The sequence below is a fragment of the Achroia grisella genome, unplaced genomic scaffold (genome assembly GCF_030625045.1).
Source record: "Achroia grisella isolate CSIRO2021 unplaced genomic scaffold, CSIRO_AGI_Agris_v1 utg44407, whole genome shotgun sequence".
In the NCBI taxonomy this organism is placed as follows: domain Eukaryota; kingdom Metazoa; phylum Arthropoda; class Insecta; order Lepidoptera; family Pyralidae; genus Achroia; species Achroia grisella.
In genome coordinates this window covers 1-56747 of record NW_026712859.1, presented here as the reverse complement: position 1 = coordinate 56747, position 56747 = coordinate 1, and the positions used below count along the sequence as shown (strand labels likewise).

General features: G+C 36.7%; 2 protein-coding genes across 2 annotated transcripts; both read left to right on the top strand.

Annotated features, from left to right (window-relative positions):
- Nucleotides 1-22124: 22124 nt before the first annotated feature.
- LOC131844951 (uncharacterized) lies at nucleotides 22125-22538 on the top strand (the record flags this gene model as incomplete). The annotated part of the gene is made up of 1 exon (XM_059193945.1): nucleotides 22125-22538. A coding segment is annotated over exon 1 (414 nt), but the record flags the coding sequence as incomplete, so codon positions are not given.
- An 11526-nt stretch (nucleotides 22539-34064) lies between these two features.
- LOC131844952 (uncharacterized) lies at nucleotides 34065-37446 on the top strand. The gene is made up of 2 exons (XM_059193946.1): nucleotides 34065-34262; nucleotides 37306-37446. Exons 1-2 carry the CDS (start codon nucleotides 34065-34067, stop codon nucleotides 37444-37446), a joined length of 339 nt encoding a protein of 112 aa, XP_059049929.1.
- Nucleotides 37447-56747: the final 19301 nt, after the last annotated feature.

Below are 56747 nucleotides of genomic sequence, written 5' to 3'. Positions count from 1 at the left end.
TAAAATAGAAAAAAAAACATTCAATATACAACAACTGGTTAAACAATTAATAAGAGAAAATAAGTCATAGTGATTAGAGCAGACCAGTCCACACAAGCAGCACCCGTTCACGAGTATGACGGATGAGCCAGCCACCACTGCGCTCGACCATATTTTAGGGAGCCCAATGACCCGGCCCACCACGCCGCCACAAGTCTGGACATTTTAGTGAGCATGACTACTCAAAACACCAGACCACGTCATAGCTACTCACAATTGCCATCTGATGTTTATAGTATTCACATTTCACATAAGAATGCATGCGGCAATTAATACAAAACCCGCTACGCTTTCATATTTCTAAAATAATTGAATCAAGAAAGCAATGAGATAAACAAATTATAACGTTGTATGCTAATAACTGACTAATGGACATTTCCTTTCGGTCTTTATCTTTCGTTTCGACGGCAACTAAACACATATATTTAAATATATTTTCCCCAGCACGCCGAGACGACCCTTGCGCATTCAGTCGCATGTTTTAGGTCTTCCTTTGTGCAGGATGCTGGACACAAAGGACAAGTCAATAGGTGTGCCATAGTCTGAGATGGCGCTCCGCAGTTACAAGCCTCCCTTGAAGCGGCACCCCATTTTACCAAGTTGTACCTGCAGCGGCCCATCTGAGTTCGCAGTCTGTTAAACGATTTCCAAATGAGTCATTGCAGGTCGCTACCTGGGGGCAGGTGTTCGGCTGATTGAATAAAGTCCAAAGGAGCAGGATGATTTAACTTCCATAAGTCTAAATTGGCTTTATGTGGGTGGTGGAGTTTTCGGTACATATAAGTAAGACTACTTTCATTACTTTTTTTAATAGATAGTAATGGAATCGTTTTCTAAAGCTAGGCACTATTAGAGCCCAAGTCACCATGTGGAGGTCGACGCGATATTATGCGGTCAGTAGATCTAAAGGCATGGTCAAAAATCATCATTGTGATGACCACCAAATATGTAATAAAAATTGCAAGTATTTAAATCTAATCTACCCTTTATCGAATATACAACGGAGATTTCAGCACTTGTGATCATAATTTAGGGCAGTAAAGTCCTCGAATGGCGACCACGGGCCGGAAGACATAGCGGTCTAGCTATGTCGGTCACTCTGGAGAGGATAACTCTCTCCATTGCCCTTCGAGTGACTTAGCTTATTCATGATGCTTGGAGTTTCTCTGCGTAATCGAATCAGAAATGATGAGATATGCAGAAGAATCAGAGTGACCGACATAGCACGAAGAATTGCGAAACTGAAGTGGCGATGGGCAGGGCACATAGCTCGTAGGACAGATGGCCGTTGTGGCAATAAAGTCTTCGAGTAGCGACCGCGGACCGGAAGACGTAGCTTGGGATGGCCTTCAGCAAGATGGATCGACGGACCGGTCAAGATCGCTGGAAGGCATTGGATGCGAGCAGCGCAGGACCGATCGTCATGGAGATCTTTGGGGAAGGCCTATGTCCAGCAGTGGACGTCTTCGGGGTTACGATGATGATAATGATCAGAATTTACCAGATACTTTTAGCGTCCGCAAGATACGACCTTCTTTATACCACGATGGTGGCATACAAGTATGCGGCCGATTGGATGGTAAATCATTGCCGTAGCTTAAGGATGACCTTATAAACAAAGTAGTAAATCATTAAACCACGGTTCTCTCAACAAATATAGCCATATGGCACTTGGCAAGTTTCTTACTCGTGTAATTTCAGTTTCACATTTTGTAACGACCCCATAAATGTTACATTAGAATAGCTCTAATATTTTGTCTCTTGTCGTAAAACTTATAAAATATTCATATAGACCATACAAACTTTCATCCCTTATTTCTATATTACCCTTGAGAACATTTTTTTATAAATTTAAAATGCGATTTTTTTAATATGTCATCAAAAGCTAAATAAAAAAGTGCCAACCTTCTAAAAGCTTCAAAAATTAAAATTCTGCCATACAAACTTTCATCCCCGCTTTCAACCCCTTACAACCCATTCTTTTTATTAAAAAGTAGCCTATTTTTCTCAGACACTAAACTATCTCTGTACCAAATCTCATTTAAGTCGGTTCAGTATTTTAAGCGTGATTGAGTTTGTTCCGTATTCCGAACCTCCTTAGTCTAAACAGGTGTATCCCCGGCTAGGTTACTGGACCAAAGGGCGCTCGGTAATACTGGCCACATATAAAAACATGTGGCCACTTAAATTTCGAAAAAAGAATAATAAAACAATTGAAAATAAGAACTATTATTTTATTACTAGTATTTTTACTTCCTTTTCCATTAATTATTTTCTTTTCAATAAATACAGTCCACTCTCTCTTTTATATATTAATTTATAAGGATTCGTAATTCAACAGAGTTACTTTCGCATTTATAATATTACTACCGACCCATTCCGGCTTCGCACAGTGCATTACAAATAATTGAATTTCTCGGCTTGTTCTACACTACACGCATGTATTATACATATAAACCTTCCTCTTGAATCACTCTATCTATTGCTGAAAACTGCATTAAAATTCGTTGCGTAATTTAAAAGATATAAACGAACAGACAGCGGCAGCTTTGTTTTATACTATGTAGAGAAGATAAAATAGATCTAATACTGCAACTCTATTAATATTACATACTAAGTAAACATTATGACATTTTAATTCAACGCCGAGCATTTTACGAGGCACGTTCAAATTGCGAACAAATAAAATTACAGCAAGCAACTGGCCGTTAATTCAACTATGTATAGCAACACCAAACAGAACTTACAGCCATTTGGCGTAATCAACGAGCTTACAATGTTAGCATAGCCAATGTATGAAATTAGGACATAATGTTTGAACCACTCGGCCTTCTAATTAGCAAACTCGAAATTATAACGAGAACCTCTGAATAATCATGAAAGGAAACACGGCTAGGAAATTGAGGGTAGAAAATTGTAAAATGTTCGTGTCAAAAGGTGCGAGGTCTCGAGAATTATAACAAATTCAAGATTTTTTTTTCTTTCAGTCTGTGATATATTGAAATAAAGATACCAACATAACGTCACGGTTGTTGTCCCCTTGGGGTAGACAGGGGTATTGTCAAATAATGAAAATTTTGCAGGCTCAATCAAATTCAATATTTTGTCGTCGATCGTCATTGTACTTTTTGAGTTGACATTTTTACTAATAATTTTACAAATTCAAGATTTTTTTCTTTTAAGTCCGTTAACATATTGAAACTTTTACTCTATGTTGTATATTCCCCCAAAAAATTAAATTAAAAATGAATCTGTATTATTGTAAACGTGTACAACATTTATTTAAATCATATTTACTAAGCAAAGCCACTTATTACTCACTAAACGATTACTTGAATGACAACAGTGTGAGTGTGTATGGCAACAGTTGTTCATGCACTGGATTTCATTTAACGTTAGACATAGACACCTATATAAATATACATTGTAAATAAACTGGCTTTTAAAAAAATAAGTAATTCAATTGAGTTTCTTGCCAGTTCTTTTCAATTACATCTATATACTGAACTGGATGGTAGGGAAAAAATTATAAAATAAAAAATTTGACGTTCATAAGCGGCTAAAATATCCTACATGAATAAATGATTTTTGTATTTTTTTTTATTTAAAAAGAATACGAGCTGAGTTTCTTGTCAGTTTTCTTATCTCAAAATCATTCTGTACTGACGGTTTTGACATATCATAAGAGTCTGTAATAGACCTACATGAATAAAGATATTTTCAATTTATTTTGAGAACAAAGATACCAACATTCCATCACGACTGATATACCAGTTAGGGTAATCAGAGGAATAGTCAAAATTCGATGTTGTGAACGCAAAACTTGATTTGCTCACTTTTCTCGGTATATCTTATAACAAACGAGGCAGATTAGAATTCACGATCTCTTGTGTAGTATATGTGTACTGTGTATGTGTAGTCTTGTGTACTTTGATACACAGAGTACAGCACTGTAGGTGTTTAATACACAGTATTAAAAAATATAGTGAAATACAAGTAAAATCTTATCTTATTTATTATTAATATCATAAATGCGAGACTTTTTAAGTGTGGATGGATGTTTGTTACTCTTTCACGCAGAAACTACTATACGGATTTTGTTGAAACTTTGCGTGTGATATAGCTTATACACCAGAATAACACATAGGCTGTAAATTTCACGCAGATGAACCGCGGGCTCAGTTAGTATATACATAATTGGTAAAAGGTAAAATGCTCACAACATATCAACAGCGAAAATTTATACACAATACTAATTATACTGTTTGTCGCGTACAAGCAGCAACAAAACGCAACACAAAGGGAGCGTTCTGATTGGAGCGCACACCCATCCAATTTAAATATGCAACGTAATGTAACAGACTTAAAAAATCAACCGATCGATCTAATCGTACTTTTGTTCACTCCACCAAAATTGTAATTTATCACAGTATTTACCAATTAAATTCAAGGAATCAAGCGAAATATACCATTTCTACAACCCGTAATCTGCTGAAGCCTACATCACCTACCATCTGAGCATTTGAGCCGCATCAACACGTACCACTGTTTTAAAATATAAAACGTTTTTTTTTATTACTGGCAGCATCGGTGGTCTAGTGGTTTAGTACACCGCTTTACCTCCAATGGTTGCGGGATCGATTCCTCGCACGGTACAAACATTTGTGTTCAAGAGTATAATGCTTATATCGGTCTGGGTGCTTTCTATGTAAATTATGTATTTATTAAAAAAAAAAATATCTATATATTTATATCAGTTGTCTAGTATCTATAACACAAGGTCTGCTTACGTTGGGACTAGATGTGAATTATTCAAGAACATTTTTACGTTATCATTTGTCTAGTAAAAACAACTACTTAACAACGGTAGTTTAAAACAAATGTACACATTTGACATATAATTCGTACTTTAAATATTCATCTATATTTAACTTAATGTATTGTGAAATTTTAATCACTCTCAGTGTAGCCGTTTTTATATTTAATTAGCTGATACCCAACGAGTAACTGTCGACAGAATTACACAAATATTCTTTTAAAATGTCTGTTTATCTATGTATATTCTGATGACCCTCAAATTACACGTATTATAGCATGTAATAGTTATTTCCATAGAAGAAAGCCTAAGAAAGATCCAATGCAAGAAAGATGTAGATTGCTGGATGACATATCTATACATATAAATAAAATTGTAGTGTCTGTTTGTAATATTGAAATAACCGTTTTTTACTACGTGCATATGAATATAAATACGGTACTTACACAAAAAAGCCACTTTATACAATTTTCGTCTGTGTATCTGTCGGTCTGGTTGTTCCGGCTAATCTCTGTTTTGTAATTTTAACGGGACTTGGCTGGTAGCTGATGTAATAAGGAGTAACTTAGGTTACTTTTATTTTAGAAAAATAAAGTACAATTCCACGTGGACGAAGTCGTAAAAAACGGTTATTTCAATGTTACAACACTCAAATTTTATTTATATCTATAGATGTATAGATAATGTTAAATACAAATTATTTGCAAGTTGGAACTGTTGCAAAACGTACCTGTTTTAACTCTGCTCGTCATTGTTTGCGAAAAAAAATACATTTCGCAAGATAGTACAGCGCTTACCTATTAAATGCATTAAGCTTTTAACACATGTCTAATTCAGGGAGTCTACCAACACCGGACCGAAACATCCGGCCAGTGATCTTCTAAATTGAACGCAAAGCAAGACGAAACAAGGCCGAGTTTGAAACAACGCGGTTGTTTAGATGGGATCATAGAAAAGTTTTAAGCATGAAAGCTAGAGTGTCGGCAGAGGCGCGAACTTCGTCTGTCTCATTTATTATTGAGGGGATTACCTCGAGTTTTAGTTGAGGAGCAAGAGGGTTTCTACGATCGTCTGGTGTCCATTTCTGTTGTAGCATTTTTTTTTCAGTTATTCAGAAACATTCGCAGTTTACAGCGTAGTGGGTTACGTTTTGTTGGTACTGCATGATGGTGCTTGTGGGATCAGTTTGTTTTTAATTACTTTGCGAAGAATCGTTAATAATTATTGTTACGTTTGTTGCTTTTATTATAATCTATATATTAATACTTGAAGCAAAAACTTTGTAGCCCTTTTTATGAGAATTACGTAAAGTATGAAATTTCACAAACTTGAAGTTTATATAGAGACTAGCTTTTGCTACGGCTTCGCTCGCGTTAAGAAGTATTATTATTAATTAGGTATAGTTTTTGCGGCTTTATTTCTGTTTCCTTAGGGGATGCCTACATCATAGTAGCGTTATGCATGGAAAGTCTCAGTCCGATCGGTTTATAGTTAACAAAGTTTCATATAATCTTTCATCCCCTATTTTATCCCCTTGGGGGTAGAATTAATCAAAATCCTTTCTTAGCGGATGCCTACGTCATAACATCTACCTGCATGGCAAATTTCAGCCCGATCCGTCCAGTGGTTTAGGCTGTGCGTTGCTATATCACTATGTCAGTCACCTTTGAGTTATATATATTTAGACGGAGTACAGAATGCTAATGTTTTATATTTAATTATGTATAAATAAAACATTAAATTAATAAGAAGGAGAATAAAATAAAAACATTACAAATATTGCATCTCTGTGCATTTTCTACCGCATACATCACGGACAGTGTACTGAGGAATTGTTCGGATTAATACCAGCTGCTGAGTTTCACCACCGTACCACCCGCCAGAAACTAAAATACCATCGTGATCATGTGGATGAATGGCGGTCCTCCACAGGCGGTTGTCTAGAAACTTTTTACCACCTACAATCACATTGTGGAATCACCTTCCAGCAATGGTATTTCCAAACCGATACGATATTAAAACCTTCATGAGCTTATTCCTTTTTAAAAGGCCGACAACGTACTTGCAATTCCTCTGGTGTTGCGGGTGCTCATGGGCGGCGGTAATCACTTACCATCAGGTGAGCCGCATGCTCGTTTATCCCCTGTATTATAAAAAAAACTCTACCATATATTTAATACACATGTATATATTCTTTTGTTTATTGTTGAGGTCTGTGGTCAAATTGAGAATAGATTAATATTCTTTGTCTTTTATATTTTTTGTCTATAGTCTTACTGAATGTAAATTTATGGTCAAATTCGACCACCGGGCACAACGAGACTAGAACTCAATTACTAGTAATGTACTGTAAGACTGACCTCCACGCGGTTCCCTTTGGTAACCAAGTAATTACATCAGGATGCATTAACTGACCTCACTTTATATGACTTTACTTGCTCCATTGGTGCACTTACTCCACTGGTGCCCCTCTAGCGTTTACCGTGCCTTAGCCATTTCTAAGGCAAAGCCACATTCCATTATGATCCATTTAAAAAAATATATTCGATATACCTTTATGATGACTATATCAGATAAGGCTCTATTCTGGACTTTATCTAACAAAGACGTGACTGGACTTAGTGTTCAAAAGTCAAAGACTAATATATATTCAAGCTAAGCAAGTACCTCGCTCACAAGTTAGTTCTGCGACATTCAAAACTGTCGTAAACTCCTACATAAAATTTCAAACCGACCGCCATGAATAATTCGTTACATATTTAATGTTTACAAAAAGATTCAACCGAAATATTTGTCGCCGCTTTGACAAACGCCGCCTCAGGTGTCTCTAGAATGTTCCAATCACGAAATGGAAATTACAGTCGTTTCCCTCACTGTGACAACTCTCTCATTGCTATACATATTTGAAGCGACTCATTACCGAACTGGTCACAGTTTAAAAACATGCGATTTATAATTTTAAGGTTGAGCAACTTTCAAACGTGAGTTTGTTGAACAATTCACGCATCTGTGGCTGTGGGCCGAACTTCGTTCATTCCATTTCGGCTGTGGAGTTGTTTAACAAATCAGGAGGGATGACGAAACACAGCCAACAATTCCTATTTTCTCTTTCCAATTGTTTGTAGGTCGCTTGTTTTTGTCGAGCTGATTGACGACCCTGACGAGCTTGGTGTGTCGGTTGACTTGTTACATACCGGGTAAAAAGATTTTTTTATAGCAGGCAATATGAGAAATACGTTCCTCAACACTGCTATGAGGTTGGAGACCAAGAAATTTATGTAATGTTTTAATTTTTTCTAAGGTTACGAATATTGATTAGACATTTTGCTTTTATAATTGTATATGCTAGTCACTCTATTCTCCCAAATTTGAATTTATAAACTCTGTTATTGGAAACGTGTATAACATTTATTTGAAAAGAATACGTGCTGAGATTCTTGTCTCGTCTCGAAATCATTCCAAACTGACGGTAGATTTGACATGTAGATAAGAGTCTGTAATAGATCAATATGAATAATTAGAACTATTTTAAATTTGAATTTGAAAAAATTATAACAATAATCCAGCGTGAGTAATAACCATGGCCTCTCATTATATAAACTAACTAACTAACTTTTCAAACATCACTTTATTCTGTGTCACCTGTAATACCACTTATTGATTGTTAGTAATGTGGACTTACAATGTAACATATTAGGTTGATCTCCACGCGGTTCAACCTGGAAAATATTAGGATAAATTTCTGGTGCCACGGGTATTTAACTGACCTGACCTCATGGTTATTGTATCATCCTTCATTTATCATCCTTTAAAAACATTCCACTTATAAAGATCTAAATTCATCTCCGTAAATCGTATTCCTTTTAGAAATAGAAATAATCTTTATTCAGATAAACTATGTAAATACAAGCACTTTTGAATAGTCATATTTTTTATTCAACCACTCGTTCAGAACGCAGATTCATGACAAGAAGAATGAGCAATAAACTTGTGTTGCTCTTTTAATAGATGTTATTTAAAATAATATACAAGTACAATAATATCATGTTATGGTCAGCGCTATGAATTTTAAGTTTTTTTTTTTACAAAACTATCATTTACAAACTCTTCAATTTTATAATAAGCTTTTTTACAATGGAAGTATTTTACGACGACATTTGATATTTTTTTCTGCCAGATATAGAATAGACTATGGTAGTTTGTTGTACGCAATTATCGTAAAATGAATTACTACTATAACTTTAATTGCAACTATAATCGAAGCAAGAAGTAGGTAGACAGTAATTCTCGCCCAGAGAAGTCTTTTTATAAAAACTACCTGAATAATACGTTCAAATTCAAATTCAAATTCAAAAATCATTTATTCATGTAGGACATTTTAGCCGCTTATGACGTCAAGTTTTTACATTAGAATTTTTTTCCCTACCGTCCAGTTCGGTATATAGATCCAATTGAGAAGAACTGGCAAGAAACTCAATTGAATTACTTTTTTTTTTAAATCCAGTTTATTTACAATGCATATTTATATAGGTGTCTATGTCTAACATTAAATGAAAATCCCGAACATGAAAACTATTGCCATGCACGCTCATCATTCAAGTAATCGTTTAGTGAGTAATAGGCCTTGCTCAGTAAATATGATTTAACAGATGTTTTGAATTTATTTAAGGGTAATTCCAGTATATTCTTTGGTATCTTATTGTTAATTGTTATTCCTATTCCCTTAAAAGACCTATTGACTTTTTCTAAACGATACTTGGGGACAGCAAGTTTGTCTTTAAATCTAGTATTAATATTATGAATATTGCTGTTTTTGGAACGTCACTTTGACATCAAATTAAAACACAAAACGTTTTATGTCACGTTATTTTCCATAAAACAATCGTAATGATTACCTACATGCAGGTTTTTATCGTTGATAATTTTCATAATTTTCCTCGTAAGATAAGCCCGCTCACGTTCCATCCCTTGCAGACATTGCGCCCCCTTTACGCTCTCCTCAGGCTGAAAAACAACGATAGTAGTCTGCTTTTGTTAGCAACTTCCTTTGTCTCAAACAAGATACTTATCAACCCGTTTACCTGCGTTGTTGTATGCTTTTTTAAATAGCCTGCCATCCAGATAACTGAACGTCTTATAGACTTTTCCAGTCAATAAAAGAATTAAAACGAGCAAGACTTTTTGTTCTTCGTTTCGAAATAGTGTCTTAAAGTATTAATACATAATGAATGAGTTTTTTAGGTAAACATTGTTTATACATATATATAAAATTGGAGTGTGTAGTTGTAATATTGAAACCGTTTTTTACTATATGCATATGAATATAAATGCGGTACATACACCGAAATAACATTTAAAAAAAATGTTATCTGTCTGTCTGTTAGTTCCGGCTAATCTCTGAAACGGCTGGACCGATTTTGACGGGACTTTTTTTGGCAGGTAGCTGATGTACCTAATAAGGAGTAACCTATTTATTTAGAAACTTATTTTAGAAAAATAAAGTTAAATTCCACGCGGACGAAGTTGCGTGTACTGCTAGTATATAATAGAAACAAGAGTTAAACAGGTCACAGTTTAACACTCCGCTTAATTTCTGGTCGTCGCGAATTCGATTCAAACAGTTTTTGGGTATTTGTTTGTATCGGTCGCTGGTTTTCATGTATAATATATATGTATTTACAAAAATATGTAGCTAACTAGCTATTCCCGCGACTTCGTCCGCGTGGAATTTAACTTTATTTTTCTAAAATAAAAGTAGCCTAAAGAACTAAAAATTATTTTGTTCGTATTAATTTATTCGTTCCATTAGATACTGATAGGTTCAAACTAATACATTTACATCCTGCATCATCCCTTATTTTATCCCCATGGGGGTTGAATTTATCAAAGTCCTATTTAAGCGAACGTCTTCGGCATAGTAGCTACAATCTTTACATAATTTCAGTTCAATCAGTCTAAAATCTAAGTAGATTTATACAAGCTTTCATCCCCTATTTTACCCCCTTAGAGGTGAAATTTATCAAAATCCTTTCTTAGCGAATGCCTAGTAGTTTTAAAGATATAAGCATACTTAGGGACGGACAGACTACGACATTGACTTTGTTTTATACTATGTAATTATTATCGAGAACTTATATCTTAGAATTTTATCTACTATTTAAATAAACAGTAGTCATTAAAGAGCATAAAATGTATCACAAGAATAAGTAAATCACTAAGACATAACTACAAACAGGCTGTTTAGGTCTATTGATATTGCCTCTCCAACGTCCTTAACTGGAGTGATCTTCACGAGAGTACACTCAGTAAACCATCAAAGCACTCCACCGCTTCAGTTCAGCTATTGAACGTTGTAGTAGATATTAAACGGCTCACTATGACTCTAAAATTGTGTGAGTATGTATTATTTGCAATAAACTTTATTTTTAAAGTAACTGTTCGCGAGTCTACTTCTTTTTTAACTACGAGTAACTTAGGCTAAGTTACTCGTCACATCAGCTACCTGCCAAAAAAAGTCTCATTTTTAAACTAACTGTTCCCGAGACTACGTCCGCATTTATTTTTTAACTACGAGTAACTTAGGCTAAGTTACTCGTTACATCAGCTACCTGCCAAAAAAAGTCTCATTTTTAAACTAACTGTTCGCGAGTCTACTTATTTTTTAACAACGAGTAACTTAGGGTACTAACTTACTCATTACATCAGCTACCTGCCAAAAAAAGTCTCATTTTTAAACTAACTGTTCGCGAGTCTACTTATTTTTTAACTACGAGTAACTTAGGCTAAGTTACTCGTTACATCAGCTACCTGCCAAAAAAGTCTCATTTTTAAACTAACTGTTCCCGAGATTTCATCCGCGTGGAATGTAACTTTAATTTTCAAAAATAATCGTTGCCTAAGTTACTCCTTATTTAATCAGCCACATGCCAAAAAAAGTCCCGTCAAAATCGGTCCAGCCGTTTCAGAGATTAGCCGGAACAAACAGACAGACAAGGATTGTAAAAAAATGATATTTTGGTGTATGTACCGTATTTATATTCATATGCATGTAGTAAAAAACGGTTATTTCAATATCACAAACAGACACTCCAATTTTATTTATAGGTATAGATGTATATTATATATAGATTAAAGAATTTGTCTATCTATCTATTGAAGTGATATAAATATATAACCGCTAAAAAGAATGTATCGTATCTCCTCAGTTTCAAGACACTCTCCTTGATGTGAAGCCAAATTTCGAGGTCCTTGGCGTTGATATATCCAGTGACGTTCAGTTTTGCGGTCATTTGGAGGAAAAGGCTAAAATGGCCTCAAAAAGGTTAGATGCGCTCAGTAGAGTGAGACGGTATTTAACGTCGGCCCATCGCTTGCAATTATACAAGGCGCAGATCCGGCCGCATATGGAATACTGTTCTCATCTCTGGGCGGGAGCACCACAATACCAGCTTCTTCCATTTGACCGCATTCAGAACCGAGCAGAATCATTGGTAATTAACGTCTTTGTGATAGACTCGACCCATTGGCTCTGCGGCGAGACAGTGCATTTTCTACAGCATACATTACGGTGAGTGTTCTGAGGAATTGTTCAGATTAATACCAGCTGCTGAGTTTCAGCACCGTACCACCCGCCAGTAACTAAAATACCATCCCGATCATGTGGATGAATGGCGGTTCTCCACAGTGCGGTTTTCGAGAAATTTTAGCCTCACCCAACCACATTGTGGAATCACCTTCCGGCAATGGTATTTCCGAACCAATACGATATTAAAACCTTCAAGAAAAGAGTTTATTCCTTTTTAAAAGGTCGTCAACGAACTTGCAGTTCTTTTGGGGGTGCCTTGGTGTTGCGAGTGCTCACGGGCGGCGGTAATCACTTCATCACAGATATCATCAGGTGAGCTGTAAGATCGTTTGTCTCCTGTCCTGTAAAAAAAAATATATAAACACATTTCTTTTAGTAAATTATGTTTAAATTTAGTCACTGTGCCCTCATTACTGGTTGGAAAGTAAGAATTGTTGTAAAGATTAATTAATTCGCCCACCAGATTGAGCCTAATGTGAAAATTGACTTTAAACAACCCCCACAAGTTCGTCATCGCGAGTAAGCCCCATTTCCGAGTTAAGTTGAAAACACACCAAGAGCTACACTTGTGTAAAAACTAATTGTTGCAATCGTCCTTGCATGTTTTTTTTGACAATTCACACAACGCCATCTAGTCCCAAGCTAAGCAGAGCTTGTGTTATGGATACTAGACAACTGATGTAAATACATGTTTGAATTTTTTTTAAAGAAATACATATTATACATAGAAAACACCCAGGCTGATATAAACAATCGTACTCATGAATACAATTGTTTGTACCATGCGAGGAATCGAACCCGCGATCATCGGATAGTAAAGCAGTATGCTAAACTACTAGACCAGCGAGTTAATGAGTAGGTTATTTAGAATAGAATAGAATAGAAAATCATTTATTCAAATAAACTTTACACATTGAATAGTCATCACATTTTTTTTAATCTACCGCTCATTCAGACAGCTGTCTCATCACAAGAAGAACGAGCAAGAAACTTGTGTGATGCTCTTTTAAATAAATTTATTCTTACTTTACAATCTAAGTGCGTGAATACAAACTACCAATTAGCACTAATCCAATTAAATAACCAAATATAAAAAAATATTGAATACACAACAACTGGTTAAACCATTAATAAGAGGAAATCAGTCATAGTAATTAGAGCAGACCAGCCCCTACAAGCAACACCCGTTCACGAGTATGACGGATGAGCCAGCCATCATCATTTAATTTCATAATACTCGATATAATTTCTGTAACGGATTGTTGGACTGTATGGGTGGTTAAATGATGAAAACACGTAGATTGAGTTAAGAAAAGATATTAATATACAGTTGCGAATTAAGAAGACAACCCCTCTGATCGATCCCCCGTCCAATTCAAACGGGGATCGACTTTACGGCGGCCTGAGATGAGGTTCGAACCCCTAGCGGTGCCCTCAGACTAAAGTCGTATCTGTCAGGCGGGAGTTGGTTTTCAGCCGCTCCATAAGTCCTTCCGCGGGTTTGGAGTACCATCTGCACTCGCCCTCTATCGTCCGGTGAAGCTGTAAAGGCCAGCTGCGGCCAACAGCATTAGTGTAGTCCGAAAAATAAAAAAATATAAACGCGAATGTTTTTGAGTTTTGTTTGTTTGAATGGATTGTTACTCTTTCACGCAAAAACTACTGAACGGATTTTAATGAAACTTTACAATAATTGGGTCGATGTGCTCCCTCAAATATAGTTGAGTACAATGATGGCTGGCTCATATGTCATACTCGTGAACGGGTGCTGCTTGTGGGGACTGGTCTGTTCAGGTTGTGAACACTGATTAAATTTTTTGTTCTTTGCGATAGCATATGCTGGTGGTCACTCTATTCTCCCAATTTTGAATTTTAATGACTGTGTATTATTATAAACATGTTCCACTATTATTTGAAAAAAATACGATCTGAGTTTCTTGTCAGTTCTCCTCATCTCGATATCATTCCGAACTGACGGTAGATTTGACATATCATAAGAGTCTGCAATAGACCTACATGAATAAAGATATTTTGAATTTTGAATAATATAGCGTATCTATCAAAATAACATATAGGCTATAAATTTCATGAGGAATCGCGAGCACAGACGTTTTTATTGACCTTTTTAAGGTGTACAATACTGTAGTACATTATTTTGATTTATCTTGTAGGGTTCAGCCGGCGTTTGCAATTAAAGCGAAAAAAATGCGTTCATTTAAGACATCATATTAGAAACCTCTATATTTATAAGTATTTCTCTTCAATATTATACATATAAACCTTCCTCTTGAATCACTCTATCTATTAAAAGAAACTGCTTCAAAATCCATTCCGTAGTTGTAAAGATTTGAGCATACATAGGGACGGACGGATAGCGACAGCGATTATTATTATTATTAGCGACTAGCTATTCGCCCCGGGTTCGCACGGGTGTACATGTATTATATATATAAACCTTCCTCTTGAATCACTCTATCTATTGCAAATACTTCTTTAAAATTCGTTGTGTAGTTTTAAAGATTTAAGCATACATAGGGACGGACAGACAGCGACATTGACTTTGTTTTATACTATGTAGTGATGATGTACTTATATCTCTCGGTGTACACCCGGCGTTGCATACGCTTAATCACTATTTAATTATGCGCCATTTTCCTTGGCGCAGTCCGAGAGAAGTTGTGGCAATTCCTGTTTTTGTTATTAGCCCCGCCTTACAACCCGAAACTGGTACCTAGGCTCAGCTCTCTCCAATTACAATATTACAGCTTCTATATGTTATATACATCTATCTATTTATTTGACAGCCTCCGTGGTCTAGCGGTTTAGCACAGCGGCTTACTTCCGATTGTCGCGGGTTCGATACCTCGAATGGACCTTAAATTTTTATTCATGAGTATGATTGTTTGTAGCGGTCTGGATATTTTCTAAGTATTTTGTATGTATTTACAAAAAAAAGGTATTCAAGTAATCTTATCAGCTGTTTAGTACCCATAACACAAGTTCTGCTTAGCTCGTAACTAAACGGTATAGCACAGCGGTACTGCGATAGTTGCGGGTTCGATTCCTCGTACGGTACGAACCTTTGTATTCATGAGTATGATTGTTAGTATCGATATCTGAGTATTTTCTATGTATATTATTTTATTTATGTATTTAATTAACACAATATAAACTTACAGCTAATTGCCAACACGTTTATATTTTAAAACTATTTATACTACTTAAAATTATACGATGATAAAAATATTCTTATTTTAGCAATTATGGAAGGCAAGGCTTCTGTATAAACGTCAGCATTATGTATGTATTTACAGAAAAATATATATCTAAGTGTTGCGGCCTCCTTGACAGGACTGCTTGCTGGCCGGTTATAAGACGTGACTAGGACAGACGAAAGGATTGACAGGACAGACTCGACAAGGAAAAAGACGGACAATTACATAGATATTTAAATAATTATATTTTACTTTTAAAACAAACTCTTCTTTAATTACGACGACATTTCTCAACGGTCGGCTGACCAGCAGACCGCTCACTAAGTATTTATATAAGTTGTCAAGTACCCATAACACAAGCTGTGCTTAGGTTAGCATTAGATGTGGCAGTGTTAAGTGTGAGTTATTAGAATTATTATCACTAACTTGGTCTAATCACAACGAACGATTTAACATTTTTTATGAATAGCATCACATTATAACGTGTATATTACAAGTAGGTTCGCAAATAAAGCTGCTTGGTCAAAATAGATAAGGCTAACCTATGAAGGACTAATATAATATCTGAAAAATAGGTTCACAAATCATGCTGCTTGCCTAAAATAGGTGAGACTTAACTATATATGCAGTGGATTCTGTACAAAGTCTATATTTGGTAAAACTAATCCACAGATAAAAATAGCAGAACAAAACTGACGATCCTATAAACACACCTTTGACTTCACAATACGAGCTTCCTCCGCACAGTACAGAATATCTATTGAAAACGGTGTATATATATATATATATATATACATATATTCAATAGATATTCTAGCGGTCTAGCACACCGCTTTATGTCCGATGGTCGCGGGTTCGATTCCTCGCACAGCACAAACATTTGTATTCAGAGTAAGATTGTTTGTATCGGTCTGGGTTCTTTCTATGTATAATATGTATGTATTTACGAAAAAAAATTATCTATATATTTGTATCAGTAATTTAGTACCTATAACACAAGCTTTAGCTAGCTTAACTTTGGTCTAGATGGCGCTGTGTGAATTGTCGTAAGATTATTATTATATAATTATATATACATTATTTATTCATTTAATTCATGTATTTATATCTATTTCCACGTCCAGAAGCACTGGGTCCGCAGCAGTGCAGTGATGTCCAGTGTCTCTGGAGCGGACAATCCCACATATTTGCTGTTGTGTTCAGGAGGCTGTTTCCCCCCAATTCTATAAATCAGTGATGCTGTTCTATTACGGATTATGGCTTCAAAACCATCTATCCGCGCTGCTGCAAACATTTCTGACGCGCTACACAACTATACGCTACAGGAATATATATATATATATATATATATCTATTGAAAACATATATATATATGTCTATTGAAAACGGTAGCGTCACGGCGAGTGCTGTAATATTAATGCGGCAAGATCCCGGGGTTTGCAAACGCAATAAAAACAAACAAATTGCACGTAAAATAATACTGTGAGCTTTGCTGCGATCCCGCGGGAATTTATTCTGATGCCCTCTTAAATCCTTATTTATATGATAACGTAATAATTCTTGCGAGGCCGTTTGGACGCACGAACATTCTTACAACGCTTCTTTATAACAACTGCTATGCGGTATAATCGGGGAATTAAGTCGCTACAATGAATAATATTACACCGAAGTTTAGTCGCTTTCCAGTTTGTTGCTTGTTGAGTTTACCGTTGGTCGTGTGATCCTCTGTGAGACTCCGGTTCGCCGTCGAGTCTCCAGAGTGAGCCCCGCAACTGGTGCCCACTTGCGCAAACTGTTGAGAGCGATACAGTGCGTAATCCAACTACACAAAGTGTACTTTGTTTAGTGAGAGAACGCGCTAGGATTGTAGACCGAATTTGCTGACGCAAATTCGTTGCTGCAATCCACTTGCGACTGTCTTACAGTGCGATCACCTGCCCTTTCAGGGCGGAATTCCCTACCCTTCGGTAGGTTCGTCGTGGGGTTCCAGCCCCCACATCACCCTCTTCCACCCCTCCAGTCCCCTTTCGTGTCGTGATGTCGCAAAGGGCAAAGCCCCAGGAAACCTCCTGACAGGGGAGCTCCCCGAACTGTTGTGCGTCGGGATCTGAGGAACCCGACCAAGCTGGTCCCCGCCACTGAGCTGGGGACCTTCCACGCTCGCCCGGCATCCAAGGGCACCCCCTCTGCCCTCGCGGGAAGCGGCAATGATGCCGCCGACCGGGAACCAGGCAGAGGGGACAGATGCGCACAACCCGGCCCATCTAAAAGACGCGCACCGCCGTCGCCGACCTCGCCCGCTAGAGGCGACAAACGGAGGGACGTAGAGGAGTCCCCCCCCGCGACCTGGACCTAGTGAAGGCGCCGCCGACGCCGAGAATCCGGCTTGTGGACAAGGGCTACCAACCCCTACCGTCCCAGTCGGGTACCGTGCGGCGAAAGCCTTCACCCCCTCCGCGCTCACCCTCCCCCGCCGGATAGCGGGAGCGAGGAGGGAGGGGAAGACAGGCGTTTTTACGGTGACGCATGCTCGTCGCCGTCACCAGCGTCGTCGCCCGAGACATCGCGAGCACCCTCGCCACTACCCCGTTCCTACACATTGGATAGGGGTGGATATGACGTCACATCTTATGCGGCACTCGAGGCGGTTTCACTATCGCCCGAACCGATGCTCCCCCCCGTCCCCTCGCCTAGAAAGAGAACCCCGCCGTCATTCGCGGCAGTAGCGGCGGGTCCCGCCACCTCGGCCCCCGCCACCCCAGCCCCTGCCACCTCGGGTGCCCCGGCACTCGCTCCGCCCCTCCCCTCTCAGACGAGGAACGCCGACGCAGGCGCTGAACCCGCCACAGGGCGAGGAAAATACCCCCCCATAGTGGCAGAACGCCTCCCAAATTGGACGCGCCACTTCGAGCAGCTTAGGCGCGTCCTGGGGGAGGCTCCAAATGCACGACCCTTCGGCAGTGGGGTCAGATTCCTGCCAAGGACGGACGACGAATTCCGAGCCGTCCAGAGATACCTCATAGAGGCCAGCGAGAAGGACCCAACTATAAGTTGGTACTTCTATAGTCTGGCCTCGGAACTGCCCACCAAGGTGGCGATACGGGGCCTCCCCGCCGACACCCCCAATGAGAGGATAGTGGATGCCCTACAGGATAAGGGATTCGGAGTGCGACTGGTGCGGGGTATTCCTGCCCGTCGCGGTCGTCCCGGCTGTATCTTCCACGCTCAACTCGACCCCATGGACAAGGATGAGCTCGCACGCTTATATGCGATGGACGAGCTCCTGTACATGCGTGGCGTCGTCGTTGAAGCGTGGAAGCCGGCATCTGTGTTGCCTCAGTGCCACAGATGCCAGGCATTCGGCCATGCGTCGGCCAATTGTCACCGGCCCGTCAAATGCGTTCGCTGTGGTGGGGAGCACCCGGCGGCGAACTGCGACAGGCCGCGTGACCAAAAGCCGACCTGTGCCAACTGCGCAAAGCCGCACACCGCCAACGACCGGAAGTGCCCGGTGTATAAAAGAGAGGCCCGGCAGAGGGGAATCAAACCCCGTCCCCCCGTCCCCACTGCGACGTCGACGGCGCCCACGGCGCAGCAACGGCGGCGCAACAATCCCACCGCGGCGCCTCGTACATACGTCGCCCAGGCTCCCCCTCCCGTAATAACGGTCGAGGAAACTGCTGGCGCCAACCTAATGGCGCCGGCTAACGAACCGACGCAACGAGGCGCCGACGCCGGTGCTACGAAAAAGCGCCGCCGCCGAAGACGCGGCAAGAAGAGGCGCGGAGATGAGCCCGTGACGGCATCAACCCCAATCCCCTTCCTACCTGATCCCACCCCAATATTTGCGTACAACGCACCCCCCTCCCTTCCCATGTATGCCGTCCCAAATCAGGGCCCGCGTGCAGCGCCACGTCGCCGCCAGGCGGCGCCACCGGCACACAATGTGCCGAGAGTGGCTTTCAAGCCGCTTCTGGCGGACGTAAGACGCGCACCTCCCGCGCCTCCCACATACCCCGCGCCGCGTTCGGCACACGCCGCGCCCGCGCCCTTCACACAAGCGCCCGTCGACAGAGCACTGAACATGCTTATTAGCCTGTTGACGGAGCTGCTAACTACGCTCGCGGCCGGCGCGGACACAAAGTCGGCGGCATTAAATGGATTGGCCAAAATCCAACAGTACACAAATGGCGGGTACTAGCCTGCGCATTGTGTACTGGAACCCCGGGGAATAAAGGATAAAGTCCAGGACCTCCGTCTCCTAGCTCGCACCCAGGATGTGCACATCATACTCCTGGGTGAAACGAAGCTCACAGAAAAGGAGACGTTGAGGGTGCCTAACTACCACGTGTATAGACGCGACGAAACGTCACCGGCGGGCATTGCGTACCGCGGTACGGCGGTACTAGTCCGTCGGGACGTAGTCCACGTGGAGTTAGAGCGCCCCGAGTTCCGCGTCATGCGCTCCATAGGAGTCAGCATCAACGTCGACGGCGCGGAACTGAAGGTCCTGGCAGCTTACCGTCCCCCGGGACTGGATTTCAGCCCCTCCGATGTCCGGAACGTTCTGGATGGGAGGAGTCCCACCCTACTTATGGGCGACCTAAACGCGAAGCACACGGCTTGGGGTTCCCGTCTGTGCTCGCCGATAGGTCGAAGACTCCTCCAGGATTCGCAGATCCACGGGTACGAGGTGTTGGGCCCAGCGCACCCAACCCACGTACCCTCAAATCCCACACATAGCCCAGACGTTCTGGACATTGCCCTAGTGCAGGCTGTGCCTTGCCCGGTCTTACTGGAGGTGCTGTACGACCTTGACACGCAGCACCTCCCAGTTCTAGCCACGCTTGACCTCTCCACCACCACCACACCGACGAGACCGTCGAGGCGGCGGATGGATTGGCGTGTTTTTCGCGCAGAATTGGAGCATCTACACCTCGACGGCGAACTATCATCGCCAGCGGGTGTCGAAGCCGCCTCCACACTCATAACGGAGCGAATCCGCACCGCAGTGGAGGCGGCAACTACCACAATAAACGTGGCTTCTCGCCGTCGAGAGGAATTGCCACACCATCTGCGCGAAAAACTCGCACGGAAAAAGAACCTCCGTCGCCTATGGGCCCGAACCCGCTGCCCGCGGGTCAAGCGTGAGCTCAACTGCCTGGCTGCAGAGCTGTCGGAGGGAGTGCGGGATTGGCGTGGGGCCGCCTGGGAGGGTGTCATATCCCGGGCCGGCGAACACGATACCGACCTGCACAAACTCAATCGACAGCTCACCAATGCACGACCTCCCGTCTGCCCGTTGCTTGACGAGACGGGCAGACGTCGTTACGCAGCCCAAGACCGGGCAGAAATCCTGGCACAGCACTTGGAGGGGCAATTCACGGCCAATCCAATAGCCGCCGACGCACCCAGCACTGTCGTCGAGCACCACGAGCGAGTCGTACGTCGCGTATGCGATTTCCGTACCGCTCCGTCGCCGGACGTAAACGAAGTGAGCTTCGTTTCGCCCGGCGAGGTAAGGCGGCTCGTCAGCCGCCTGCCGAAGCGCAAAGCGCCCGGAGCGGACGGGATCAGCACCGCAGCGCTCGCACAGCTGCCCCGTAGAGCCCTAGCGTGTCTAGCGAGGCTCTACAACGGCATACTCCGGACCGGCCACTTCCCTACCAACTGGAAGTTGGGTAGAGTCATAGTCCTCCCGAAACCCGGCAAGGACAAGCGCCTGCCGGCAAGCTACCGGCCCATCACTCTGCTCTCGCACGTAGCAAAGTCGTTCGAGCGCCTCCTGCTCCGCCGCCTGAGACCGACTCTGTCGCCTCGCGACGAGCAGTTCGGTTTCAGAGGCGGACACTCGACGACTTTGCAGCTGACGCGCGTGCTCCACCATATGGCTGTCGAGCACAACCGCGGCCACTACACGGTCGGCGTATTTCTCGATATAGAGAAGGCGTTCGACCGTGTGTGGCACGACGGTTTGGTGTCGAAGTTGCTCGACACCAACACGCCGTCAGCATACGTGCGAGTAGTGGACTCGTTCCTCTCGGGCCGGAGCTTCTATGTTTCGGTCGAGAACTGTGACTCTACCACACGCCCAATTGCCGCCGGAGTCCCGCAGGGCAGCTGCATTTCGCCAGCGCTCTACGCGACGTACACAGACGACATCCCCACCTTGAGGGATGAGCTCCGAGAGGGAGAGAGGGATGTCGTCCTCGCTCTTTTCGCCGACGACAGTGCCTTTCTTACGTCGTCTCGCCGAGCCTACGCAGCCGCTCGCAAAATGCAGCGGCTGTTGGACCTGCTCCCCGAGTGGCTGGATAAGTGGCGTACCACCGTTAACGTGGGTAAAACGGTGGCGCTGCTTACCCGCCCCGGGTGCAAATGCCCGCCGCCCCTCTTACTGAGAGGCCAGCCCATCCAGTGGGAGCGCACAGTGCGTTACCTAGGGGTGGAAATCGACCGGTCGCTGCGTATGACGCCGCAGGTAGACCGGGCTGTTACCCAAGCCAAGGCTGCGCGCGCTATGCTGCGACCGGTCTTGCAATCCAGGCTGCAGCTGCGGACGAAAGTAGGCATTTATAAGACCTACATTCGTTCGCGGCTCACATATGCCGCCCCCGCATGGTACGCACTGTGCTCGGCCTCACAGCGGCGGAGACTGCAGGTCCAACAGAACGCCGCCCTCCGTCTGTGCACAAATGCCGGACGGTACGTCCGTAATGACGTGATCGCCCGCGACCTCAAGGTCCCATCGGTGGAGCAGTTCGTCGTCCGGTTGACGCGCGCGATGTTCTCGCGCGCGGACAGCGGGCGCGAAGCGCACCTGCGCGACCTCGCCCCTCTCCACGCGCGCCCACCGGACGCCACTCGCGCGCTCCCGCGCGACTTACTCTCCACCGAGTGATCACGTCATTTACGTGACGTGGCGGCGTTAAGCCGGCTCGGCGAGCGACTTATAGAGTCCTCCTACACGACTCCCTCAGCCGGCTGCTGGTAAGCAGCCGGCTTCCGGCCGGCCGGTAGGCCGGCCGGTAAACGAACGACGCTGGGGTGGTATACCCCAGCAGTATGCTCGGGTAAAGAGCGTAAGCTCGGGGCCCGTACCCAGCGGTCCATATAAAGGATCAGCGGACGACCCGATAATAAACCGAAGTTTTTTGCAGATGAAATGTGAAAAAAATATCTCTTATGACTAACAAGTTGATGGAAGAATAAACCTACATAACTGCAGATGAAATGTGGAAAAAAATATTTTATGACTAGCAAGTTGATGGAAGAATAAACCTAATTGCAGATGAAATGTAAAAAAAACTCTTATGAGTAGCAAGTTCATGGAAGAATAAACCTAATTGCAGATGAAATGTGAAAAAAAAATCTCCTATGACTAATAAGTTGATTGAAGAATAAACCTAATTGCAGATGAAAAGAGAAAAAAAACTCTTATGAGTAGCAACTTGATGGGAGAATAAACCTAATTGCAGATGAAAAGTGAAAAAAAAAAAACTCTTATGAGTAGCAACTTGATGGGAGAATAAACCTAATTGCAGATGAAAAGTGAAAAAAAAAACTCTTATGAGTAGCAACTTGATGGGAGAATAAACCTAATTGCAGATGAAAAGTGAAAAAAAAACTCTTATGAGTAGCAACTTGATGGGAGAATAAACCTAATTGCAGATGAAAAGAGAAAAAAAACTCTTATGAGTAGCAACTTGATGGGAGAATAAACCTAATTGCAGATGAAAAGAGAAAAAAAACTCTTATGAGTAGCAACTTGATGGGAGAATAGAATAGAAAATTATTTATTCAAATAAACACTCTTGAATAGCCATCACTTTTTTTTTAATCTACCGCTCTTTTTGAAAGTAGTCTCATCTCATCTCAGTCTCATCTTAGTCAAACTTGCGTATTGCCTAATAAACCTAATTGCGGATGAAATGTGAAAAAAATCACCTGATAATAAACCTGATGTAATGTAACTGTCGACTAAGATACATATATGAATAACAACTTTGAAATTTCATGGTCAAAAGATGTCATCTTTATATCAACTGCTATGTGGTATAATCGGGGAATTAAGTCGCTACAATGAATAATATTACACCGAAATTAAATCAATATTTATTTAAAAGAGCAACACACATGTTTCTTGCTTATTCTTCTTGTGTTGAATCTGCATTCCGAACAAGCGGTAGAATCATAAAAACTTGACTATTCAAAAGTGCTTATATTAAGTTTATTTGAATAAAGATTATTTCTATTTCTATTTCCGAAGATTTTGCAGATGAAATGTGGAAAAAATCTCCTATGACTAACAAGCTGGTGGAAGAAGAAACCTGATGAAATGTAACTGTTGATATGATATATGAATAGCAACTTTGATTTCGTCATCAGAAGACGTCATCAGGTCGCCAACTAATTTGTAATGTCACTAATTGTTGGTGGCGTCACCATCGTGCCCACACTACTATAGGGTATTTATAATACTACTTTTACTATGAAAAGGATGAAAAGGGGTTTTAAGGGGTATAAGGGGAGATGAAAGGATCATAAGCTAGAGGGTAGAAACTTATTTTTAAGGATGTTGATTAAATTAATAATAAATTAATATGACATTCATAGTTTTTAAAAAATATATCCTTAAGGTGGTAAAAAATAGGGGGTGAGAGTTAAATGTGTAATAAGAAAATTCGTCATTTTTTAAGAGAGAATCTTGAAACTTTTTTCTTTGGTCTTTTAGAATAAGTCTAAATAATCAAAAATACTATTCGAAGCGGACGAAGTCGCGGGCACAGCTTGTTATATTCTTTATTGCACTTTTAAACAGAGTAGAAAACATAATTATTATACATTAAAACTTAGTTATTATACATTTACTCTAATTAAAAAACAAATGCCTACCCGTTTGGTATTTGACTGTAGAGTTTCACAAGTTTTATATGGCGTATAAAAAGTAAAGTCATAAATCTCATCTAATTAAGCCTATTAAATTGATTTAGCGTTTGGAATAACAGTAGAGAAAAAACTTTAAAGAATGACATAAAATTTGTGAGAACATCTGCAAGGTCAGTGCTGACGAAATGTATAATAATTTTTATGAAGATATAATTAATTAATATATAAGAAATACAAAATTATTCTCAATATATAAATAATATTGATAGTCACGAGTGAAAGTGAAAAAACTTTTGAGAAAGAAAAGTGTGATATTTATTCTATTCTATTCTATATTTATAATAATCTAAACCTCTATACAAAATGCACGGTCACGTGATCAATATCGTACGAAAAATAAAAAAGATATTTTCTGATTAAAATTTTATTTATTGATGCAATTGGTTCAATTTCATATTGAATTGGTGGTATAGGGAACTTAACAAAACACTTTCTTTGTAAAAAAAGTTGTAAAATTGAAGAGTTTTAAATGATAATGTTTTTGTAGAAAAACCTTTAATATGAATTTTAAGTTTTTTGTCAATTAAATTAATTTGTGCTGTCAATATTATCTGATTACACAAAGAATGAATGCGAAGCAATTTCTATGTTGATTGTCGCATGCCTCTTTGTTATTGTGTATTTATTTAAAAGAGCAACGCTCTAGTTTTTTTCTCGTTCTTCTTGTGATGAGTCTGGGTTCAAAAGAGTTCCGAATAAATGCTTATAATTTTCTAAGTTTATTTCTATTATATTGTATATTTACCAAAATTTATTGAAAAGAGCAACGCGCTAGTTTCTTGCTCATTCTTCTTGTGATGAGTCTTCGTTCCAAATGAGTGGTAGAATAAAAAATATGACTATTAAAAAGTGCTTATATTACGTTAATTTCTATTCTATTCTATACTAAAAAGAATACAATATTCAATATTTTAGGCAATTGTGTAAAACAACGGAACAAATTAACAGAGTGCACGTTAAGTACGTACCTACAAACCAATTCGCAAACAAACTTCGGTAATTATAGCGAGAAACAGATACATTATTTAAAGCCAACAGAACTTTATTCCCCAACAGTACGGGGGGTTTAAAAACATAATGTAAAGGATCTAAAAGTTGTGCGGAACACAAGTGCCGTACCGTGTTATCACGTCGTAAAATAAAAATAATGATCGCCCTGCGTTGCCCACTGTATTTGCGTATAACTTTCTCAATTTATTCCCCGTGTGTACGACTGTAGACGCAGCCTGTATTTTTTTTATGTAATTGTAACTTATGTGTTTTTTTATTTGCACAAATGTAAATTGTAGCATTATTTTTTAACTAGAATGTATAAATAATCTATTGGTAAGGGATTGCTGTCACATTTGCAAGGCCATCGTAAAGTAAGGCATTATGCCAATTGTTACATTTTTTTTTATAAAGTTTGAATGGTAAACAATCAAACGGCCCACCTCATAAGTGGTAACTATCGACATATTTTTTCTGGATAATTTACACAACGGCATCTAGACCCAAGTTAAAAAAAGCTTGTGTAATTGGTACTAGATAACTGATATGAATACATTTTTTTATCTAAACACATATATGTATATATTGTTAATTAAGTAATATACATATAACAGTGTGGTTACTACGACGGTAGGGAAAAAATTAAAATTATATAAAAAATTTGACGTTCATAAGCAAAAAAATATTTACATCCAGAATCAACAGAAATCAAGAAAAAATCAACAGCCAGACCTATACCAACAAACATATTTATGTCCAAATAAATCGGCGAGGAATCGATCCCGCGACCATCGGAATTAAGGCCGTGTGTGATGGTGCCCCTACGTGATAAATTCCTGGTGAATTTGACGTACGTGCATGGCAATAGTTGTTCATGCACGGGATTTTCATTTAATGTTAGACATAGACACCTATATAAATATACATTGTAAATAAACTGGCTTTAAAAAAAGAAAAAGAAATTCAATTGAGTTTATTGCCAGTTCTTCTCAATTGAATCTGCATACTGAACTGGACGGTAGGGAAAAAAATATAATATAAAAAAAATGACGTTCATAAGCGGCTAAAATGTCTTTGATAAATAAAGACTTTTGAAGTTTTTAAAATTTGGAATTTGTCACTATAGTCTAACCAACCTGTTTTTTTTTCGGACTACTCTAATGCTGTTGGCCGCAGCTGGCCTTTACAGCTTCACCGGACGTTAGGGGGCGAGTGCAGATGGCACTCCAAACCCGCGGAAAGACTTATGGAGCGGCTGAAGCCCAACTCCTGCCTGACGAAACGACTTTAGTCTGAGGGCACTACTAGGGGTTCGAACCTCAGCTCAGGCCGTCGGAATTTCGATCCCCGTTTGAGTTGGAGGGGGATCGATCGGAGGGGACTAACCGATCTGACCTCTTGCTCATCTTATCATCTCCACTGGTGCCCCGCCAGCATCAATCGTTAGCCCAGGTGCGTATGCTATACCATTATCATCCATTAAAAGTTAATGGAGATATTCAGTGAATTATATACAGTAGCAAATCTATATTAATAATTTCATCAAGGGATACGGTAGACCCGAACGAAACCTTATGTGAATAACAAAACATAAAAAAATATTGATTTCGAGTCGACAACATATATCCGCCAAATTCGGAATATGGAGTATTTCGTTAAATTCTAATTACAAACACTGACAAACAAACCGCAGTCGCCATCTTTTCATTTCACTAGCATTTTCTTCGGTCGTTGATGTTTCGCGAAAATATTGTTTTTGACACTTTTTTATGATAAAACATTATGTGTTTTTTCTTTAAACCTGAAATTGGCCGATTGCGAGACAAATTTGGCAATTTTTTTTATTAATTTGTTTTAAGGCTCTGGATACAAGTCCTTTTTAGCCCAACTTAAAGTTTTCCAAAAAAATAAAACTTTTGCACTCTTTATTTACTATATTTATTAAACACAATGAACGAAGCTTTACAAATCTATGTCTTGCTTACTTTTAATATTCCATGAGAACCGATGACTACAGAAATATCTACCCACATTTCACCCGAGCGAAGCCGGGTTTTCATCTAGTATAATATATTCTCGTTCTGATCAGTTGCACGTTACATATCAACTGTTACTCAGCAACATGATTACTTATTTTAAATGTTAGATTAGACTTTTTTCTTCTAAAATTAATGTGCCTAATAAAAATTACGTTTATTTACTCAAAATTGATCATTGTTCTCTTGTGTTATAATAATAATCTCAGGACAATTCACGCAGCGCCGTCTAGACTAACTTGGGTCTGCTAAAGCTTGTGTTATGGGTACTAGATAACTGATATACATAGTTTTTTTTTAAATACATATATATTGTAACATAGAAAACACCCAGACCGATACAAACAATCATACTCATGAATACAAATGTTTGTGCTGTGCGAGGAATCGAACCCGCGACCATCGGTCATAAAGCGGTATGCTAGACCGCTAGACCACCGAGGACGTCACATTATTGATTACATGAAGTTTCTATCAAGTTAACATCCAACTATTTGAAATATGTATATATATGTATGTTCGTAAGTGTTTCAACTGTATCCGTCCTTGGGTATTGGACATGTTGGGTCCATTGTGACGTCTGTTTATATGTCAGAGGCTTCACATCGAAATAGAATAGAATAGAAATAAACCGTAATAATAAATTACCTAATTTAAATTAATATAGTATTACAGGACAATTCACACAGCGCCATCTAGACCCAAGTTAAGCTAGCTAAAGCTAATGTTATGGGTACTAGACTACTTTTTTTTCGTAAATACATATATATTATACATAGAAAATACCCAGACCGATACAAACAATCATACTCATGAATACAAATGTTTGTGCCGTGCGAGGAATCGAACCCGCGACCATCGGACGTAAAGCGGTGTGCTAGACCGCTAGACCACCGAGGTCGTCAAATAGAATTACAGGATTAGATATTACAGGATTACACAGCGTCATCTAATACCAGACTAAGCAGACCTTGTGTTATGGTTACCAAGCAACTGATGTATTTAGGAGATCTTTAGTACAGATTCCGACTTAGTTCAGACTCCAGCCTCTTACAAGGAATATCTTGTAAGTTTAAATATATACTTTTGTTACATTGTTTAATATTGTAAGTTTCCTTGTGAGCCGTAAATAAGATTATTATTATTATACACTTAGATTTTTTTTGTAAATGTGTCTTTATAAAAAATAGAGCGTACATAGATAATATACATAGAAAAAGTCCAGACTGATAAATAAAATCATACTCATGAAATTTGTATCGTGCGGGGAATCGAACTCACGACTAACGGAAGTAAAGTTAAACTTTATGTTAGTTTAGTGAAGTCAGATTAAATTTTAACAACATCAACAACAAATTTTAAAATAAAATTGGAGTGTCTGTTTGTAAAATTGAAATAACCGTTTTTTACTACATGCATGCATATGAATATAAATACGGTACATACACCAAAAGATTTTTTTTTAATTTTTGTCCGTCTGTCTATATGTACGTTTATTCCGGCTAATCTCTGAAATGGCTGGTACGATTTTGACGGGATTTTTTTGGCAGTTAGCTGATATAATAATGAGTAACTTAGGCTACTTTTATTTTAGAGAAATAAAGTTAAATCCCGGACTAAGTCGCGGGAACAGCTAGTTCTTATATATAAACATATATTCTCGCTCTGGTATATGTTTAGTTCTGCAACCTACATATTTCTCGTTGCAGTATGATGTATTGTATGCCGCGGCGGAGTCCATAAATCAGGGCTGTATCACGGAAACTTCCAGAAGTCTCGGCTATTCGCCCAACTGGATCCTGCACAAACATGTTCAACTTTTACCTATTCATAGGTTTGATTTGTATCTACACAAATCGTTTGTTCAGATTCGTTTTATTTTATTCCTAGCTTTCCGCCCGCGGCTTCACCCGCGTGGACTATAGGTTGTCGCGCGATTAAAGATACGTGCTCAGTGGGATGTTATATAGCTTAAACCTTCCTCTTGAGTCACTCTATCTATTAAAAAAAATTATCAAAATCGGCGAAGTTTTTTTAGAACATATTTCATTACTAGTGGAATTACGCTATTATTATGCGATTTATATAGACGTAAGGTTAGACAGTACACTGATACTAATACTGCTAGATTGGTCTATTTCAGTTATTTACATTGTTTACTCTCTTATATATTAAGTATAGTGTGACGCACCATTAATTAAAAATGGTAAAGTCAATAATCATGTAACCTGAAACGGAACGTCAGAGGCCAGCGACGAGCGATCTACTGTATGAAGAGTCGTGACTCATTAAGAGAGAAATTCAAAGAAGCAAATGTTCTTACCGTTGCTTCTCAGTTTATATATTCAAATATCCTATATGTTCATAAAAATCTTGATTAATTTCCAAAAAAACAGCAATGTTCATAATATTAATACTAGATTTAAAGACAAACTTTCTGTCCCCGAGTATCGTTTAGAAAAAGTCTTTTATGGGAATAGGTATAAAAATTTACAATAAAATACCAAAGGATATGTTGGAATTACCCTTAATTAAATTCAATACATCTTTTAAATCATATTTACTGAGCAAGGCCTATTACTCACTAAACGATTACTTGAATGACGAGCGTGCATGGCAATAGTTGTTCATGCACGGGATTTTAATTTAATGTCAGACATAGACACCTATATATATATTCATTGTATATAAACTGTATACAATGTATATAAACTTTAAAAAAAACTAATTCAATTGAGTTTCTTGCCACTTCTTCTCAATTGGATCTATATACTACACTGGACAGTAGGGAAAAAATAAAATTAGAATGTAAAAAATTTGACGTTCATAAGGGGCTAAAATGTCCTACATAAATAAATTATTTTTGAATTTGAATTATTGTAAAGTTTCAGAAATGATATGTCGATGCAGCAGTACTTTATTTTTATTCCTTTTTCAAATTACGCTCCACATAAATGCTGCTGCACCGACCACTGGAATGTACCTGTCTGCTGCACGGCAATATCACTCCCCTCCGATCGATCCCTCGTCGAAATCAACGGGGATCGATTTTACGACGGCCTGAGGCGAGGTTCGAACCCCTAGTGGTCAGACTAAAGTCGTATCCGTCAGGCGGGAGTTGGCCTTCAGCCGCTCCATAAGTCCTTCCGCGGGTTTGGAGTACCATCTGCTGCCATCACCATCATCCAATGTGAGAAATTGTTTCAAACCGAATTTTAATTTCATAAAACCTCAGTAGTACTTTATATGTGTATATATATTGTATGTATTAATATATTTTATATTTATTTATTTATTATATATATAGTTTTGTAATATAACCTCATTATACTAAGTGTTGCATGATATTGTTAAATTATTTCATTAAAGTCAGCGGAGCACCTAACATATCAATTCTGTCTAATGATATCCTCTGAACCACACGATACAGACTTGCATGTCTTGTGTTGGTTCGCCGTAATGTGTATTAAATGTAAAAGTGTTCTATTGGCTAATAAAGTTATATTATATATTATTATAATTATCTGCACTCGCCCCCTAACGTCCGGTGAAGCTGTAAAGGCCAGCTGCGGCCAACAGCATTAGAGTAGTCCGAAAAAAAAAGCAATGTCACTGCATGAATCGACAACATATTCATTTTTAATTAATCAATTTGTTAATTCCTGATATTCTTTCATGTTATTAATTGATAATAATTTTTATTTCAATTAATTTGTAATAACCTCTGATCACTTAACAGCTAAAAGTTCCGAATGATGTAGAAAGAAAGAAAGAAAGAAAAACATTTATTGACAGCTATTATTACATTTACACATTTGATAAATGTACATTTTACACATATATATATAAAGAAAGTGTTTATATAGAGAAAGAGAGTTTCAGAGTTCAAAGAGGTGTTTATATGTATATATATATATATATACATACATACATACATATAATATATGTAATGATAAAGTGTTTCAGTGTCCGACAATTTATTCTGCAATGGCTTTATCAAAAGTCGGACACATTAGCGCCAGATGTGACCGGGCGCCCGGCCTTAAACTTTTTCGGCACCGACGTATAGTAATGAAATGGATCGCTCTCTCATTTGTTATGTGCGATTTTTTTTTGTTATAACAAACGAGCATATATAGGATTGGAATTGGACGGTGGTAGTTGTTTTGCTATCGGTAAAAACCAATCGGAATCCTATTAGGTGCCTAGTTCTCCATCCAAAATTCTTCTTTTTGAAGTCGATATACAAAAAGAAGAATTTTCACTTTAATATATAAATGTATATTAAAATATTATTATTATTAAATATTCATAATATTAATACTAGATTTAAAGACAAACTTGCTGTCCCCAAGTATCATTTAGAAAAAGTTAATAGGTCTTTTATGGGAATAGGTATAAAAATTTACAATAAGATACCAAAGGATATGTTGGAATTACCCTTAAATAAATTCAAAACATCTGTTAAATCATATTTACTGAGCAAAGCCTATTACTCATTAAACGATTACTTGAATGACGAGTGTGCATGGCAATTGTTGTTCATGCACTGAATTTTCATTTAATGTTAGACATAGACACCTATATAAATATACATTGTAAATAAACTGGCTTTAAAAAAAAAAGTAATTCAATTGAGTTTTTTGCCAGTTCTTCTCAATTGGATCTATATACCGAACTGGACGGTAGGGAGAAAATAAAATTATAATGTAAAAATTTGACGTTCATAAGCGGCTAAAATGTCCTACATGAATAAATGATTTTTGAATTTTGAATTTTCGTAATTTGACGACCTCGGTGGTCTAGCGGTCTAGCACACCGCTTCACGTCCGACGGTTGCGGGTTCGATTCCTCGCACGGCCCAAAATTTGTATTCATGAGTATGATTGTTTGTATCGGTCTGGTTGTTTTCTATGTATAATATGTATATATTTACGAAAAAATCAATTATCTATGTATTTGTATCAGTTATCTAGCACCCATAACACAAGCTTTAGCTAGCTTAACTTGGGTCCACATGACGCTGTGTGAATTGTTAAAAAAAATTGTCTCATGAATGATGATGATACTCAATTCTCTTTGTGGGACAAAATAAAGCACATCATACATTATTATAACTCATACATGCCAGTTTCCGGAGCGCTGACAGACGTGATAAGTGATTGATAACATTATCAGCCACGTATCACCTTATCAATTGGATGTCGATGTAGATGACTATTCTCTGTACGTACTCATAAAATCATCTTGTTTTTATATTTTATAAAGGTACCTTCACACCATGATTATACATGTATTTTTTTAAAATAAATATATGTAAATATCGTAATATATTATAAGTAATTATAAATAAATTTCTGTAGTAATTGTATAGTTGTTTGTTCTCCTTATTGTTGTTTCATTAAATGGAAAAAAATCATTAAAAAGGCTGATATTGAAAAATTCATTAAAAAACTGATCATTAAATCAGTTCTTTTAATAAAATGTTATCTATACATATAAATAAAACTGGAGTGTCTGTTTGTAATATTGAAGTAACCGTTTTTTACTACATGTATATGAATATAAATACGGTACATACACCAAAATAACATTTTTTACAATTTTTATATTGACAATGAATTACTAACTTTGTGTAGAGGACATTTAGTAGATGTAAAATTTGCTTATTTTCATTGCGTAAGTTTCTACTTGTACAATCATTAAGCTTTTTTAAACTACCTAAATATATATATTTTTAAATATCTACATAATATATAAATACCCGTACAAACAATCATACTCATGATTACATATGTTTGCACTTTGAGAGAATCGAACCTGCAATTATCGGAGAGTAAGGCGATAAACCGCTAGACTGACGAGGCTGACAACATAAACAACAAATATGATATATATAACATACACATCACTATGTACGAGTATGTTGTAAATAAACATAAAATTATTACCATGAAAGCACAATTTACAACAAACACATCTCTATGTATGTTGTAAATAAACATACACCTATGTCTGTATAGAAAATACATTCATAATATATTCTCTATATAAAATTCTCGTGTCACAGTTTTCGTTCCCATACTCCTCCGAAACTTGACCGATTCTCATGAAATTTTGTGAGCGTATTGATTAGGTCTGAGAATCGGGCAACATCTACGTTTCATCCCCCTAAATGTTAGGGGTAGTCCAACCCTATTTTTTTTTTAATTTACGGCAAAACAACGTTTGACGGGACAGCTAGTATTCTCTATATTATTATTTGAACAGTAATGATAATAACTATGTATATGTATGTATGAACCTTAAGAAACATCAAATTTGTATCTAGTGAGTCATTTACTGATAAAATACTGATAAATATCTATATATACTGTATTAAAAGCATACTCATTTTATTGCTAAGACAGTAAACAATGAAATTGTTTTCCAAAATGGGTTATACATCGATTTGTGTTACAATTTTCGTAGTGTTATACATTAGTGCAACCTCAGGCACCGATCTAAATTTGGGAACGACTGTAAATGGTCAGTTAGCTTACGTAGAGAACGTGAAGTTATCATCATTCCCTCTGAAGGTTAGAACCAAGAATGTATTCTACAATGACGAGCAAAATCCTAAAGTTATAAAGGTAAATATTGATTTATACAATTTAGAATGGATGTGTGGTGTGACGAGGATAGACAAGATAAAGAATGAATACATCAGAGGAAGTATGAAAGTGGCGCCGATGTCAGAGAGGTTAAAGAGTAATCGTCTATCGTGGTATGGACATGTAATGCGTAGGAATGAAGATCATATCCTAAGGACGCTGTTACATATGAATGTGGATGGTTATAAGGGTAGAGGAAGACCGAAAAAGAGATGGATGGACTGTGTGAAAGATGATATGGTGAGAAAGGGAGTAAATAACGGAATGACTGCGAACAGAGATGAATGGAAGAGAAAAACATATTACGCCGACCCCAAATAAATGGGATAAGGAAGAAGCAGATGATGATTGATTTATTCAATTTAGAATATTATTACTATTTAGTTACAGTCTCTTATCATATAAAACAGTTCCTTTGCAAAAAAGGAATATTATTACTATAAACTATTGTTTTTTGTCAATTTATATTTCTAAACTAGCTGTACACGCGACTTCGTCCGCGTGGGATTAAACTTTATTTTTCTAAATTAAAAGTAGCCTAAGTTACTCTTTGTTACATCAGCTACCTGCCAATAAAAGTCCCGTCAAAATCGATCCAGCCATTTCAGCGATTAGCCGGAACAAACAGACAGACAGACTGACAGACAAAAATTGTAAAAACTGTTATTTTGGTGTATGTACCGTACTCGTATATATATTCTTCAAAAAAACTTGCTATAAAATTGAAGAATTCGTTAACGATAATAATGTTTCTATACATAAACTTAAAATCCATAGCGCTGGCAATATTCTCTGATTACATTAATAATGAGTCCTTAGTTTCTATGTTGATTATCGCATGCCTCTTACTTGTTATACTGTAATTATAAAATATATAAAAAAAATCTATTCAAAAGAGCAACACACAAGTTTCTTGCTCATTCTTCTTGTGATGAATCTGCATTCCGAATGCGTGGTAGAATCAAAATATGACTATTCAAAAGTGCTTTTGATAATAATAATGAGTTTATTTGAATAAAGATTATTTCTATTGGGTGATATTTGTAATAGAAATAGGAATATAAATAATCTTTATTCGATTAAACTTAATATAAGCACTTTTGAATAGTCACATTTTTGTTTTTCTACCGCTCATTCGGAACGCAGACTTATCACAAGAAGAATGAGCAAGAAACATGTGTGTTGCTCTTTTAAATAAATGTTGTTTGAGTAGATTTAATGTTATTTTAAGTAGGTTTACATTAACAAGGATTAGACAGGATTAGTAAATAAACAATCCAGGAAAATTACCTACCGTTATCTATACCAATCAAATCGTATTACTGGAGAGATAAACTTGTTTAAAAATAGATAATCAATTGAAACCTATTATCTAGATAGATAATAGGTTTCAATTGATCTAAGTGTATAGATAGATATCTATATACACTTAAGTTAATATGTTAAACTACTAATATATACATATAAATAAAATTGGAGTAATATTGAAATAACCATTTTACTAATATAAATACAGTACATACACCAAAATAATATTTTCTTACATTTTTTGTCTGTCTCTGTCTGTCGGTCTGTCTATTTGTTACGGCTAATAACTAATGGCTGGACCGATTTTAACGGGACTTTTTTTGGCAGGTAGCTGATGTAATAAGGAGTAAGTTAGGCTACTTTTATTTTAGAAAAATAAAGTTAATTTCCATACGGACGAAGTCGCAGGGACAGTTAGTATTGTATAAAAATCAAAAGTAGTGAAAAAATAAAGTGATGCTACTCATTCTACCCTAGCCAATTAAATATTTGGAAACAATGTTTTCTATGTAATATATAAAATTCTCGTGTGTTTGTAAGAAAATTCCTCCGAAACGGCTTGACCGCATCTCATAAGACGCGGTCAAGCCGTTTAATTATGTGTGTATATATATATAAATAAATTATGTGTGTATATTCAGTAGGTCTGAGAATAGAATGTAAACTATTTCTATACATCTCAAGTCTTATTTATTTTTCATTTTAAACCTTATTAATATTATGAAGACGGAAATTTGTGAGTATGGATGGATGTTTGTTACTCTTTCATTCAAAATCTACTAAACGGATTTTAATGAAACTTTACAGTAACATAGCATATATATCTATACATAAAAATATTGGCTATAAAATTATAATTTGTTGTTATAAAATAAATACAACCCCTAAATCTATACAATGGTCGTGGGTTCGATTCCTCGCGCGGTACAAAAATTTGTATTCATGAATATGATTGTTTGTATCGGGTTAGGTGTTTTATATGTGTATTTTTATTAACTGGGCAGATGCTTACCATTATATATACATATACATTATATATATATATACATGAGTCTATACATGCAAGTGTAGCAAATGGGTACTAGCTCCAGTTACCGTCCACCTAATTCGCCTTTACCCTTCTACCATGAATTCCTAATTTTTAATAGCAATATTAATTAATTTATTTATTTATTAGCATACAAAACAGATTACAATCAATATAATAATATAGCTAGGAGCGTGTAGTTCAGTACAAAACTGGATTGTAATCCAACACTATGTATGCCTAAGAGCTAAATTATATAGACGCATTCAATATACGCTAGATAAGGTTATATAATGAAAAGTAAACTAAATAGAAAATAATATATAATATGTCATGTTAACAGAATTTTATTTATATTAAAGAAAAGAAAATTGGTACAATGTTAAATATAATTTGTCTCTTTACGGTGGAAATTTAATTGTCTCCGGAACTGGACCAGCGTTGAATGGAAAATATCTATATTTCTATTATTATCTAATAGAAATAGAAATATTAATACTAGTATATATGCCAAAGCAACGTTTTCCGTGTTAGCTAGTGTTACTATAGGATTTCACTAGTAATTTTGGAACAAGACCGCCTAATTGTCATTTATCATCAGGTCAACTGCCTATCTAATTGTCATTCCTGTTACATAGAGTATATATATATATATGTAGTACATAGTACATGTAATTTTTTTTTCAGGGTATATCAGCAGTAGATTTACTCAGAGGCAATGCATCAGCCACAATCACTGCTGGTGGTGTGGGCACCACGTTCGCCAATATACGATTGAAGAGTGAACGAGGTGAAGGACTGGATTACCAAGTTCAAGTGTTCGTCTGATTTTTATGTATAAATACATTTTATACATAAAACATACAACATACACAAACATACACACACACTAAGAGTTGAAATTCGTCTAAACCGTTACGTGTATATACTATAATATATTTTATATATAAAACATATAAGTGCACAAATACTAGAGTACAAATTTATATATTATATAGTGTTTATTATAAAATATAATAAAAATGTATGAGTGTGTGTATGTTCATATGCAATATATATACACTCATACATAAATTTGTAATGTCTTATTTTGCTGAATTTATGACTTATTGATTATAAAAGTTGTTTTTTATTTTCTTTTTAATTGATTGTATATATTATTTATTTGTAATTTATTTTATATATAAATTGTAAGCTATATTGCTTACAATTTATATATAAAATAAACTTTCTTAACACACAGCCTAACCTAGAACAGAACAGCTATTAAAATAAAATTTATTAATAATATAGTAACTCATTTATTCTTCTTTATTAAATTATATTCATTTGTATATATTTTATACATTAAAAGTGTTATTATTATTTATTGTTATTGGTTTATTTTTTTTTTTATTCTATTAGAATAAGACTAAATTATTTGTGTAATAATCCGAAAACTAAATCAATTACGTAATCATAATCACGTGGATTGATTTAGTTTTCAGATGGATGTAAAGAATCTTTGAAATTATTAGTGCATATCCAGTAGAAATATACATCTCTTATATGAATGCCCGGCACACAGTCTAGCGACTACTAGTTGATGAAAGAAATAAGAACGGACAGAAAAATACGGACTCCTCGGTTTGTGAAGTCGGTTAAAAAGTAAACCACAGTGTGGAATGCAAATTCTGGGTTCAGTAGTCGTATCTCGGAGGTGAAGTGTAGCTCACATATTGGTCAACACGCATCGGTAAGTCTATATAGTCCAAGAGCTGGTAACGTTTTTATTAAAAGTTTCCTTTAATGTACTTTGCCTTGATTTATATATTGTTAGCTTTACTCACAAACGTTACTTTGCCATATAAATTAAAATCGGTATAAAAAAATTGGGCTTGATGGTGGAAGGGTGAAAATTTAGGGTTGTATATATATTTTTTAATGTAAAAAAATACAAATACGATATATTATCCAAACAGTAAAAATAAAATATTAGGGATGGACAACACTTATCACTTAGTGATATTAAAAATAGATAGTAGACAATTCTAAGACCTACTGAATATGTATATAAAATTTCATAAAAATCGATCCAGCCGTTTCGGAGAAGTATGGTAACTAACATTGTGACACTAGAATTTTATACATTTTATACATAATTAACAATTCTCACAGCGCCATCTAGACCCAAGTTAAACTAGCTAAAGCTCGTATACTAGATAACTGATATAAATACATAGATATTTTTAATTTCAATCTGGGTGTTTTCTATGTATAATATGTTACATACATATTATAAATATAAAACACCCAGATCGACACAATCATACTCATGATTACAAATGTTAGTGTCGTACCAACAATCGAAGCTGCTACCATCGGTTGTAAGGCTAAACAGCTAGACTACCGAGGCTTTAAATTAATCATTTGGTGACCACTAGTTATAATCATTAGGTGATATTTACAAGCTCATCATATATGTCATGAGCTCTTATACTATCTAGTGTTGACTATAGTCCCACGTTGAATATGCAGTGCGGTGGGCGTGACCTAAACTCTTGTAAGCCTTTGTTTGGCTCGATATTGGACGGCCGTTCATCGTCCTCTTTGATACATGCCGAAAATATGCACATTGTGTACATTGTTTCCTGGTGCGTGAGTTTATCTCGGCACAGAAACGTGGTCGCTAACTATGGGCCTCATGAATAAGCTCAGAGTCACTCGGAGGTAAATAAAAAGGCTCAAAGATCTCTACGACGATCGGTCCTGCGCTGCTCGTATCCTATGCCTTCCAGCGATCTTGACCAGATCGTCGTTTCACCTTGCTGGAGACCTTCTCACGCTGCGTCTTCCGGTCCGCGGTCGCTACTCGAGGACTTTACTGCTCCAATGGCCATCTCTCCTACGAGCTATATGCCCTGCCTTGCCACTTCAATTTCGGATTGCAGTCGTAACTGTATATAGTAATATACTATGTTTCTTGTAGGTATTTTTTAACAGCCTCATGGTCCTTTGCTTCACTACCCCGACTTACAAAATAAATAATCAAAAAATCTTTATTCATCTAGGTATATAACAGACTCTTATGATGTACCAAATCTACCGTTAGTTCGGAATGATTTCGAGATGACAAGAAACTCAGCTCGTATTCTTTTCAAATAAATGTTTACATGTTTACAATAATACACAGTCGTTCAAATTTGGGAGAATAGAGTTATGTTCATAACTTGAACAGACCAGTCCCCACAAGCAGCACCCGTTCACGAGTATGATGGATGAGCCAGCCATCATTGCACTCAACAATATTTGAGGGAGCACATCGACTCGGTCCACCACGCTGTCCGTCCCATATGCTTAAATTTAAAGATTTAAGTTTTGTTTTAAAGATTTAAGCATACATAGAGACGGACAGACAGCGACAGCGACTTTATTTTATACTATGTTTTGAAATATACTACTAGAAATTATTTACATAGTTGTCTTTTATTTTTACATTACATAGGGGTAGTAAATTTTAATATTTTCTATAAAAATAATCTTTATATACACGACTTTACGAATACATAATCCATATAAAACATTCCAAAAAATTCTCAACACCTCTCGTCTAAATGTTTCCAGGTTCTAAATATACCAAATATACTGCAAACAACAAAACAGCTTATATTAAAGCCACCTAGCCACCTACAGCAGGGTAGGCGCTTATAAATTAATTTGTAATTAACACAATAACTATTAAACGAACCCCTGCGCATCCACCCTTGTAACAAAGCTTTAAATATCCTGCAAAATAAAGAAAGCGTATAGTTTAAGTCCACTTATTTTTACGATCCATAAATTAACCAACATCAGGTGCTGTTGGATGTTACATTTAAAGTTCAAAGTGTTAAAGTTTAATTTTAGTTACCCGTTCATGGGTGGAGAGTATATCAGTGCTGGTGTTAACGAGTATTTGATTGCTGTGATAATGTCTCGGTACCGTTGCGACACCTCTACTAAAACTATATTCTTTAGTGTTATCTGGAATATATCGTCCTCTCTCTAACAGTATATGTTAGAGAGAGATGGCAGGTGAGTTAAACGATGGGTTTTCGAGAAACGTAACTTTGGTAGGGGTGGTAGTTTCCCTGGTGGATCGTTAATCGACTTGTAACTAATTTCTTGACTTCCTACTCTTGTGGAATTTAATTATTTATGTTTGTTGCGATGGTCAGTTATTTATTTGGATACTAGCTAACGAAGTTATTTTATTTTTATTGAATTAGAATAATATTGGTGAAAACTAGAATCATTTACACTTATTGATAGCAAATTAGGTACTAGATAGCATCATTTTGAGTGGAGTTACCATGTGTTTACACGTGTTTTCTAAGAAGAAGCTTAAAAAACTAAAAAAACATTTTGTTTTCTGTCAAAGATTGAGAGCGTAGAGATTGTAAAGTAAAAGATAAATGTTGATTTCTGTCAAAGATTGAGAGCCTTGGTGATATAACGTAGAGATTGTAAAGTAAAAGATAAATCTTGTGTTCTGTCAAAGATTGGGAGCCTTGGTGACATAATGTAGAGATTGTAAAGTAAAAGATAAATCTTGGTTTCTGTCAAAGATTGAGAGCCTTGGTGATATAACGTAGAGATTGTAAAGTAAAAGATAAATCTTGGTTTCTGTCAAAGATTCGGAGCCTTGGTGACATAATGTAGAGATTGTAAAGTAAAAGATAAATCTTGGTTTCTGTCAAAGATTGAGAGCCTTGGTGATATAACGTAGAGATTGTAAAGTAAAAGATAAATCTTGGTTTCTGTCAAAGATTGGGAGCCTTAGTGGCATAACGTAGAGATTGTAAAGTAAAAGATAAATGTTGATTTCTGTCAAAGATTGAGAGCCTTGGTGACATAGCGTAGAGCTTGTAAAGTAAATGATATATCTTGGTTTCTGTCAAAGATTGGGAGCCTTAGTGGCATAACGTAGAGATTGTAAAGTAAAAGATATATCTTGGTTTCTGTCAAAGATTGAGAGCCTTGGTGATATAACGTAGTGATTGCGAGCCTTGGTGACATAACGTAGAGATTGTAAAGTAAAAGATAAATCTTGGTTTCTGTCAAAGATTGGAGCATAGAGATTGTAAAGTAAAAGATAAATCTTGGTTTCTGTCAAAGATTGAGAGCGTAGAGATTGTAAAGTAAAAGATAAATGTTGATTTCTGTCAAAGATTGAGAGCCTTGGTGACATAACGTAGAGATTGTAAAGTAAAAGATATATCTTGGTTTCTGTCAAAGATTGAGAGCGTAGAGATTGTAAAGTAAAAGATAAATCTTGGTTTCTGTCAAAGATTGAGAGCCTTGTAGAGATTGTAAAGTAAAAGATAAATCTTGGTTTCTGTCAAAGATTGAGAGCGTAGAGATTGTAAAGTAAAAGATAAATCTTGATTTCTGTCAAAGTTTGAGAGCGTAGAGATTGTTAAGTAAAAGATAAATCTTGGTTTCTGTCAAAGATTGAGAGCGTAGAGATTGTAAAGTAAAGATAAATCTTGATTTCTGTCAAAGATTGAGAGCGTAGAGATTGTTAAGTAAAAGATAAATCTTGGTTTCTGTCAAAGATTGAGAGCGTAGAGAGATTGTTAAGTAAAAGATAAATCTTGATTTCTGTCAAAGATTGAGAGCGTTGTTAAGTGACTTGATTTCTGTCAAAGATTGAAGCGTAGAGATTGTTAAGTAAAAGATAAATCTTGATTTCTGTCAATTGAGAGCGTATATCTTGGTTTCTGTCAAAGATTGAGAGCGTAGAGATTGTAAAGTAAAAGATAAATCTTGGTTTCTGTCAAAGATTGAGAGCCTTGGTGACATAACGTAGAGATTGTAAAGTAAAAGATACATTTTGACGACCTTGGTGATCTAGTGGTCTAGTACACCGCCTTACGACCGATGATGGCGGGTTCGGTTCCTCGCACGGCACAAACAATTGTATTCATGAGTATGTATGATTGTTTGTATTGGTCTGGGTGTTTTCTGTGTATAATATAATAATATATATATATTTACAAAAAAAAGTATGTATCTATGTATATGTATCAGTTGTCTAGTACCCATAACACAAGCTTTAGCTAGCTTAACTTGGGTCTTGATGGCGCTGTGTGAATTGTCCTGAGATTATTATTATTATTTCTTAAACTTAAATAATAATAATTATTATTATTTTGGTTCCTGTCAAAGATTGAGAGCCATGGTGGTATAACGTAGAGAATTTGAATATTTGAACGTCTATCTTCTTCTTTCCCTCTGAAGGTTAGAACCAAGAATATATACAATGACGAGCAAAATCCCAAAGTTATCAAGGTAAATATTTGTTTACATAATTTAGAACTTTATTACTATTTAATTACAGTCTCTTATTACTGATGTTCTTAGTTGTCTTACTTGCGATATTCGCGAATTTATTTATTATTTACGACACATAGGTAACACCATGTATCATGAATAATAAAATAGAAATAGAAATAATCTTTATAGAAATAAACACTTTTTCGGAATGCAGACTCATCACAAGACAGATAAATAAACATAAATAAATAATAAATATACATAGGTAATACCATGTGTCGTAAATAATAAATAGCATAAATATAGGTAATAAAGCATTTTAAAAAAGTTTTTTTTTAAAGATTGTACTTTCGGATTGGTCCCATCTTTTTTGTGTTTGGAGTACATTTTTTTGAAACTATCCAGTAGATAAAAGGGCACAGTGGATCATATGGTAATGATGCCGCGGACGAGCTGGCGAGAAGAGATGAGAGGTGGATGTAGGAGGGCATGGTGGTAGCAGGCCCCATCCCGCTCTTGCCATTATACTTCTCGCAATTTCGATCCTGATTTCGCTAAAGATCTGCAAACAATCAAAAGTGGCAATTTCTAAAAATAACCAGCGATTGACAAAACGCCTACTAAATCTGGACAGGTATAACCTCAAAATAATGATAAGGACAATAATGGGCCACTGTCCTTTAAACAAACATCTGTACACAATAGGTGCTACTGACAGTTCTTTTTGTCGGGGCTGCTTTGTAGCCGAGGAAACGGCTGCTCACGTAATCCTGGAGTGCGTAGCAGTGGCTACATAACGTAAAGAAATCCTCGGAACGGTGAGGTCGCTCCATGAACCCTGTGAAGATACCAGGAGACTTCTGCGCTTCTGGGAGGAGCTTGGCTGGCTACTTTTGTAACCTAGCTCTACACGCACAACGGCCCAGATGAGAATGGAATCCAACTTATATTACATTACATTTTTTTGAGAAAATATTATCAAATGAGATTGTCTGTCATTTCAATCATATAAGACTGGACAATATATTTTTATAGGGGGGAAAGGAGATTGTTAGTGATGTAGACTGATGATCCTATTGCTAGCAATGTACCATGTCAGGTTGACCTCCACGCGGTTCCCCCTGGAAACCATAGTGATAAGTTCTTGGTGAATTTGTCACGATGGGCTAACTGGCCTGACCTTATGCTCATCTTATCATCCTCCACTGGTACCCCGCCAGCGTAAACTGCTAGCGCAGGCGGGTGCACCATTCCATTATCATCCATAAGAAGAAAAAAAAATTATAAGTCCGATATATTATATTTGCCAGACGCAAGTATATTAACTTATGGACGATAAATAAAGTTTTAATAGTATATCTATATTTAGAGGCGGTGTGCACGGATCTAATCCCTGAACAACAATAGGCTTTGTCACATGATTGGTTTCAGAGCACAATAAAGGGATACGATACACAATGTATACGTGTAATGCAGATAATTTTAGTTCCACTAGATATATGTGACAACCCTGAGATTCACGATATTGAGTATTTGATGTGAAAATAAATCTTCCCATTATAGATATATATATATATATATATATATATATGTAATAGTAATAACTTATTTAGATAATTTTATAACAACCTCGGTGGTCTAGCGGTCTAGCACACCGCTTTACGTCCGATGGTCGCGGATTCGATTCCTCGCACGTCACATACATTTGTATTCATGAGTACATATGATTATCTGTAACGATCTGGGTGTTTTCTATGTATAATATGTATGTTTTTACGAAAAAAACATCTATATACTTGTATCAGCTATCTAGTACCCGTAACACAAGATTTAGGTAGCTTAAATTGGGACTAGATGGCGCTGTGTGAATTGTCCTGAGATTATTATTATTATTATATATAAAAAGTATAGAGTACATTTCAAAGGCGATTTAGCCTACCGTAATATACCGCTATATCCTCTTCTTAATTGTAAACAAACTTGTTATATACGATCATTTGCTATGTACGTTTTAATCCTAAAAAACTACGCGGATTTTGTTAAGTTTTTTTTAATAGACAGAATAGATAGAGTGACTTAAGAGGAAGGTTTAAGCTATATAACATCCCATTACTGAGCATGATAACCTATAACACAAAGCTAGTAATTGAGTAAATAAAAGATTAAAAACTATAGTCCATACCTAGTACCAAACGGCACTATAAATATAGAATAGAACAGAACAGAACAGAACAGAACAGAACAGAACAGAACAGAACAGAACAGAGTAGAGTAGAGTAGAGTAGAGTAGAGTAGAGTAGAGTAGAGTAGAGTAGAGTAGAGTAGAGTAGAGTAGAGTAGAGTAGAGTAGAGTAGAGTAGAGTAGAGTAGAGTAGAGTAGAGTAGAATAGAATAGAATAGAATAGAATAGAATAGAATAGAATAGAATAGAATAGAATAGAATAGAATAGAATAGAATAGAATAGAATAGAATAGAAATAATCTTTATTGAAATTATATAAGCACATTTGAATACTCTTTTCTTTATTCGGAAAGCATCACTAGAAGAATGAGATAGAAACTAGCGTGCTCTATTGAATAAACGTTGTTTTAAATAAATACACATTAATAAGGAGGAGGCATGCAATCAAAATAGAAACCGCTACTCGCTCATTCTTCATGCAATCAGATAATATTGAATCTAAAGCTTTTTTTATAAAAACTTTATTATCTAATCTAAATATATATAACTCAAAGGTGACTGACATAGTACAACGCACAGCCCAAACCACTGGACGGATCGGGCTAAAATTTGGCAGATTGGTAGATGTTATGACGTAGGCATCCGCTAAGAAAGGATTTTAATTAATTCTACCCCTAAGGTGACAAAATAGGGGATGAAAGTTTGTATGAAACTTTGTCAATTTTAAACCGATCGGGCTGAGATTTTGCATTCATAAAGCTACTATGACGTAGGCATCTCCATAGAAAGGATTTTGATAAATTCCACCCTTAAGGAGATAAATTAACGCGAGCGAAGCCGCGGGCATAAGCTAGTGATATATAAACTCTTTCATTTTATATTACGCTTTTAAATACGTTCAGGTTAGGTAGTCTTCTTATTATTATCATAGCCCATTATTCAGACTTTTTTATTGAAATTTTTTTTTCTTGCTTATACTATATCCAGTTCTTGGTTGTCTGCTTGTTTCCAAACAAAGGCATCCTCTAATCTTTTCCACTCTGTTCTGTTTGTGTGATCCTGGTCCATATCTTCCCTGCTGTTCTAACTATTTCATTCTCCTATCTTCTATTTGGTCTTCTTTTTCTATGTCCTTGTCTTGGGTACCAAGTTATAACCTTGCTCCAACCGCACGTTCAGTTTATGTAGGCTTCTAAAATAGGTCATTTAGAGCTTTAACATTTTAATAAATAAGAGGTTAAGTAACTCAACCGATATTTTTTTATCGGCAATTGACTTCCTGTTAAAGTATTATGTTTCCAATTAATCATCATTAATTTAAACATAATACAAAATGTCATATCTTTCAGAGAGGATAACTCCCGTAATACCAGGATAAAAAAACCCCGCTATTGGTTATTCAATATTCATTTTAACTCAAAAGCATCAAAAGGTCAAAGATAATAAAAATTAAAATTATAATGTAAAAATTTTACGTTCATGAGCGGCTGAAATGTCCTACGTGAATAAATGATTTTGAATTTGTATTGTAATTTTATTCTTCTGTATTTTAAAATATACCTTCAGAAGAAAAATGTACTCAATTGGACTGCAAATTCTCTTCATATATATATATATATATATAACTTAAAGGTGACTGACGTAGTGATCTATCAACGCACAGCCCAAACCACTGGACGAATCGGGCTCAAATTTGGCATGCAGGTAGATGTTATGACGTAGGCATCCGCTAAGAAAGAATTTTGATTCATTCTACCCCCAAGGGGATAAAATAGGGGATGAAAATTTGTATGAAACTTTGTCAATTTTAAACCGATCGAGTTGAGACTTTGCATGCATAAATCTGACGTAAGCATCCCCTAAGAAAGGATTTTGATAAATTCCACCCCTAAGGGGATAAATTAACATAAGCTAGTATATAATAAGAAGAGTGAAATAGTTTAAAAGAATATAATTGTAAATTTGGTGTATGTAAACACCTTACTAATATTATAGATGCCAAAAAATCTCTGTCTGTCTGTCTATCGTGCTTTCACGCCAAACCTACTGAACCGATTTAAATGAAATTTGTTGCACACATAGTCTAAACTAGTGATTCCCTAAGTGTAGTGTCTATATCGATCCCTGCTGATCTATGACAAACTGCAAGTGGTCTAAGACAGTGGTCATCTTGTTGTTTTTCTTTATGTTTTTAACACTAAACTTTACTGCAGTTAGAAATTTACAAAAAATCAATACCAGGTAAGAATGGGGGGTCTACCCAAAACCGAAAAATATGGCAAGGGGTCTACGACACAAAAAAGTTTGGCAACATCTAGTCTAGACTCTGAGAAAGATCATAGGCTACTATTGAATGCAAAAAAAAATTGTAAGGAGATGAAAGTGGAGATTAAATGTTATATAGAAATATTACCATTTTTAAACCTAAGTTTTTAGGCTCTTGATTAAACATACGTAGCACTCAAAGTATATAAAAAATTTACCCTTAAAAATAAAATAGTGGATGAAATGTTTTATAGAAATTCATCAATTTTTTAGCTAGAATCATAAAACTTTTTTCTTTGGGGTCTTATAGTTAGACTAAATAATTTAAAATGCTATCCAACGTCATTATTCCCGCGTACGCAGTCGCGGGCACAACTAGTTATTATATAGAGTATTGAGTATTGAAATGAAATTAAATTTGCGTATTATACAGTTAGATCATAATAATATGTCCAGGTGAATATTATAATTTTATTAGTAACTGCTTAATTGACCCAATTTGGGCATCAAATATTGAATACATTATAAATGAATAATCTATAATGTCCACTAATATTTATTATGTACTAGCTATTCGCCCCGGCTTCGCACGGGTGTATATATATGAATCTTCCTCTTGAATCATTCAATCTATAAAAAAAGACGCTTCAATTTCCGTTGCGTAGTTTTAAAGATTTAAGCATACATAGGAACGGACAGCGACAGCGATTTCATTGTATACTATGTAATGAAGTACAAAGCAAGCCATTTTCCAACTGAAGTAGGTAAGACTACGTTACGTAAACGACTTTATACACTCAACATCTCATAAATAGGGCTAGCTTAAAAAAATGTACAAATTTGTAAATTCAACTATTAAACTTTCGTATTTAATATACATTATTTAAATTATTAACAGGGTCTTAACACGAATAATTTTATGGCAAACTAGAATAGAATAAAATAGAAAATCATTTATTCAAATAAACTTAATTTAAGCACTTTTGAATAGTCAACATTTTTTTAAATCTACCGAATCTACAAGAAGAATGAGCAAGAAACTTGTGTCAATCCTTCAACAATCCTTGTAAGTTCACATTTTACAAGTCGAATCGTGTGAATACAAACTAGCTTTTGCCCACAGCTTTGCTCGCGTTAATTTATCCCCTTATGGGTGGAATTTATCAAAATCCTTTCTTAGGATATGCGAAGTCTCAGCCCGATCGGTTTAAAATTGACAAAGTTTCATACAAAGTTTCATCTCCTATTTTATCCCTTTGGAGGTAGAATTAATTAAAATCCTTTCTTAGCGGATGCCTACGTCATAACATCTACTTGCATGCCAAATTTCAGCCCGATCCGTCCAGTGGTTTGGGCTGTGCGTTGATAGATCACTATGTCAGTCACCTTTGAGGTATATATATTTAGATAAGGGCAGATATGTATTAGCCGAGGTCACTAGCTGACATGAAAAGTCAACTCGTGACCACGGCTAGTGCTACCTAGTCGAAACGTTGAGAGAGATAAATACTTATATTTGCCATAAAATTATTCGTGTTAAATAACTTTGTAATAACTTTGTAATTGGCTTTAATCACTACGACTGATTTACTCTTATTTAGTTGCTCAGCCTAAATTTAATGTTCTCTCTATTTGAGTGTTTAATTGAATTAGTGCTAATTGGTAGTTTGTATTCACACACTTTAACTTAAAAATGTAAAGTAAAAATAAAATTATTTAAAAGAGCAACACGCAAGTTTCTTGCTCGTTCTCCTTGTGATGAGACAGCCTTCCGAATGAGTGGTACATTAAAACAAAATGTGATGACTATTAATTAATTATAATAGTAATTTACTAACATAGTTTGCCATTTCATTCCGTTCCGTTCCGTTCTATTCTGTTCCGTTCCGTAGTATTCTGTTCTGTTCCATTCTATTCTATTCTATTCCTCTTAGCAACTGAAGTTGGTAAGACTGCATATGCATACCCCTGCGAACGACTTTTAAAACTCAACGTCTAATAAATAGGGTTAGCTACAAAAAATAGATAAATTTGTAAATTCAAACGATATTATCACAATTACATCTACCAGTTTTCTATAAATATCAAGAGTAAGGCAACAATAAATCCAATTATATCATCCAACGAAAACATAGTAGCTCTCAACCCACGCTATACAGCAGGGGTGGCCAACAGGTCGATCGCGACCGTTAGTCGAATACATCGTAGCAAGGCAAAAAATATAAATACGTAGACCAGACTCCGCAACGTCCCCTCGGATCGATCCCCCGTCCAATTCAAACGGGGATCGAAATTACGACGGCCTGAGCCGAGGTTCGAAACCCTAGTGGTGCCCTCAGACTAAAGTCGTATCCGTCAGGCAGGAGTTGGACATCAGCCGCTCCATAAGTCCTTCCGCGGGTTTGGAGTGCCATCTGCACTCGCCCCTAACGTCCGGTGAAGCTGTAAAGGCCAGCTGCGGCCAACACCATTAGAGTAGTCCGAAAAAAAAGCGCTACGTAATCGTAAAAAAGGTTGGCATTTTCCAACTACAGATCAGATTATGATAAACTAGTGGAAGATGCGCAGGCGCAACTCACACTAATGTAAAGATAAAGAAGTAACTAGTTACTGGGAATAATTTTCACATTTATGTTTTCTCTGTTAATAAAATAAAAAAATACTATATGATTGTGTACCGAACTGTGCTGTTTCATTTAAGATTTCAATAAGTATGTAATTGGTAGATCGCATGGTTTCAATGGTAAACAGAATATCTTGGTCTAATCATATTGCTCGGAAGGGGTTTGTAGAGTAATAGAAATAGAAATAATCTTTATTCAAATAAACTCATTACAAGCACTTTTGAATAGTCATATTTTGATTTTACCACTCATTCGGAATGCAGATTCATCACAAGAAGAATGAGCAAGAAACTTGTGTGTTGCTCTTTTTAATAGATGTTTTTTTATATAAATAATTACAGTATAACAAGTAAGAGGCATGCGATAATCAACATAGAAGTTGCTACGCACTCATTATTGATGTAATCAGATAATATTGTCAGTGCTATGGATTTAAAGTTTTTCTATAAAAACATTATTATCGTTAACGAATTCTTCAATTTTATAGTAAGATTTTTTGCAAAGGAACTGTTTTATTTGCCATTTAAATCTTTTTTTCTGGCAGTTTTATAACAGACTCTGGTGTTTTATTGTAAAACCTTACGCAATTGCCATAAAACGAATTACTAACTTTAGCCAAACGACATTTTACCTAAATATCGTTTGGCTAAAGTTAGTAATTCGTTTTATGGCAATGTGGACTCATGACCCCATTACTAACACCATATAAGGTTGACCTCCACGCGGTTCCCCCTGCCAACCATCGTGATAAATTCCTAGCGAATTTGTCACTGATCTGACCTCATGATCATCTTATCATCCTCCACTGGTGCTCCATCAGCGTAAACCGTTAGCGCAGGAGGTGCACCATTCCATTATCATCATTAAAAAAAATCAAGTTGGCCAACCCTGCTACACAGCGTCTCACGGGTGTAAGTGAAGTGCCGTATTGAAATCCCGGCTGGTCGAGATGTACCTTCGCTGTCAAATTTTCCATTGTCTTGTCGGAAAATATTGAATATGCCTCGTAATCTTGCTTCGGGAGTAACCATGTTTTGTTTTGCTTTCGTGAGCTGCTTGGTCTAGTTGTACTGAAATTACAACACCCTGTATATAACATAGTAATAATAATTATTTATTTAGATAATTTTATAACAACCTCGGTGGTCTTTCAGTCAAGCACACCGCTTTACGACCGATGGTCGCGGGTTCGATTCCTCGCACGGCATAAACATTTGTATCCATGAGTATGATTGTTTGTATCGGTCTGGGTATTTACTAAGTATAGTATGTATGTATTTACGAAAAAAAAAACTGTTACCTACAACATAAGCTTTAGCTAACTTATCTTGAGTCTAGATAGAGCTGTGGGAATTGTCCTAAGATTAATATTATTATCTCGAAATCATTCCAAACTGACGGTAGATTTGACATATTATGAGAGTCCCTAATAGACCTACAAGAACAAAGATATTTTGAATCTGAACTTTTATTCATTTATCGTCAGCTAGAATCGAACGTAGGACTTCATCGACTGTAAAAAATTCATACATTAACTCCACTGCGCCACTTCAGTATTCTTTTTTTAGTATGATTGTTTGTATCGGTCTGGGTGTTTTCCATGTATAATATGTATGTATTTACGAAAAAAAAATATCTATGTATTTGTATCAGTTATCTAGTACCCATAACACAAGCTTTAGCTAGCTTAACTTGGGTCTAGATGGCGCTGTGTGAATTATCCTGAGATTATTATTATTATTATTATTATATATATAACTAAAAGTAATGATCCTCAACAATAACAATAAAATATCATACGCAATATGTAGTAGAATATATCTTTAAAATATGCTCCGTGAAACCCGAAAAAGAGCGTATTATAAAAATATTATTTCATTGGGGACAAAGAACCCGTGCACTGCACATTCACGCTGCTCTCCGCTCAATTGTCCTTACATTTTACATTTCTGCATCATTTTCCCAGCAATGAAAAGTAAAAACATTACATACCGCAACCAAACAGTGTAACTTAGACTTTGTAGTTTGGAAGATAGGGTACAGATTTATTTGGAGGTATAATTTCGTAAATTCAAATGCAGAGAGAAACGAGAGTGGCTGCATTGAGGCACGAGTTAAAGTGTGGAATAAAAAAGTGACGAGCGAAACTGGGAGAAATAGACTGAAAGTGAACAGTCGGTGAGTTGTTTTGTTTGTCTGTTTCGAGCATCGACTGTATTATCTAGATTATTAAACAAATCTTTGATTCGTTTAATACATATACTGGAAAAATATTTGTGTTTTTTTATAACAAGGGACAAACAAGCATGCGGCTTACCTGATGGTAAGTGCGTCTGTTTCGAGCATCGACTGTATTATCTAGATTATTAAACAAATCTTTGATTCGTTTTATACATATATTGGAAAAATATTTGTGTTTTTTTATAACAAGGGACTAACAAGCATGCGGCTCACCTGATGGTAAGTGATTACCGCCGCCCATGAGCACCCGCAACACCAGGGGAATTGCAAGTACGTTGTCGGCATTTTAAAAGGAATAAGCTCTTTTCTTGAAGGTTTCTATGTAGTATCGGTTCGGAAATACCAATGCTGGAAGGTGATTCCATAATGTGGTTGTGCGTGGCAAAAAGCAGCTGGTATTAATCCGAACAATTCCTCAGAACACTCCCCGTGATATATGCGGTAGAAAATGCACAGAGATGCAATATCTCGCCACAGAGCCAATGGGTTGAGTCTTGTATTGAATAGGCTTCGAAACAAATGGACCGATTTGAAAATATCTTTTACATTTAATATCCTACATTACCTTTGATGTGCATACAGTTGAAATATCCAGTTTGTATACAGGTTTCAAAATATACATATGTTTTAATAACTTAACATTACTTCTTTTGGAAATGTCCAATTTCAATACAATCAGTAAGATTCATCACAATTTACTCATTAACCCTACATGTATGTACATACATATATAGAAGTTACAATATAACGGTACATACATTTTCTACCAAATCCGCAATGATTCATTACAGTCATTCATTTGTTAATTAGATAGTATTATTAAGCTTACTGGTTCGCGTAACTCATTTACCATTACCATAAATACTGTAGTAATAAACATTTAATAATTAATAATCATTTTATTTAAATCTACACGATTTTTTTTTATTTTCTTCAAAATTGCGAATAGCTCCCTCACCAAGGAGGACAATAAAGATATCAAGAGAGATGATAGTCCAGCGAAGATAGATAGCAAGAGGAGACGACTGGAGAAAGAGAAGATTTTCTCAAAACAGACAATATCAAACTTTGAACAAAGTCAGGTACGACCCCTTCTGCAGCACATCAGCCGCTTGCCTTGTGCGATGTATTTCGCTTAGCAGTGAAATTAATCCCTTCCAATCGATCCCCCATCCAATTCAGAATGTGATCAAAATTACGACGGCTTGAGCCGAGGTTCGAACCCCTAGCGGTGCCCTCAGACTAAAGTCGTATCCGTTAGCCTACAGCCGCTCCATAAGTCCTTCCACGGGTTTGGAGAACCATCTGTACTAGTTATATCGTAGACACTAGTTTTCTTATAGAAATAATTTACCTTACTACTACTAAAACAATTTACTTTCATACTAATAATAATAATAACCATGGGTTACCCAATAACACAGCGCCATCTAGTCTTAAGCTACGCAGAACTTGTAATAAGGGTATATATAGACAGCTGATATCTTACCGCTAATACAATACTTTTTTTGTAAATATACAGAAAACACACAGATCGATAAAAACAAACAGGGTCACGAATACAAATTTTACATCAAAAAGGGTGAACTTGAATCCGCGACTATCGCAAGTACCATAATACCGTTAGACTATCGAGGCTGTAAAATACTGGTTTTGTACTGTGCATTAAGTCTTTTATTAACATGGTATACTAGATCCTAAATGTAAATAAAACAAAGAAAATTTCTAATTTTCTTTTGGTGGACAAATATTAAAACTAAAAATGGCAAACTGTACTGAAACCACTAGCCGCTGTCTTATATGCATCATTATTGAAAACCACTGGGACCTCTGATCAATCCCCCGTCCAATTCAAACGGGATCGATACGATACGACGGCCTGGATCCGAGGTTCGAACCTAACGGTGCCCTCACTAAAGTCATCCGCCAGGGCGGAGTTAGCCTGCAGCCGCTCCATAAGTCATTCCTTGGTTTGGAGTGCCATCTGCACTCGCCCCCATCGTCCGGTGAATCTGTAAAGGCAGCCAACAGCATTAGAGAACTGAAAAAACCACTGGCCGCTGTCTTATAGAATATCTACCGTTATCATTAACCTATATTTTAGTGACAGAATATTTAGTATACCCCCAAAGAGGTCTGTCGGAAATGACTCGTGCGTATTAAATTTTACTGACATACGTCGCCCGAAGTCTACTTTTACGTGTCACGTAATGTTTTTACAACCGTCTCAGCTGCTCTGCGGCCAATTGGAGAAAAAAACACGTCATTTAATATTTCATCTCGCTCGTCCTGTCGTGGATCCAATCGATATATTTTAAATTCTAATTCGAGCGAACGAGAAATGCCTTTAACTCGAATACGGAATGCAAAGTAGGTTTCGCTCGGATCCCAACGAGCTTACTTGAGGATAATCTGGGAGACTTCTAATGTTGTAACGGTTACTTTTCTGTATATACTGAAAGTAACTATAAGTACAGCTTGTTTCAACATCAATGTAACAAGATTAGTCATCATCATCATCATCATCTCAGCCCGGAAGACGTCCACTGCTTTCTCTCTTATGGAATATTATTCTGGAATATTATTCTCTTATGGAATATTAAAAGTGGCAGATATTAAAAATATATTCATATTACAAAAACGTGCCATTCGAGCGATCTACTGTATGAAGAGTCGTAACTCATTAAGAGAGAAATTCAAAGAGGCTTCGTTGAATTCGTTGATGTTCGTTGCTTCTGAATTTATATATTCAAATATCCTATATGTTCATAAAAATCTTATTATACTAGATTATAGTATTAATACTAGATTAAAAGACAAACTTGCTGTCCCCAAGTATCGTTTAGAAAAAGCAATAGGTCTTTCATGGGAATAGGTATAAAAATTTATAATAAGATACCAAAGGATATAATGGAATTACATATACATATACATATATTGTCCCATTACGTTTTCCCTCATTTGGCATACAAAATTTATAATTATTTAAAGATTACTTAATTATTAAAATAATTGTCATCTGAGTCATTATAAATATATATATATATATTCATGAATTACATATTTACATTTATTGTACAAAAACACTGACTCACATATACCTATGTTTTACCATGCGAGACAAGAACCTGCGATCGCCGTGAACACTGCCTTACGCTTATGTGCCATGTACCTCTATTATTTAGTAAGATCCAAAACGTACCATGTAGCAAGCAAATACATATATTATTATTATTATTACTAACCGCTAGAATACCATGGCGACGGACGATATTCGATAACTTTTATATATATTCTATATATATAAAAGTTGTTTAGAAAAATTTCTTGTAGCACTTGCCCAAAAATGGTAAGACACACCAGACCTGCGCCGATGACTTTGTAGAAAGTATTTATTATCTTATTAAAATATTACAAATACAAGGTTATGATTTATCGAATGCATCATTACATAGTATAAAAGAAAGTCGATGTCGCTGTCTGTCCGTCCCTATATATGCTTAAATCTTTAAAACTACGAAACGAATTCTGAAACGGTTTTTTAAATTAATAGAGTGATTCTAGAGGAAGGTTTATATATATAACTAGCTTTTAAGCCCGAGGCTTCGCTCGCGTTAATTTATCTACTTAGGTGTGAAATTTATCGAAACTCTTTCTAGAGGATGCCTACATCATAGTAGCTTTATGCAGGCAAAGTCTCAGCAACGATCGGTTCCAAATTGACAAAGTATCATACAAACTTTCATCCCCTATTTTATCCCTTTGGGGGTAGAATTAATCAAAATCCTATCTTAGCGGATGCCTACATCATCACATCTACGTGCATGCCAAATTTCAGCCCGATCCGTCCAGTCGTTTGTGTTGTGCGTTGATAGATCACTATGTCAGTTAGTCACCTTTGAGTTATATATTTATATACATGTACACCCGGGCGAAGCCGGGCGAGTAGCTAGTTTAAAATAATTTAATCTCATTGATAAACTTTCATTTCGTATTCTACGAATCGGCCAAAGGTTTAACAGGAAATATAAACCTGCAGCGCTTCTCGATATTTCTGTATTTAAATTAAATAAAGTTAGACTTACTGAGTTGTAGTTCTTCTATCTTGTATTCTCATATAGTAGGCTGTAGTTTTAGCAGTCACTTATACTCACTCTGTTATACTATCTAGATACAAACCTATTGAAATAATATTCAAATGTTGTGTAAAACACTTCCTTTGTGATAAAGCTTATTATAAAATTGGAAGTAAAACCATGCGTAAATCCATTTATAATAAAAAAAAGAGTTTGTAAATGAAATCTTATATTTGTAGAAAAAAAAAAATTATAGCGCTGACATTATATGTAAACTGATTGTAATATATATGTATATATATTATAATAATATAAGAATAAATGCGTAGCGGTTTCTATATTTATTGTTTGCGCATGTATCCCTATTTTCCTTTCCCTTACATCCCTTCCACATCTGTCTCTTTCCCGGCAGGGAAACTGAAGCATGACAGAGATGTATCGTCG

Coding starts and splice junctions, on each gene's coding strand:
- LOC131844952 (XM_059193946.1), top strand. CDS start 34,065: ATGGGTTATACATCGATTTGTGTTACAATTTTCGTAGTGTTATACATT. Junction 34,263..37,305: donor AAAATCCTAAAGTTATAAAG/GTAAATATTGAT, acceptor TTTTTTTTTCAG/GGTATATCAGCAGTAGATTT.